The sequence below is a fragment of the Lactuca virosa genome, chromosome 6 (assembly GCF_052849685.1).
Source record: "Lactuca virosa cultivar CGN04683 chromosome 6, Lactuca_virosa_CGN04683_v6, whole genome shotgun sequence".
NCBI lineage: Eukaryota > Viridiplantae > Streptophyta > Magnoliopsida > Asterales > Asteraceae > Lactuca > Lactuca virosa.
This window is the reverse complement of record NC_136431.1, coordinates 47220816-47292904: the sequence shown is the minus strand read 5'-3', so window position 1 is coordinate 47292904 and position 72089 is coordinate 47220816. Positions and strand designations below refer to the sequence as shown.

General features: G+C 40.3%; 1 protein-coding gene across 1 annotated transcript; it reads right to left on the bottom strand.

Moving 5' to 3' along the window:
* Positions 1 to 51638: 51638 nt before the first annotated feature.
* Positions 51639 to 52136, bottom strand: LOC145121503 (uncharacterized). The gene has a single exon (XM_079057240.1). It carries the CDS (start codon positions 52134 to 52136, stop codon positions 51639 to 51641), a length of 498 nt encoding a protein of 165 aa, XP_078913366.1.
* Positions 52137 to 72089: the final 19953 nt, after the last annotated feature.

The window sequence follows — 72089 nt, the reverse complement described above, 5'->3', positions numbered from 1 at the left end:
TCCTAGGGGAAAGAGAGATATAGACCCCTTTGGATGTGGATAATGTAGATTAGGTGATCCGAGAGTTCGGTTTGTGTTTTGGAGCCCAAGGGTATACGCGTAAGGTGATAGTTTGGGCCTTTTATGAATTTTGGATTTAAGTTTGGAAAGTTTTAAGGAAAAGGAGAGTTGATAGGATTATATAGCTTCTCATTACCTTTTCGTAGATATAAAGAACGTCAAAATCGGAATTGGAATGAAGAAGTTATGGTCATTTGAAGTTACAAGGATTTTGGTTTAATCTGAGTACGATGGGCGTATAGGGAGTACGCTGAGCGTACGAGGCTCAGATATTCACGATGGACCACCTATGTACGTTGGGCGTACGCCAAACATACCAAAACCCTAGTTTGGGGTCTTAGACACTATTTAAACACCATAACTTCTTGGGAACCCTTCTTGTCTTCAACCTCCACCTCTCCGAACCCTAAGAATGAAAAGCTAATTGAAATTTGAGTGTTTTAAGCTTGGAAGTGAATTTTGAAGGTGTTTTGGTGATCTTGAAGGAGGAAGAACTCTTGGAAGTCGCATTGGTGTGGCTAGAGCTTGTGGATGCAGAAATATCACCAACTTGGAAAGCTTTTGCAGGTATAAAGCTCTTAACTTGATGGTTCATTTAGATAGATCTAGTTAGGGCTTATTTTTATGTTTTTTAAGGTCCCTTAATTCATGCTTGAGAGTTTGGGCTACTTTAGAAGCTATGGATGGTAGATCTTAGCATTTTTGAGGCTCTTTTTGCATAAAAATGCAATCATGATGTATTATATTGGACCATGCATGAGTTAGGGTTCTTATTATGAGTTTTATTGAGTATTGGGTCCCATTAAGACATGCAAAGGAGTAAAATTTCCAACTTTGCGTGTTAAGACATTATTTAGATTCAGATATGAGAAGTGGACTTAGTGGCTTAACCAATTAAGCACTTAATGGCGAGTTGGGCTTGCTGTGGAGTATGATGGGTGTACCCAGCTCGTACGTAGTGCGTACTAGACCAAGGTGGTGTATTCCAGGCGTAAGTCTGAGTACGTTGGGTGTACTCAACTGTTGTTGACTTTAGTTGTCTTTTGTGTCTTAGGCCATATTTGGACTTTTAGGGTTCTGGGCCTTGTTGGGCAACTAGTCTTTCTAATGTTGGGCCATTGTTAGGCTTTGAGATTTCTTGGATTTAGGACCATAATGGGCTTTGGGTATCATTTAGGAGTTTCGGTCATATTGGGCTTTTTGGTGCCATTGGGTTGGGCCAAGCTAGTTGGGCCCAGTAAGGAAAAGGTAAAATAGTCTTTTACCCTAGAGGTTATGGATGATGAGTTGGGGCCTCAATTATGGTTTATGAACTACTTATTAACTAGGGTGTTATTTGATGATATTTAATGCGGAGATTTCTCGGATCAGTAGACCGAGCATTTATCAGGTTGTTTCAGCAGTTTGAGGTGATTTTTCTGACTGTATCCATGGGTCGAAGGCACCAATGTCGGCCCATTAGTTGTTATGTGGAATGTTAGTTGTCTTCGTGATAATTGCATGAAAGACAAGGATCTAGCACCTAGTAATTGTATGAAAGACCAGGATCTGGACCCTGGAACTTTTATGTAAGACTGGGATTTGGCCCTTGGCATTGCAAGGAAAGACCATGGGGGTATCCCATGGCACTTGTATGTAAGACCGGGATTTGGCCCTCGGCATTGCAAGGAAAGAGCATGGGGTAGCCCATGGCACTTGTATGTTTTGTGTATGTGGTATTTTAGGGAACTCACTAAGCTTTGAGCTTACGGTTTATGGTCATGGTTTCAGGTACTTCCAGTTCGAAAAGGAAGGGCCGGCTTGATCGCAGCTCATCCACCCATGTATCCGCACTCTATGATTTTGGGAATTTTACTCTGATAACTATTTTACTCTGATATACTTTTGAATGATTGAAAAGGATAAATGGTGTTTATGGTTGATTTAAAAATTATATTTTTACGTTATATTTTTTGGAACATTACATTTCTGAAAGTGTTGCATGTTGCTGAAATGTTATCATTCATGAAGCTTGTCAACCTTTTGCAAGCAATTGATGTTTTCTCAAGTGCAAGCTTCTAAAAAACATTATTAGAAGTTTTTTTTGTAACATCTCGAAAATACTAAGTACAAATTTTGTTTTAAATCAACCAAACCATCAACCATGTATTTCAAAAACCGTTAAGAATGTCATAGGAAAAAATATTTATCACAGTACAATCCTAAAATCATAAAATATCAGACACAGGTGGATGACATATGATCATGTTGGGCCCTTCCCTTTTGAACTGGAAGTACCTGAAAAATATTTAAACAAAAATCGTAAGCACAAAGCTTAGTGAGTTTCCCCAAAATACCACATACCATACATCATACATGCAAATTATACTATAACATATAACGAGTCTATTTCACCCCTGAGTCCCTTCCGACTCTATGATTCCCTTTCGAATCCATGCGTCCCTTCCGAATCGTTTTTATTCCGGCTCTATGAGTCCTTTACGACTTCTTCAGTATCTTTCATCTGGTACGGGTCTATTTCACCCTTATAGCTAGGCATAGAATCATACTAGCAAGAGTCACAATGACAACAAGCACATACAAGCATATAAGTAAGTGTCATAAAGACCACTACTATCCTACAACATAATCTAGTGGGCCAGAATTGGTGCCTTCGACCCATAAGTACAGTGAAGAGACTCACCTTAATCTGATGATAAATAAACTACACTCTCGGGTTGCTACTACCACGACTCCTCACACCCAACATAACCAAAATCGACTCAAATTAATAATCAGGGTAATAACCCATAAATAATGGTCCATATTACATTCCATCATTCCAAGGGTAAAAGGCCATTTTACCATTCCCCTACTTGACCTATCTAACCATGGCCCAAACCCATAATGACCTAAGGCCCAAAAACAGCCTAAAAGGCCTTCTGGTGAGTACGTCATGCGTACCACCCCATTATGCCCAGTGTACTAGTCTAACAGAGAAAAGAAATCAGGACTGAACATGTTACGTCGAGCGTACCTAGAGGGTACGCCCAACGTACTCCCCCGATGCCTAAAATACATATTAAGCACTTAATACCTAAAGTCTAAACTTCCAATTCATAGATCTAGCTCTTGGGAATGTCTTAACTAATAAAGTTGACAACTTGATGCCTCTGCATGGCTCAAAGAAGCCCAAAACCAAATGTTAACCTTCTAAATTCATATTAAGAACAACAACTCGTGCATGGATGAACCAAAGTCATCAAGATACGATTTTTATGCACTAGGGACCTCGGAAACATCAAGGAATGCTAACCTAATCTTCTGGAGTAGATTTTACTCACAAGAATCGACCCATGGGACCAAAATATGCCAAAACCCTAAGCTAAACTAGATCTAAGAAATGAATCATCAAGTTTGAGACTTTGTACCTCCAGAAGGATGATTAAGATGAACAAGTTCTGGATCTACAAGCTTCAAACCAACAAATATTTCTCCAATGAGCTCCTTTTTCTTCAGTATGCACAAAAAGCACACCAAATCACTCAAAGGGCTCAAGAGTCTAACAAATAGGGCTAGGGTTTCGAGGGGACTACTTTGAGATAGTGGAGGCTGGTGATGAGAGAGGCCTTAAGGTCATAAGGTGTTTAAACAGGTTCTAAACCCTAAAATTTAAGGTTTTGCATTCTGCATGAGTACGCCCAGCGTATACGAAGGAACCCACGATCACATTAATGACCTACGCTCGGCGTACCTATCACTTACGCCTAGCTTAGGGACTGATTTTGCAAACTTTTTAGAAATTAAGCCAAAAATATAAGGTATCTGTAACACCGGTGTTACAATTCTCCCCCACTTGAATCAGACTTCGTCCTCGAAGTCCGCCTCCGCAAATAGCTCTAGATAATGCTCTCTCATATCCTCCTCAGGCCCCTATGTCTACTCCGAGCCTTTCCAGTGTTACCACTAAACCCACTTCCTTGTTTCTCAACACCTTCATCTTTCTATCGAGGGTTGCAATCGGTCTCTAAATGTGGTTCAGGCGCTTATCCACCTAAATGTCCTCCAATGGCACCACTACGGAATCATTGACCAAACACTTTCACAGCTGAGAGACATGAAAAGTGTTGTGGATCTGACTGAGCTCCTCGGGTAGCTCTAAATGATATGCAACCCTGCCCACCCAGGCTATAACCCTGAAAGGACTGATATATCTAGAGCTCAGCTTGCCCTGCTTCCTAAACTGGATGACACCTTTCAAGGGTGACACCTTCAGGAGTATTATATCCCCAACATGGAGCTCCAAGTTTGACCGACGTCTATCATTATAACTCTTCGGTCGGCTCTGCGTAGTCTGCAATCTCCCACACACCTGTTAGATTAACTCGGTAGTCCGAAGCACCACCTCCGTGCTACCCATAACACGCTGACTAAAATCACCCCAGCTTATTGGGGTATGACATTTTCTCCCATAGAACATCTCAAAAAGAGGTCGATCAATACTGGCGTGTTAGTTGATGTTGAAAGAAAACTCATCCAGTGGGAGATATGTATCCCAGCTACCACCAAAATCCAACACACATGCCCGAAGCATATTCTCCAAGGTCTGGATAGTCCGCTCACTCTGACCATCAGTGTGCAGATGAAAATCCATGCTAAATTATATTCGTGTACCCAACTCCTCACGAAATCTCTTCCGGAACTTGGAAGTGAACCGAACATCCCCATCAGAAACCACTGAAACTGGGACCCCATGTCGTGCCACAACCTCTCGAATGTATACATCCGTCAATTTCTCTGCAGAGATGCTCTCTTGAATAGGAATGGAATGCTCACTCTTGGTCACTCAATCCATGAAGACCCAAATCGAATCTACCCCTCGTGATGAAATGTAACATCTCAAAAATACGGATAATTTTTTTTAATTTCATTCAAATCACACGACACTAATAGCAAAATAGTCAATAGAGTATCATAATAACATGTTATCCGAGTACAAATTCCAAAAGTCTCTAAACGCGGAAATCATAGGATGATGCGGGGCGATCAGGTTGGGCCCTTCCCCTTCGAACTGTAAGTACCTGAAACATAAACTGAAAACTATAAGCACAAAGCTTAGTGAGTTTCCCTAAAATACCACATACTAAACAAACATATTGCCAAGCATATATGGGTGCATGCATACCCCTTCGGTTTATTTCAACCAGAAACTATCAAGCATATCTGGGTGCTTGCCTACCCCTTCAGTCTATTTCGACCGGATACTATCAAGCATATATTGGTGCTTGCAATCCCCTTCGGTCTATTTCAACTGTATACCGGGTCTATTTCACCCCTACTACTACCACATAATATCATAACAGAATTCACAGAGTCATTAAGAAAATACAGGAATAACTGACAATTGTCACAAAGACAATCATCACACTACATCATAAACTAGTTGGCCGGCATTGGTGCCTTCGACCCACGGATACTGCGAAGGATTTCTCACCTCAGATTGTAGGTATCAAACCGCACTCAGCGGATGACTTGCAAAATCCTCTCCCTATCGCACAAGCATGAAACCCTAATTAGAAATTAAGCCATATTCTAACCCGAAAGTCCAAAACCTAATTCTTGACTTAAGGCAAAAAGGGCTTCTTTACCCTTGCCTCATTGTGCCTCCTTCCTTCCAAGGCCCAAATCCATACAAAGTCCAAAAAGGCATCCAAGCCCAACTATGAGGCCTCTAAGGCCCAATATGGCCCATGAACCCTCAACATGGCGTTAAGCCCAAAAATAACATGCTACAATCAGGTGGGCGCGAGGCCCAAATTACACAAGTCCAAGGCCTAACACTAATCGATCCCAAAAATCAACTAAGCCCATAGACCGCATACGCTGATGACCATCCGGATTCAGGATACTGACCCAGTACATGCAGCGTACTCTAGAGTACGCCCAGCGTACTGGCTAGTCAGCCCAAACTCATTCCCATGTCTTAATCCATTCAGCCTTTACATCCAAAACTTAGATCCAAGCTCAAAATAATGTCTTAAGCCATAAAGTTGCAAACTTTATGCTTTTGCATGCATGGATGCAGCTCAAACCAAGAATTAAGTCCATTAACTCACTTGGATGGTTACTAACACTTGCGTGGTTGAGTCTTAACCACCAAGATCCGATTTCATGACTCAAAACACTTCTAAGAGTCCAAAAGGACAGTTCAAATGGCCTGGAGTTGCTTATACTCCAAGAAACCAAGCTGTGGGACCAAAAGATGCAATATTCTACCCTAAACCTAGATCTAAGCTTGTAATGATCAAGGTTCAAACTTTATACCTTCAATAGGCTAGAAATGGTGCACAACCTCTCAATCTACAAACTCCTTCTTCTCCTTTGCTTGTTTCCAAACCTACTTCTTCTTCAAAACCTCCAAAGAACACCAAAATACAAAGGTAGCTCAAAGATGCACTCAAGAAGGCTAGGGTTCGAGATTGACACTAAAACGACAGTGGAGGCTGATAGGGTAAAGGACTTGAGGGACTTAAGGTATTTAAATAGGGTACAAACCCTAAAAATTAGCGTTTGCCCCTAGCTTGATTACGCCCAGCATACGTCAAGGATCTCCCGATGGCGCACATGCAACGAGTACGCCATGCTACCTAATGTACGCCCAACGAACTCATAAACCCTCCATTACCTTAACTTAAATTAAAATAGATTAAGTCAATAACTTCATATCTGGCGACTCGGGTGCTACAAATCTCCCCCACTTGAATCAGATTTCGTCCTCGAAGTCTGCTGCCGGAAATAACTCTGGGTAATCCCTCTTCTCATCCTCTAGCTCCCACCTGATGGGTTTTGAGAACTACAACATTCCTATGGTGTACATGCAACCCTAATGCTTTGGATCTAGGTTTTTCTCAAGTTATACATGCAAATAACCATCCAAAGCATAAACCTTAATACTAGCATACACAATTTCGAAATTCATATGTAAAATAGGGTTTGGAACATTACCTCACTTGTTATGTAGCAATAACAAGAACTCCTTGATCTTTGAAATCTTAGTGCCCCAAATGTTGCACCTCTAATAGAGTCACAAACACCAAGTAGCAATGAAGAATTATGAGAGAGAGGTTAGGGACTCCTAAAATCGGCTAGGGTTTCTTATGGAATCATAGGTGGGATTTTGAGGAGCTAGGGGTTCCTTTTATAGTTGAGGCTCTTAGGGTTTACAACTTGAAAACCCTAACTCCCTTGCTTAGGCCCTAAGCAACATACGGATCCAATTTGGCAATCCTTGGACAAAATCCTTATGGACTCTCATAGAGATCTCGTCCACCCTATACCAATGGGGTCCATGAGCCAAACTACAACTATTACTGATTTACATAATCAGTCCCCGTTTATTTAATTAATCTCTTTTGATGACTAAATTAATTCTAAATTAATTCTTGATCAATACTAATTAAATAATATGATTTCTCAATTAATATATTATTCTTATAATATATTAATAAATCATAATTAACCTCTTTCACATAATTCATCCTATCAAATTGCTATGGTGAAGGCAACCCAAAAGGACCATGCTCATAATCAAATCAAGTACATACCAAAAATAGTTATGGGCTTAGACACCTGATCCAACAGTCTCCCACTTGGATAAGTCTAATAATTATTATGGCAAGTACGACTTCAAAATCCGGTTAGCAATCGTAGCTATCAAAAGCCGCTGTCGAACTCTGATCTTATCAGTAACGCGTCCTTTAGATAAGGGATCAAATATTCCTCCATTCTAGATATCGTCATGTGACATGGATTATAATCATTCTCTCTGTCCATGTGTTGTTTCCCGATTTCCAATTTATGACGACTGACAACAGACTACAATTGAACACATCAACTTAGTCCAGGCTTGGCCAAGCGCTTCTGGTGTCATCACTAAATCATCGAGGGGCCCATAGATATCGATTTTATTCCTCTTAGTGTAAAAGGAATGGATAAACTTCGAATCATATGCTTGTACTATTTACTCATCAAATCACACACAACAATACGTTTTATAACATTAAGTTACTGATGCGTTTACGTATAATAAATGTCCAACCGACTCGCAAACAACAACTCATATCTCTCCGTTTCAAGAATATAAGATATTATCGTCTCACTAATCACTCGTGATAAAATCCATAAATTGATTCAAGTGAGCGTGGGTTTAATCCAATACTCAAATCTTATTTCAGAAGTACTCATGAACTCTGCAACAAACTTGTGCTATGTCTAAACACTTTAGACAATCTACAGACGGATTCATGACAGTCTTGCCTCAATACTTACTTCCAACGTATGAATGACTGTGGATGTTTGAATAATCTTATTATTTGAGATGTCAAAAAATGAGAACTGAAACACAAGAATAATCGAATCCAATATGGTCTCAAACTTGTGAGTATAAATAAAACACCTTTTATTTAATCACCATATCGATTACACATTATTCATTGTATAATGTTTCGGATAATCAACTTAATACTTGAATTGAAACAATAGTCATCTCTTGCTCCAAGCATGCACACTATTTTACCTATGGTCCTTACTTTTTGAAATAGATTAATTGAAAACATTTACAATGATGCTCATTTCACAATTCCTAATCCTTATCACAAGTGTAAGAATACCAAATTCTTGCCACTATTAGAATATGATAGATTCTAACATTTCACCCAATGATCCTTTTGTAATGTCATAGCACCAAAGTCATCAAGACTCTGCCAATGAAATTACAAATTGCTCTATTAAAGATTGTTACAAGACAATTCCACAGATATGAAGTCTCAAATTCAAAGTACATTCCTTTGAACATTCTTCTGGCATAAAAGTTTCTAATCTACATAGATTCTTAATATCCAACTCCCATTACGGAAACATTTTCATATTCGCCATATGACAACTCATTCTCAATAGATTCCTATCTATTCATAATAATGCCAATATGTTCCATTCAATACTTTACTTCCAACTGCTCACAAGCGACCAATCCTTAGCGAACCTCAGATTGTCCTTGACAGTTGTTTAATTATTTTAGTCATTTCTGGTTCTACTCCTTTTTCCCTCTTAATGCCCTAGGCATTTGGAAAATCAAAACAGTCGGATATTACAACATATGCAATTGATCCTATACACGAAGCGTATGGGATACGATTCATAATGTCGTACATAAAGACATGATACTTTACAAGTGTCTTGCTATAATATTGCCATATATAGAATTCCCTTATGTTGAACCTTTTTCAATATATCATTCATATATGTTCTTTGACTAAATTTGATTAAAATTTTTCGATCTAAGCTTTTAGATTGAAATGAAGTATAAATTTCTCTCCCTTAATTATAGCAAAACACCTTTCCAGCCTCTGCAACTTTGCAAATTGAAACTTTTGTTTTCTATAATAAATATTGCTAACTTGCAATACTTACCATAATAATCATGCTCCCACTAACATGATGATTATATCCTTACCAGCATAACACTTATGCTCCCATTAGCTTTGACATGTACTAGAAAATAGCTGGACTTCTAGAAATCAATACTTATTGACTTTCATAACCAAATTTCATATTTCTGATACGAGTTGCTTCAATAAGCCTTTACCTAAATGCATACACCTTTTAGAAAGCTCACGTGTGTGTCTAAACAATTTCATAACTTATAGCAATAAGTCTTAAATGTTCAAACTATTTGCCATTTCTCACAATTCGAACCATGAAGAGGGATGTCGTAATCATAATCGAATTCGAGGATGCAAATATTACAATTGCTATCTCCTTAAAATCTTCTTAGTGAAACCGTTTCCATACAATCATTTTCATGAATTGGAGAGAAACCTTATGAAACTTAGATTTTATGGTGTATGTGTTCCTATCCATGTGAATTTGTCATCACAAGACAACGTTTGTGACAAATCCAAACTCTTATGGACTGAACTTGTTCAATCTTAATTTCTGGCCATCTATTAGCATAAGGGCCTACCAATGTTTTCAGTTTGTTTAGCAGCTCACCCTCACAGATCAATGAACTTTCACTAATCAAGGTGCTTTGCCTTTATGCATTCAAATGAGAACTCATAGAACTCACATGCATAGTCAACTCAACTGGAATGGCCCAGAAACAAGAATATGTCAACACGATAGGTTATAAACCTCAAGTCATGTGCTAGTGATTAACAATAGGTTTACTCTTGATTAGTTCTTGAACCTTTTCAAGATCTTTAAGACTCCCACCGACTTCTTGACATATAAGATTCTTTTTTCAAGAAACATTCCTTGACAAACAAATATTCAAGAGTTAGTGTGGGTCTTTATCAAGGCAAACACTACACACAACTGGTCTTAGTTGGCCTTTGTCTTATCCAAGACATCACAACTTACCAATTTTAAACGCACAAGAGTAATAAACATTTTTTACTCCACATTTGTTTAGTGTTATAAACCTAATTATGTCACTCAAGTCATAATTTTGGATTATGACTCTAAGACTCGATTTTGGAATGAAGTATGACTCATTTTTCTTGATTTAACCATTTCAACAATTTCCGATTCCTCTTATTAGCCATACTAGTGCACTAAGGTGTCCTTAGAGGATCAATTGTGATATGGTTCATAATCACTAAGATGATCATAAAACATGATACTCAAGTACTCTCCCATATTTTTCAGATTGGAGAAACTTCTATCTTTCTGCCTAATTGATTCTTCTTATTCGTTCTGGCTATCCATCGTAACTTTTCCAATGATTCAGAATTACACTTAATCTTGTAAGTATAACCATGTTCACTAAACTTTTAGTAAATCATAACGAATAGCTTTATCGTTCTTTGTGGTGGACTTGACTAGCGCACATCAATGTGTACTAAATCCCAGTCCCTCACTTGACTCTTTGTCAAGGACTTAGTCTTAATTTCCAAAAGATGAAAATTCTCATTCATCACACAATACAAGTTGCATGATTCCAAGTTTCTGTCAAATTGAAACTTGGGTGATAAGACTCTTTCCTTATTTAGTAAATTTCTGACACAACCGCAAATAACTTAACTAAGAATCACATCCACTTTCATTATTGCTAAACATACAAACATCAATTTTCACAAATGCCATTGCAAGGAAAATATAAATAAGACAAAAACAAATTTTATAAAAACGCGGAAAAACTTGTCCTTACAATGCAATTACAAATGAAAACTATGTAAATATTCCTAAGCAATCTATCATAACTCCTAAGTAGTAGCTAAAAATCTGATCATCGAACCATGTGATCGAAATCCATCTATTCGCGATCAGACTCCACTCACTCTTCCTTTAAGCTTCCTTTCTTTTCTTCGATCCTAAAAAATATCAAAATGCAATCTTATTACATCATGTATTAAGAATCTACAAATACGAACTTAATAGAGATAGATAATGGATTTTACCTGAAGTAGAGTCATACAGCTTAACTCTCCCATCTCTTAGATCTCTCAAGTAGTTAGGGCAGCTTCGTAACCAATGCCCCTTCTTTTGGCAGTAGAAACACACAGACTCTTTGGGAATGACACAAGGGACAATCTTAGAATTTTCCTTTCTCTTATGGTTAAACTTTTTAACCATGGCAGATTTCTTTTCCTCAGGAGAAGAAATACTTTCTGGACTATCATTTCCATTGCCTATGTTCATGGAAGTTTGGGAGGTTGATCCACCAGTCAAATTTGCTTTACCAGTGCGCCAAATAATTTTTGATTTAGCAGCAATAAGCAAATAGGTAAGATGAATGAGGGTCACGTAATGGTCTTTCATATAGTAATCATCAATGAACTCACTATACAACTTAGGAAGTGATTGAAGAACCAAGTCAACAGTCAACTTCCTTGAGATTTCGACACCCAACTTTCCCAACTTGTCAATGTGCAACTTCATCCCTAGGACGTGAGCACATATAGACTTTCCATCTTCGTGTTTGTTTGCCAAAAGGGCTTGAGTGATCTTGAACTTTTCAAGTCTTTGAACACGTGGGTCGGGGAGAATTATTGGAGGAGGTGGAGGGAGTGAAGCATGATTTCCATTTCCACGATCTAATCGTGGAACATCATCTTCGTGTGGAAAGCTTTTTCCAAGGGATTCAGGTGGACCATAGTTGTTAGATTTTGACATCTACAAAAAGGAGAAATTCAAGTTAGTTGATAAGAGTCCTTGATATAACACCCAAAGGAAATATCAAGGCTAGGATCCAACACAATATTCTACAACTCGGAAGAGGGATGTTGTAATCCAATTGCAGAACATTTGAAGGTAGGCAAATGACGATTTACCAATTTCCACCATGAAAAACGAAAAATAATATTAGGTTTTAAATGAATTGAAACTCCTGGATCTTTTGAGACTCATTGAACCTTTCAATGGCATGTTTAATCTCGATTATGCCCTTCAAGTTTGTGACTGGGATGCCGATGATCACAAACAAGGTGTGAATAACCATGCAAATTAGCTTGGTACTCTCGAAGACGTTTATCACCTAATCAATGTGTCGGTTAACGACACATGCTCCATTGATCTATGATAATCTACGAGCTACCCATTGCCATCCTTCATTAGTCCCAGATAAGTGTGCCAGTTAACCACACACCTCCATTAACGACCAACAAGGTGTAATGTGCAATTTCATGGATTAGCACCAAATTCACATTTTTCCTAAAGTAACTAAGATTTGGGAATTTTTTATAAAAGTGTTTAGTTACTTCGTATTTCATTATACTTATACTGGAAGGTTGTGTCTTATCCTACCCGTTCGGCTAACGACCCTCCACTAGTCAAGGGTGCGGTGGGTAAGAGTGGATACCCAATGACAATTATTTTACAGGTCGCTTCCTTAAACATCCCTTATAGACCAGCTTCGTGAATAAGGCCTACTAACAATAAGACTGACTATTTACTTATACATATATAATATATTAGACTTTTAATTTTATATATAGTATAAGGGTGTATTTTACAAATTTAAAATACTAGGTGGTTTAATCTATTAATAAATTAGACTTTTAATTTGATTAATCTTAAAACATACTATTATGGATTTATTAATTATCTCTTTTAATTAAACACTTAATTAATTTAATAAAACCATAAGGGTGTAATTTGAACTATTCAAAATGCTAGGGTTTTAGAATTTAATATTTGAAAATTAAAACTTTTAATTAACTTTCAAATTCCAAAACTAGAGGTCAAATTTTGAAACTTTTTCAAAATATCTTTTAGATCAAAATTAAAAAATAATTACATATCATATAATTAATAATTATCACATAATTTGCCCTAATCTATTTTACTTACAAGATAATTCAAATCAAAATAAAAATAATTAATCTTTATCTTATAAAACAAGTAATTATCTTAAATTGACAATTATCCATTAATTTGATTAGGATATCAATTACCATAATTAAAAAATCTGATTTTTATTTGGAAAACAAATTTATGGTAATAATCCAAATCAAATTAGGGCAAAAAATTTCGAAATCTGCTGTCAGACTGTGTTCATGAGGTGAACACACTGTGTTCACGAGGTGAGTCTGGTCAGATTCGAAATTCACAATTTTTTCAGCTTTGAAAACTTATTTTTTTGCATCATATAACAGAAAAACTACCCAAGGCTTTGATACCACTGATGGGTTTTGAGCGCTACAACATTCCTATGGTGTACATGCAACCCTAATGCTTTGGATCTAGGTTTTTCTCAAGTTATACATGCAAATAATCATCCAAAGCATAAACCCTAATACTAGCATACACAATTTCGAAATTCATATGTAAAATAGGGTTTGGAACATTACTTCACTTGTTATGTAGCAAGAATAAGAACTCCTTGATCTTTGAAAGCTTAGTGCCCCAAATGTTGCACCTCTAATGGAGTCACAAACACCAAGTAGCAATGGAGAATTGTAAGAAAGAGATTAGGGACTCCTAAAATCGGCTAGGGTTTCTTATGGAATCATAGGTGCCGATTTTGAGGAGCTAGGGGTTCCTTTTATAGTTGAGGCTCTTAGGGTTTACAACTTGGAAACCCTAATTCCATTGCTTAGGCCCTAAGCAACATATGGATCCAATTTGGCAAGCCTTGGACGAAATCCTTATGGACTCTCATAGAGATTTCGTCCACCCTATACCAATGGGGTCCATGAGCCCAAACTACAACTATTACTGATTTACATAATCAGTCCCTGTTTATTTAATTAATCTCTTTTGATCACTAACTTAATTCTAAATTAATTCTTGATCAATACTAATTAAATAATATGATTTCTCAATTAATATATTATTATTATAATATATTAATAAGTCACAATTAACCTCTTTCACATAATTCATCCATTCAAATTGCTATGGTGAAGGCAACCCAAAAGGACCATGCTCATAATCAAATCAAGTACATACCAAAAATAGTTATGGGCTTAGACACCTGATCCAACACCACCTCCACTCTGAACCCTTGCGGTACTGCCACCGCACCTAACCAACTCAACTACCTTGTTCCTTAAGGTCTTTGTCTTCCTGTCGAGGATCGCTACAGGTCTCTCAATGTAGTTCAGGCGGTCGTCCACCTGAATGTCCTCCAATGGAACCACTGCGAAATCATCAGCCAAACATTTTCATAGCTGTGAGACATTAAAAGTACTGTAAATCTGACCGAGTTCCTCCAGAAGATCCAATTGATACGCTACCCTGTCCACCCGAGCTATAATCCTAAAAGGACCGATATACGTGGGGCCTAGCTTTCCCCGCTTCCTCAATCGGATGACACCTTTCCAAGGTGACACCTTCAGGAGAACCATATTCCCAACTTGAAACTCCAAGTTTGATTGGCGCTTGTCGGCATAGCTCTTATGCCGACTCTGAGCTGTCTGAAGTCTTCTACAAACCTGTTGAATCAACTCGGTGGTCTTGAGTACCACCTCGGTACTCCCCATGACTCGCTGACCGACCTCGCCCCAACATATCGGGGTCCTGCATTTCCTCCCATAGAGCATCTCAAAAGGAGGTCGATCAATGCTGGCGTGATAACTGTTGTTATACGAAAACTATGCTAAAAGGAGATACGTATCCCAAGTTCCACCGAAATCCAAAACACATGCCTGAAGCATATCCTCCAAGTTCTGAATAGTTCGCTCGCACTGACCGTCAGTCTGCGGGTGGAAATCGGTACTGAATTGAAGACGAATACCCAACTCGTCATGGAACCTCTTCCAAAATCTGGAAGTAAACCGATCGAACCTGTCAGAAACCACAAAAACTGGTACCCCATGTCGTGCTAAGACCTCCGTGATGTATACCTCAGCCAACTTCTCCATAGAGATACTCTCCCGAATCAAGATAAAATGCATGCTCTTGGTCAATCGATCCACGATGACCCAAATCGATTCCACTCCGTGCGTAGTCCGAGGCAATTTCATAATAAAGTCCATGGAAATATCCTCCCATTTCCAAACAGGAATATCTAACGGTTGCATCTTACCGTGAGGTCGCTGATGCTCGGCCTTGACTTTCCGGTAATTCAAGCATCTCTCCACGTACCAAGCTACATCCCACTTCATGCAGGGCCACCAATAATCAGGACAAAGACCTCTATACATCTTCGTCGCCCCATGATGAATGGAGAATCTTGATTTATGCATCTCCTCCATCATAATATGACGTACACCACCCCAATACGGAACCCATACTCTCCGATGAAGAGTCAATGACCCTCGGCTATCATAATCGAAGGAAGACACCTGACCCACTACACGCTCACTAATTCGGTGCTCTTCTTTCATAGCCTTAATATGTGCCTCTCGAATCTGCTCCAAAAGTGGAGTAATCACTGTCATCCTTAGACAAATATCCCTAATCGGAGCCACGACCGCCTTCAGGCTAAGATCATCGGTCACCACATTGGCCTTCCCCGGATGGTAAAGGATCTCACAATCATAATCCTTCACCACATCCAACCAACGACGTTGCCTCATATTCAGATTCGGCTGATCCATCAAGTACCTCAAGCTCTTGTCATCCATGTAAATAGTACAGCGGACCCCATAGAGTTAATGTCTCCAAATCTTGAGGGCGAAAACCACAACCCCCAGATCCAAATCATGTGTCGGATAGTTCGCCTCATTAGTCTTTAGTTGCCTCGAAGCGTATGCAATAACACGAACCCTCTGCATCAAGACTGCACTCAATCCCATGATAGACGCGTCACAATAGACCGAAAAAATCCTCAACACCCTCTGGCAGGGTCATAATCGGTGCCTCGCACAATCTCTGTCTCAGGGTCTCGAACGCTTCCTGTTGCTCAGGCCCCCAGCGAAAAGTGGCAGTTTTCTTCGTTAGTCGTGTCAGGGGAACCGCTATCTTGGAGAAATCCTGAATGAATCTCCGGTAATATCCTGTCAACCCAAGGAAACTCTGAATCTCAGATGGAGACCTCGGAACCTCCCACTTCATCACGGCCTCCACCATGGCCGGATCGACCAAAATACCATTCTGGTTCACAAGGTGCCCCAGAAACTGCACCTCACGCAACCAAAACTCGCACTTGGAGATTTTTGCATACAATCTCTCCCTGCTCATGGTCTCGAACACCTCTTGCAAGTGCTCTTCATTTGCTTCAGGGTCTTTGAATAGACCAGGATGTCATTGATGAATACAATCACAGACCGATCCAACATCGGTCGGCACACGCAGCTCATGAGGTCCATGAACGCGACTGGAGCATTAATGAGCCCGAAGGGCATCACCATAAACTCGTAATGACCATAACGAGTCCGGAAGGACATCTTATACACATCGTCCTCTTTGTCAATCATCTGATGATAACCCGAATGTAGATCAATCTTGGAAACCAAGATGCACCTTGAAGCTGGTCAAACAAGTCATCAATCCTCGGGAGTGGATAATGGTTCTTCACCGTTAGCTGATTCAACTCCCGATAGTGAATACACATTCGATGCGACCCATCCTTCTTCTTCACAAATAGGATCGGTGCACCCCAAGGAGAACTACTTGGTCGGATGAATCCCTTGTCTAACAACTCCTGCAACTGTGTAGACAACTCCTGCATCTCTGGTGGAGCTAACCGATATGGTGCTTTGGCTATCCGGGCCGCACCAGGAACCAAGTCAATCCGGAACTCCACCTGCCTCTCCGGAGGCACCCCAGGAAAATCCTTCGGAAACACCTCCGGTTACTCCGGCACAATCGGCACATCATCAACCGACGCCTTACCCTTCTCCCGGGTATCCATAATATAGGTGACAAAACCGTAACAACCCTAATGTCAGATCTCAGCATATCATGGTATCGCATCTTCCTCATCTCCTCATCAGATGCATACTTAGTAACCAACAATGCCCTCTCTCTGAACTTGGCAGTGATCTCTGCCACAGTCTGAGTCGTCTGCCTCATGCCAAGAAACTCCTTGGCTAACTGCTACACCTCAACAGCCGGTGCAAACTCTGCTCGAAACCGGGTCACAAAATTTTTCCAGGTCATGGCCTCAATGGTCGGGGCTCCCAAAGCATAGCCGACCTCCTCCCACCAATCTCAGGCTTACTCCCTCAAACGTCCTATGACGAACCTGAACTTCAACCCCTCGGGGAAGAAGCTTGTCATCTGATCACACTCAATTTCGGCTATCCAATGCCTGGTTGTGATGGGGTCCTTCACCCTAAAAAAATATGGTGCCCCACCTCCCCTGAAAATCTTGAAAGAGAGTGTGCGGGCCCCCAACTGTCTAGCATCCAAATTGGACCTAAAGATCCGAAGGTGATCCTCTATCATCTCCATGATACCCTCCTTGATCGACCCGAAGATCATCAGGGTCGCATCAAGGATGCCTCTAGTAATATCGGACGCAATGAACTCGTGTAATCCCTCATCAATCGGTTCGGTGCCCGTGCCCGAACTAGATCCAGATCCTAAGCCCCCCTGCTCCATGATGCGTCATCACCATACCAAAACACAACCACATAAACAATTAGCAAACACACAAGAAGGTTCACACTCTTAAGTTCCCTAGATTCATTGTGGTCTTCCTGGTCTCGGGTATAACTCATGTTCTTTCAGTAGTATGAGCCCAATAATACCTTCCACACCTATTTATACCCTCTTCAAGGACTACCCCGACTCCTCCAATTCACTCTTCCTAACTGATACATTCCTCAACTATAAGGCGTCCTACACACCAAAGCATCTTATAGGGACTCCTTAAGACTCCCTTCCTCACCCCTTTATGATATCAGCTACAAAAGGACTTCTGAAAATACTACCTAACTACTGCGTGAACATAATTACATACTTCTAGTACTAGACAATTCTTCGAATGACAGGTCCCACCCTACAACGGTTGGACTCAAACAAGAGTTGTGCAATAGAGTTAAACCTATCCTTCTAAAATTATCTTAGCACAATAATATGTAACCTAACGCATTCATTCACTAGGTATCTAGTACCAACAGAATTTCCTAAAGCACAAAGCATGCAGTATTCGAGCATTAGGCAATTCAACTTAAAACATACCCTATACAGACCATTCTAACAAGTAACCGATCTGATACTAGCATGCAAATATAAAAACTCATATAGATAGGGACATAAAGGCATCTCTTTTAGCATTCTATCATGCAATTCTGAGCAGATCCTTAGCTCCTAATCTAACATGTAATTTTCATATCATAGCATAAAACATATAACTTGTATGGGTATTTTGGGAAGACTTACTTGAGCTCGGCTGATTGTACGCATCACATCCCTCGTCTTTTACTAAAAATCCTTAGATTAAAACGTTTCTTTTTTATGAAAAAACTACCAAACCCTCTATTTGAGTCCAACCACACCCGAGAGTATGCCCGAATCCCTCAAACCAAGGCTCTGATACCAACTTGTAACATCCCAAAAGTATGGATATTTTTTTTTAATTTCATTCAAATCACACGACACTAATAGCAAAATAGTCAATAGAGTATCATAGTAACATGTTATCAGAGTACAAATTCCCAAAATCTCTAAACGCGGAAATCATAGGGTGATGCGGTGCGATCAAGCCGGACCCTTCCCCATCGAACTGCCTGAAACATAAACTGAAAACTGTAAGGACGAAGCTTAGTGAGTTCGCCCAAAATACCACAAACTAAACAAACATACTACCAAGCATATATGGGTGCTTGCCTACCCCTTTGGTCTATTTGAATCGGATACTATCAAGCATATCTGGGTGCTTGCAATCCCCTGCAGTCTATTTCAACCGGATATCGGGTCTATTTCACCCCTACTACTACCACATAATATCATAACAGAATTCACAGAGTCATCAAGGAAATACAAGCATAATTGACAATTATCACAAAGACAACCATCACACTACATCATAAACTAGTTGGTCGACATTGGTGCCTTCGACCCACGGATACTGCGAAGGAAGACTCACCTAAGACTGTAGGCATCAAATCGCATTTAGCGGATAACTCGCGAAATACTCTCTCTATTGCACAAGCATAAACCCTAATTAGAAATTAAGCCATATTCTAACCCGAAAGTCCAAACCCTAATTCTTGACTTAAGGAAAAAAGGGCTTCTTTACCCTTGCCTCATTGGGCCTCCTTCCTTCCAAGGCCCAAATCTATACAAAGTCCAAAAAGGCTTCCAAGCCCAACTATAAGGCCTCTAAGGCCCAATAAATACAACCATTATCAATAAATACAACCATTATCAATAAGTAACCCGATAACCCAAAATTTGAGGCTCACTCCATAATCCAACTTCCTAAAGGGTAAAAGACCATTTTACCCTTTTCTTATTTTGCCCAAAACCTAGGCCAACCCATTTCTCAAAAAGCCCATATCCTAAAATGGCATCCCAAGGCCCAATATGGCCCAAATTCCTAATTGGGCCCAAAAACTATCATAGGACCAATACCAAGAAAGCCCATAGTCTATCTATGGCCCAAAGTTAGAAGTCCAATGGCCCAACAAGGCCCAAACCCTAAAAGGCCCAAAATAGCCAACCTGTGGACTACGTCTTGCTTACTAGAGACGTACACCCTGCGTACTCATCCATGAAGCACAATGTACAAGACACTGATGCACAAACCACACATTACGCTAAGCGTACGCCTATGTACACCCATCGTACTCAGTAGAAAGCCAAAAAAAACCCACAAAAGCTCTTAATGGTTAATACAAGGACTTTAGAACTTAGATATGACCCTAAGAAGATGTCTTAACACGTAAAGTTGGCAACTTTACTCCTTTGCAAGGCTTAATGGGATCAAATCCTCACTAAAATCCATAATAATCACCCAAACTCATGCATGGTCCAAAATAACTCATCAAGATGACATTTTTATGAACACGTGACCTCCAAAATATCAAGATCCAACATTCTAAGCTCTTGGAGTAGCTCATACTAACATGGATGACTCTAAGAACCAAAATGAACCCAAAACATTCTGTAAACTAGATCTAACACCTAGAGGCATCAAGTTAGAAACATTATACCTCCAGAAGGTATATCAAGATGCACAAAGCCTGGATCCAAAAGCTTCAACAATCCCACACTTCTCCAAGAAACTCATTCTTCTTCAATGAGCACCAAAATGCATGAAAACAGTCAAAAAGCTCAAGAACCACAGAAATGGAGGCTAGGTTTCATTTCTATGGTTTAAAGGGATGGAGGCTGAAGATAATAGGGTTTGGTGTTGAGTTAAGGAGCTTAAATAGGGTCCAAGACCCTAAATTAGGGTTTGGGTCTGACTGGAGTACGCCATGCGTAACTCTGGTACGCCCAAAATACTCCAAGGAGCACCCACAACTTCCCTTCCTAGTATGCCCAACGTACTTCCATGTACGCCCTGTGTACTAGGCTCAACCCTAAAACTCCCAAACTTCCAGAGGCCATAACTTCTTCATTCTAAGTCCGTTTTTAATGATCTATATCCACGGAAAGGTAACGAGAAGGTCTACACTTTTATCAACTCATCGATTCCTTAAAACTTCCCGAAATAAAATCCAATATTTGTAAAAAGGTCCGATCTACCAATTTACGGTTCTACCCTTGAGCTTCAATTCACAAACCGGACTCCCGAGTCATCTAACTTACGTTACCCAAACCCAAATGGGTCTAAATCTCTTTTTCCCAAAGTCCCTAAGCCGTATGTTAACCGATCTTCGGATCGCATCCCAAAATTAGGAAACAATTCGGAACATGGGGTTACAACTCTCCCCCACTTATATTAGATTTCATCCTTGAAATCACTCCTTACCAACGTCCTGGAAAACAAAGCTCCGAGCAGCACCTCCTAATGTCGAACAAGTCATTGATCCTTTAACTGTCGAACCAATACATTACTGTTATAACTCTGAAGCCCCATAACTTGCCTGACCTCTACACGGGTAGAACCATTCTGAAACACCATCACCAGGGCCTCTTCCTACCATCAGAACTGAAAACATCCTTTTGTGTAGTACCCGATTCCTGGTATGAACTTTCATTCAATTTTATATCACATTTGGGCCTGGAACTCGGCGAGTTTAATGACCTACTCGGCGAGTCGGCGGCCAGACTCGACGAGTAGGCCCTGTCTGGACAAAACCCTAATCTAAGGGTATTGCACCTTATTTAAACCTCCTTATACAGCCTCCATCGTCGCTTTATGCTCCTAGAACACTCCATTCATAAACCCTAATCGTTTTGTGAGGTCTAAGGCATTCTTGGTGGATTTTGGTGGTTTGTGATCATAAGAAGGAATGAAAAGGCTTGAGGAACCAAGAGGATACCAGAGGAGTTCGATTTTGTGCATCATCTTCAGTTCTTTGGAGGTATAAAGTCGATACCTTGCTCATTCATGTTTTAGATCCCTTTTGGGGTGATTTAGGGCTTTTAGGAGCCATTCCTGGTGACCAACCATGAGTGCAAGCATGGTTGGGGGCTAAGACTTCAGATCCAAGGTCCTTACGGGACTACAAGGCAGAAAGAGACTGGATTTGTGGACATAGATATCCCCATGCATCTTAAGAGTCTCTTTTAAGGCCATTTGAGCTTATTCTCCCATGCATGCACGTAAAGTTGGTAACTTTACATGCTAGATCGGTCTAAGGAGCCTAGATCTATCTTTTGAACAAGTGTTGTACACCAGAAATCGAGAAATAAGACTTGAACAATCTCGACTCGGCGAGTTGTTCTTAGGACTCGGCGAGTCCCCAATCTGTTGAGGTTCAAAGGAATCCAGTTGTGCGAGGGGTTTTAGAGGGGTCCGGGGGAGTGACGCATCATATTAGACTTAGCCATAGACCTAGGAATCATAGAACTCGGCGAGTGCACAAGCTGACTCGGCGAGTCCAAGGCAATCTCCCAACTCTTGAAGATGAACTCGATGAGTTGTTCATACAACTCGGCGAGCCACGGACTGGACTTGTTCAGGATGAGGATAAACTCGACGAGTTGTTCATACAGCTCGGCGACTCGGATGAAGGTTCATTCGATGTTGTTTTAGAGGGAGAACGTGTCGATTCGTTGCTAAACTCGACGAGTAGAGCCGGGAAGGAGGACAGATGAAAGGATAGGGACTCGACGAGTTGGCGGCCCAACTCGGCGAGTCAGGTCAACTGGAAGTTGACTTTGACTTTAACTTTGACTTTGACTTGGCCAGGGGTAAAATAGTCATTTTACCCTAAGAGTAGTTATCAGCTTCTGACTGAGTGTTTTATGGGAAATATAGTCGGAGTATCACCGGAGCAGCAGCATACAGAGATCTCTCACCCCGTTTATCAGCAGTCACTTGTGCGAGGTGAGTTACCTTCCAGTAGCGGTGGGTCTACGGCCACAATGCCGGCCCACCAGTAGGAGTCGTATGTTAGATGATTGTCTTTGTGGTATTCATCTAGGTTTGCTACTACCTGATATGTTATGTGCTAGTATGATATGATGTTATATGCTAGTAGCAGAAGGGGAGATAGTCCCCAAAAATTACCGGTCGATAGGGCCGAATGGGGTAGTCATACCCATTCATGCTAGATCGATTATGATTATGCGATATATGTTATGTGGTAGTAGTAGAGGGGTGAAATAGTCCCCAGTATCCGGTCGAAAGGACCGAAGGGGAGGCCAGCACCCAGATATGCTAGGCAGTATCCGGTCGAGAGGACCGAAGGGGAAGCCAGCACCCAGATATGCTAGGCAGTATCCGGTCGAGAGGACCGAAGGGGAGGCCAGCACCCAGATATGCTAGGAAGTATCCAGTCGAGAGGACCGAAGGGGAAGCCAGCACCCAGATATGCTAGGCAGTATCTGGTCGAGAGGACCGAAGGGGAGGCCAGCACCCAGATATGCTAGACAGTATCCGGTCGCAAGGACTGAAGGGTAGGTCGGGCACCCAGATATGCCTGACGGTATATGTATGTTATGTGACTGTATGATATGTGGTACGATGGGGGAACTCACTAAGGTTCGTGCTTACAGTTTTCAGTTTTGTTTCAGGTACCTCTACAGCGAAGAGGAAGGAGCTGGCGCGGTAGCTGCACATCATACACACACATTGGATTTCCGCATTACGAGATTTCTTGAGATTGTACTCTAACAATGTTACTATTTTTATGATATGATTTTTAGACATGAGATTATGGTTTACTAAATGATATGACTTAATGATGTTTTCTGATAAATGTCTTCCAAATCGTTATATTAAAATTGAAATTTTTGGACTCGAAATTTGGGATGTTACATTTTGACCCTGAACCCTCCAACTGATACCCTTGGCATATAGATTAAAAATCTTGCATATATGTTCTAACGACTCCCAACGTGAGTCTCAACCAAAACCCATCTCGGTACATGACTCATAACCTGGGATCCAAGGATTTACACTTGTATTTCACCTTAAATCTTCTGATTCACAACAACCTTTCACTAAAATGGGAGATACAAATTCCCAATCCTCCGTTGAGACTGCAGTCTCACACCTGGTCTAGCCACCAGGTTTTTGAGTGTCCAACTGATAAGGCTACCCTAGCCTATGTATCACTCTTATGCCACTCACTGACCACATAGTCGTCCCATTCTAACCATGATCTAATACCTTGACCCAATCGGTTCCTACCAGGTCTCACCCGTACTGCCATAACCATACTGGCCTCTCCCACGGGTCTCCCCCAGTCTATACCAACGAACGGGCCATGCGCATGGGTCTCACCCAACCGAGAACTACTCAGGCCTAGCCTTGCCTCGGACCCCAATGGTCCTCCTCCCATAACAGGGAGATATTCTTCGACAATATTGTCCACCTTGACCATGGCACTAGATGATCCTCCTTCATACCAACCACCACCCCAACGATGGTCTACCTCAATCTGGCGAATACTACTGGATTAAGAAGTTGAGATAAGCACTTAATGAGCATGCAAAGTCATAAAGTTGGAAACTTTATGACTCTTGAGTTTTTTTCCCATGGTTCTGAAATATGGACGTAAGTACTTAAGCCAATAAGCACTTAATGAGTTTTTAAGCTTCCGGGAGTATGCCTCGCTTACTCGGAGTACGCCCTGCGTACGAGGTCAACCACCCCAATGGTGGTCAACATGCGAGGACGGAGTACGACCAGCATACCTTCGGAGTATGCCTCACGTAATCGCACTGGGTCAATTCGGTTGAGTTGACTCAGTTGGGTTGACTCGACTGGGTTGGCTCGGTTGACTTAGTTGGTTTGGCCATTTGACTTTGACTTTGACCAAGTTGACCTTAAGGGTATTTTGGGTATTTTAGGATTTTGATTATGATTGGTCATTTGGGTGGATAGGTGATAGGTTGAGCTGAGATTCAGAGTCGGGACCTCATCAACTACTATTCAGTCTGTGAGATGAGTTTTCCTCACTGTTCTTATGGGTTGAAGGCACCAAGGTTGGCCCATTGGTTTGATATCTTGATATTCACTAATATGCTGAGTAAGGAATAAATATGCATGTTTATGCTAGTTATTGATATGCTAGTCTGGTAGATATGTTGGACTACCTATGATTCTAATTGCATGATTATCTGTATATGTTATTATCTGTTATATGTCGACATGTTGGGTTGGGTTGAGTTTGTGCTCAGTGTTGTAGCCAACAAACCCTGGAGTATTCTAAATATGAGTTGAGGGACGGGTAGGGCATGCCAGACTCATACTGAGGACTCATAAGCATTCTAGATACGAGCTGAGGACCGGGCGGTATGCCAGACTCATACCGAGGGCTTGATAGTATTTCAGTCTGATGACTGATCTGGTCGGGGAGCAAGCCAGACATAAGTTATGGGCCCGACGGCATGCCATACTTATACTGTAGGCTCAGGGGTAATCTAGTCTTTTAGGTGTGGACCCATTACATGTTGTTATTTTATATGTTATTTGGGTATGTGTTGGAACTTTGGGATAACTCACTAAGCGTTGGCTTCCAGTTTTGGGTTGTGTTTTAGGTACTTCGGATGATTGCGGGAAGGTGAAGGTGTGACCGTACACATCCTCTTGTTATGATTTATGATTTTGGGAAAACTCTGATGACGGAAATGTTTGAAAACTATTTTTGTAAACACTTTATGGATTTAGGTTGTATTTAAAAAGTTTAAAATTGTCATGATTTTTATGGGTATTACAAGTTGGTATCAGAGCCTTGGTTTGAGTAAATTAGAGGAACACTCAGGTGAATCCAGTCTCAAACTAAGGAAAAAGATTTTTTTTAAAATAATTTCCAAATTGTTTTCAAAATAATCCAAGAGGACACGATTTGTACGATTAACCGGAGCCAGTAAGTAGACCCCAAATTACCACACTGTTATTTGATCTTGTGATATGCTAGAACAACATGCTAGTGATAAGCTAGGGATCTTCATGAATTGCATGATAGAGTTGCCTGATTATATGATGCCTAATAGCCTAGGGTTTTTCCTTATATGAAATTGACATCATTACTGTAGTTGCTTAGTGTATGCATCATAGTTGTACATAACGAAGATTCTATTGCCTGAGAATGTTTGGTTTGGCCTTATTTCCTGTTATTTTTTGATGAAGGGCTTAGGGTAGAATTAGGTATTCAAGTGTCTATAGGATCCAATGTTATGTATGATTAACATACACGAGTGTTGCAAGGTTTGTGGAAGTTTCATGGAGGTGTTGTGTGGTCAGTCGGTCAGTTTCGTAATTTTTAGCCTTCCGCTAGGAAGTGAGGAATAAGTATATGCGTATGCTAGTGTGTATTAGGGTTGTTGTGATGATCCTCTGAGACAAATATGGGTAGGTGTGGAGGGTAGTTGTTAGGCGTGTCAAAGCCAACAAATAAAGGGGTATAAATGACTCCTTAAGCACTACTACTTTGTACTAAAAATGTAACACAAGGTAAGTAGGGTCGATCCACAGAGACACGAGATAAATGCTTATACCCTTTTTGCGTAAGGTACAAATGAGATCACAAAAGAGGGGGGGGGGTTTAATTCAAACAAAAGACTGAAGTTATGAGTAAACAATTGATCAAATAAATAAAATCAAGATTTATAAAATACTCCAACTCAATGCAAGACTAATTAACGATGTGATTCAAAGCATGAAATGATATTTGTTTAATTCTATCTAAGTTGGTACTTAGAAATGCTAACAAGCTCTAGCAATTTATATTCATCATTTTAATTAATCAAAATAAGTTGTTTGATTAATTCTAATCTAACCAATCTAATCTAAACAAGTTCTTAGATTTAAGTGGAAAGATTGCATTATGCTTTGTGTGAATTTTACCAAAAACATTCAATACTCCTCATAAGCTTGGGAGTGTAAGAATTTGTGAATTTGATTTACACCAGAATTATTTTAAGAAATTCAATTTAGTGTTTGTTACTTGTTCTATATGACAAAACAATTACGGATTTTGCATAATAGCTAACTTGAATGAATCAACCCTAACTCAATTGGCCAAAAAGAACTAGAATTGAAACCAAACTTTCAATTAAAACAAAATCAAATTCACTAGATAGCATTTAAAACAAACACCAAGTAAAATGATTGAATTCCCACACGCAATAGTCAATACATGAAGTTGGAGTTAGGTTTCTAGCCACTCATGACTAGAACAAAACACAAACCTAGAAATTGAAATTAAAGTCTTACAAATTGAAATCCAAATGAAATCCAAGTGTTTCCAAGTGACAATTTCCTTCAAAATGCTCCCCAAAATCGCCTCCAGAACTCACAAAATCGACTTAACTTCTAATGGAACCGGTTGCACCCTTTTAGAAAGAAGGAAAACTGCTTTAAACTTACGACCACGTTTACACGGCCCGTGTAAACACAAAGGTAAACTTTACGCAGTCGTGTAAACACAAAAAGTACGCTGCACAATTTGGTCAGGCCTTCAAAGTACAATGCTCGAGAGTATGCGTTTACACGGCCCGTGTAAACACAAGGCTTCCATTTACATGGCCGTGTAAATCTCTGAATGGCCAAATCTTAATTTCTTTGATATCTTCCTCCTCGGTGCTCCGCAAGTCCCGAAACTTCATCTACATCTCTTATTCATCTCTTCAAGTAAGATCCTTCATCCAAAAGTCCCTGAAATATCACAAAAGCGTGTGAATGAAATTGCCTAATGAAAAATCTCGAAAACATGCAAAATGCATGAGTTTTAACCTATATAATGCACTTTTATGGAATAAAACTACAAAATGGATGCATGAAATGCACCTAACAAATCTCCCCAAACTTGAACCTTTCTTGTCCTCAAGAAAGAACAAGAAAAATATAAACCGGAGAAAATAAAATAGAAGAGAAGAAAAGAAAATCAAAATCAAAACTTTTGAAACTTAATGCAAAAATCAAAACAAACATGAAAAAGATCCAACCCAATTAACCTCATCTTTGTAGCATAGTTGAGAATGTACCTGTCATGCCTTGAGTCAACTTGGCTTTAGTCTCAAAATATTATATAACAATAGAAATAAGACTTTGGCCACTCCCTAATGCAACTCAACAGAATCAAAGATCACAACACTTGTTCCCTATCAATAGCATCAAGTCAATTCATGGAACAAATTATGGTCTTACTCTCGTGAAATTGTATGTGACAAAACATGCTCAATCATCTTTGTTTTACAAAATATTACAATGATCGACTCAAGCTATTTGTTGATTAACAACAATCTTTTTCTAAAAAAATATCTTCTAAAAATTCCCTAGTATTTACCCAAATTGGTTACAAATTTCAAACCACTTACACCAGTCAAAGTAATTAACATTCAGTCCCAATGTCATAAGTTCAAATCCAAGTCCAAAGGAATCTTTTGGAAGCCATGCATTATTCCTAAGCATATTATTCAATTAGACTATAAACATAAATATATACAAACTATCTAATTACATTTTCCTACAAATAAAGCTCATGGCTTTCTTTGAAATATGTGTAACGGGCTTCCAACCAACACATCCAGATCAAATGACCTTAGTGTGATTGATTTAAAAAGATCCATCAGGTTTACTTGCCCGAACCTCAAAGGCCACAGATTAGCTTTATTTGGTTCCCTATACATATTTATATTTTTTATTATTATTAAGTTCATGACTTTCTATGGAACCCGTGTAGCGAATTTTCAACCCAATCAGTCCCAAACTATTCAGCTTTAGGCGATTAGGTGTAGAACACTTCTCGGAGTTTACTCATTTGAGTCCCAAAAGTCACAAATTAACTTAATAATAATACTATTTTTTTAAACAAATATAACACATAACACTCTTATTAATTTATTTTCTTGGCCTATTTCTTTATATTTTCGTCCTTGACTTTTCTATTGTGGGACACCTCAAGGTCTATTACCGTGAGGGGCTTCTAGACATTTTTTCGGGGGACTGAAGTCAACATGCAAAGACCTGTAAGTATAGTTGGAAACTATGTCCCCAAGCAGGGTATATAAAAGGGAATGAGTAGAAAAGACTTTTTAAAGCGCTGGAAGGCTCGGGACATTGAAATTTTTTATTCTTTTTATGAATTTTTAAATTTAGCACTTTGGGTTCAATTGAGCACTTACTACTCATAAGACCAGTCATGCGTCCCAGAGATTGACTCATACCTACTGTTATGTTCCAATGTTGACAATCTCCTCACTTTCTGTTTTGCACAAGTAGCTTCGGGAGGTGTGTTCGTGTGCGATTAGCTTGCTTTTAGTTTTTCAATAAAAAGAGCAAGTCTAACCTCAATACATACGACTCACTTACCAGTTCAAATGTTTTGAGAAGATTCGGTTGCTTGGAATTGGATCAATTTTTTTTCTTTTTTTTTTTTGAAAATTCCTTTATGCAGAAAAATGAAAAAGAAAAAGAAAAAGAAACATAATGCAATATCTACAAAAATACATGCAACGAGATCTATGCATGGATGGATGCCCCTCCCCATGCTTAAAATAAGCATCGTCCTTGATGCTTGGAGAGAGGCATAGCCGGCCTATTGAGAGCCGGGCGGTGGAGGATGTCGTGGGAACTGTGGAGGGTAAGATGGCTGATAATTGGTAGGATAATATGGTGGCCACTGGGGTTGGGATGATGATGGCTGTTGATGTGGTGGAAGGACAAGTACTCAGTGGAGATCGCTCAGCAAGTGATGTATGTTTCGGTTATGTTGCTCCTTAACGGCCCATCACTGATCCTACTGGGCCCACCGCAGCTCTTGCTGGGCCCAACGCTCCTCCTGAAGATTACGGTAGTTCTGAAATTCGGAAGTGTGTTCAGCAACGCCCGTATAAATCTCTCCTACTTCCTGCTGGAGGCTCATGTAATGGTGGTCTAAATGTGCAAACTCGCCCATGTAGATGTTGTGCTCGGGAAAGGGAATGGGGCAAGATGAGCTGGAGGCACCTGCAGTTGGAGCAGGAGGATGAGGAGTGGTGGTTGGAGGTCTATGAACTGCAGTAACACCCAAATTGGACTGGAGGAGCCAACTTGTAGATGGGATGTCATTGGCCAAATCGAGTATCTTCTTATTTCGACTGTCAATACGTAGATACTCTTTACCATCGACCGTCCAATGAACATCCCCGTTGGAATTGCGGTGAAATAGGTGCATAGTCTCCATAAAATCAACTGATAAACGAGTGCGGCCCGGAATTATATCGGTTGGGTTATTGGGTAAATGGAGGCCAAGATGTTCAACTATAATAGAAACCATTCCTCCAAAATGAAGCTGACCACCATTTCTCATGGAGTCTCTGAGCATTTTTTGGATTACCCAACACCCGAAGTGTGGAACTTCCTCGGGCTTGTGAATCATGCACCATAAAACTTCTAATTCCTTCTTGTTTGCCTTGCTAATCTCTTCTTGAGGAAACAAGAGAGAAGCAATGATCTGGTGGGTGACCTTAAGGACCGGATGTATGATACTAGAAGCCTTTGTTGTGCCTGATTGAAACTCGTTTTCACAAGAGATGCTTGTCCAAAATCTTCCGCAGCTTTGCTCAAATACGACATTTTTTCTACCCTTTGTTGTATATACATCCTTTTTTGCCTTTGGAGCACCAATTACATCAAAAAGGGTGTCAGCATGAATCTTATGGGATTGATTGAGCAAACGGAAGGTAAGGATGTGTCTTTGGTAATCAAAGGTGATGGATGAGAAGAGTTCCAACATGGGTGTTTGATAACTTAATGCATGGAGATTCAATAGACCTTCCCAACCTATGTTCTTCAAGAGCTTGTGGACCCCTTTATAGATGTGAAGATCCTTGAGGGCTTGTATGTCCACAAATTTTTGAGCCCCTTTTACCCTTCGAATAAGGCTTGAATACAAAATCTATTGTGGATTGGACTAAAAAATAAGACCAAATTCATAGGGGTTTTCCATGGAATGTTGGTCTTATTCATCACTAGTTTCTTGACCACCCATATGTGAGGTCCCAATTCTAGCCCTTTTTCCACGGGAAGCCATTGCCCAATGAATTCAACAAAGTTTTTGCACACAATTTAGGACAATTTTGAACTCTATAGTATGCATAAAAACTAGCAATACCACCAAAAATCACCCCAAAAGAATGTGGTTCTAACTATATGCACAAAGAAAAGAGTTTGGAACAATATTACCAAATTGTGCTTGTAAATGGTGTTAGGGTGATGTCCAAAGCTTCCCCAAGCTTTCCCCAAGCTTGTTATACAAGATATTACAAACATTAGCTCGAAATTTGGAGACCCAAAAATTCTATGGTTTGCTCAAAACCCCCAAAATTGGCCATTAGAGGGTGAAATTGAGATGTAAGACAAAGAAGATGAAGAAAAGAGAAGAATTTCATACCTTGGAGCTTGATTTTTGAAGCAAAATTGAGGAAGATGGAATTTTGTTAAGGTTTTTTTTTCGAAGGGGGCGGTAAGGAGAAGAGGGTGCGCAGGTTTTGTGAAAAGAATGAGCAAAAAAAATCGATTTTTAACCTAAAAAACATCCAACTCTGTTTTCACGTTTACACGGGCCGTGTAAACACAAGGGTAAAATTTACACGGCTGTGTAAATGGTGCGTCTGAATTGTGATGTCTGATCGTTTACATCGGCCGTGTAAACCATAGGCATAAGTTTACACGGTCGTGTAAATCTCTGAGAAGGCTAAAATTTTTTGATTTTTTCACTTTTTTAAATTGCAACCTGCTAACCCGCTACTGCCCGAAAAATGATTTTTTAACCTCTTTAAACATGAGAAACAACTTGGAAACTTGAAAACGAAGAAAATATGATGGAAAAATAAGAAAAGACAAAAATACCCTCGGGTTGCCTCCCGGTTAGCCGTCCATTTTTAATGTCGTTGGCTCGACTTGGACCCCAATCTTGGTACTTTGGATCAGTTACTTCTTCCACTTCTTCATTTTTTACTTGAATTCCTTCATAATAAGCCTTCAAACGATGACTATTTACCTTAAAGATCTTTCTGGTTTTCTCACTTGTGATTTCTATTGCACCATGCTCAAAAACATTAGTGAAAACAAATGGTCCCACCCAACGGGACCTTAATTTACCAGGAATCAATTTAAAACGAGAGTGGTAAAGTAGTACCTTTTGACCTTTTTCAAATACCTTGCGTGCAATCATCTTGTCATGGTATGCTTTTGTCCTTTCTTTGTAAAGAACTTCATTCTCATATGCTTCATTACGGATTTCCTCAAGCTCTTGTATGTCAAGCTTCCTCTTCTTTCCTGATTCACTTAGATCCATATTGAACTGCTTGATTGCCCAATAGGCTCTATGCTCCAACTCAACGGGTAATCGACATGGCTTTCCGAAAAAAATATGATATGGAGACATTCCAGTTGGAGTTTTGAATGCAGTGCGGTACGCCCACAAAGCATCATCAAGACGTGTAATCCAATCTTTCCTTGTTGTATTCACAGTTTTCTCCAAAATACCCTTGATTTGTCGATTGCTCACTTCGGCTTGTCCATTTGTTTGTGGTTGGTATGCTGTGGAGACTTTCTGAGTAACACCATACTTCTTCAAGACACTTCCAAGAATACGATTTCAAAAATGTGTACCACGATCAATGATTAAGGCTTTTGGAACACCAAATCTGGAAAAGATGTTAGCCTTCAAAAAATCTATCACAACTTTTGAATCGTTAGTACGGGTAGCTTTAGCTGCCACCCACTTAGAAACATAATCCACAGCCAAAAGAATATAAGTAAAACCCGAAGATTATGGAGAAGGTCCCATGAAATCAATGCCCCAAACATCGAAAATTTCACAAACTAAAATGGGATTAAGGGGCATTTGATTCTTTGAGCTTAAAGAGCCCATCTTTTGACATTTATCACAACTTTCACAAAAGACGTAAGAGTCATGGAAAATACTTGGCCAGTAAAATCCACTCTCTAATACTTTTCTTGCAGTTATTTGAGGACCAAAATTCCCTCCACAATCATAAGAGTGACAAAATGTTAAGATAGAAGATACCTCATGTTGATCTACACATCGTCTAATCATTTGGCCAGCACAATATTTCCACAAATATTCCCCATCCCATACGTACCTTTTGTCTAACGACCCAATTTTTCAAAGAAAATTTTCATTTTTAATTAACCAAACACATTCCCATAAATCAAGAAATTCCAAAACAATTGTTTCAAATCCATATTCATTACAACTTTATTTTCAAATATCAGAGTGTCCTATAAAGTCGCCTGAGAGAGAGTGCACGCCGCGCCATCAAGCTTTGCCCTTGCCCTTGGACTCAGATGAACCAGAAACAAATCCACAAACTGTAAGCGAATGCTTAGTGAGTCCCCCAGATCATATCCCACACACAAACCACATAACACATATCGAATTAGCCATACGCTACATATATCACATAAGTCATGCATTCGACAAATAAGGAAGCCCTAGAAACCCTCCCGGGTCTTATACCAAATGCCACGGGAACCCCCACGTGGTATTTATCTGCCATGGGAACCCCCACATGGTCTTCCTGCCTTGGGAACCCCCACAAGGTCTTCCTGCCTTGGGAACCCTGATAAGGTCTTCCTACCAAACAACACATAATGTAAACTATCCAAGCAAATGTTTTAGGATGCCATGGAAACCCTCCAAGGTCCTATGCCAAATGCCACGGAAACCCTCACGTGGTCTTCCATGGAAATGACAAACTATCACATCGCATATTCAAACAATAAACCATATCTCGTCAAATGGGTTGGCCTTGGTGCCTTAGACATATTGATATGGTGAGAAGACTCACCTCACAAAGCTGAATCGGCAACTGAATTCAGGTATGTCCTGTGCTGCTCTTCCCAAACTGCCTATAACCAATAAGTAAATAATCTTAACTCAGCCCCTAAGGCTCCTCTGGGTCAAACCTGGTCAAAGTCTAGGTCTATAGTCAAGGTCAACAGTCCATATTGACCTTGACTCGTCGAGTACAATCAGTCACTCGCATGGTCCCTGCTTAACCCATCGACTCGCCGAGTCATCCGAGGGACTCGTCGAGTTCCTTGATGTTCACGGACGTAAACCACCAACCGAATACCCTTGACCGTAAACCCTCGGCCGTACATAAGAAAACCCTCTCGGCTCGCCGACTCTCTTACACGACTTGCCGAGTCCCCCTTAGTCCCTTATGTTTACGGCCCTTTCCAGTGGGACTCAGGGTCCCAAACTTCAGATCTATCCTCTATTATCGTAGATAACATGTAAAGTTGCAAACTTTACGTGCATGCAAGGCCTCTCATGGCTATAATACTCAAAACTAACCCTTAACAAGGTTTTCATGCATGGAGAGGGAATGAGCTCATAAAAAGATGTAACTTTATGAATTCTGAGACCTAAGAAGGTACAGATCTGGAACCATATCCTTGTGATAGGTCCTGATCCAACCTTATTTCCCTTTCCTTCTATGATGGCCATAATCCTCCAAAAGAAATTTACGGATCTTAAACTGAAAGTGACAGATTGATACCTCAAACGAATGCCCAACACGAAATAGACGCTTGATCTAGTGCTTTTCCTCTTGGTACGTCCTCTTCAAGCTTGGAATTCTCCCCAAAATCCCAAAGATAGCCCCCAAATGTACTCACTTCACACCTTTGAGAGTTTGCGGCCATAAACGGTCTTTTATCGTGATAAGGGAGGCCACAAGGGTTTAAAATGATGTTTATATATGGGGAAAAACCCCAAAATTGGGGTTTTCTTTAAACAGCTCGGACTCGCCGAATCGACCCTCCGACTCGCCGAGTCAGTCCCGTCCTACGTCTATGATATCACGACCCTACTCGACGAGCTGGACTCCCAACTCGCCGAGTCCATGCACAAACACCCCAAAATAGCAATTTCCAACCACTACTCGAAACAGGTGTTACAAGTCTTCCCCACTTGAACTAGACTTCGTCCTCGAAGTCTGCCGAAACGAACAGTTCCGGATAGTGCTCTTGCATCCCCTCTTCCGGCTCCCAAGTCCATTCGGAGCCTCTCCGATGCTGCCATTGCACTTTCACCAGTCTTACTTCTTTATTCCGAAGAACCTTGGTTTTCCTATCTAGCACCTCAACGGGCTTCTCAATATAGCTCAAACTCTCATCCACCTGGATATCACCCAGCGAGACGACCGCGGCCTCGACGGTGACACACTTCCGAAGCTGCGACACATGGAAGGTGTTGTGAATCTGGCTAAGCTCTTCCGGTAAATCCAGACGGTAGGCTACTTTACCCACTGGAGCCGATATCCTGAATGGACCAGTATATCGGGGTCCTAGCTTACCCCTCTTTCGAAATCTAATGATTCCCTTCCAAGGTGACACCTTCAATAACACTAAATCTCCCACCTGAAATTCTAAGTTTGATCGTCGTCGGTCAGCATAACTTTTCTGGCGACTCTGCGTGAATCGCAACCGGTCGCGCACCTACTGAATCAACCCAGTAGTCTTGAGCACCACTTCAGCGCTTCCCATGACCCGGTGCCTAACCTTATCCCAACAAACCGGGGTCCTACACCTCCGACCACATAACATCTCAAACGGAGCTCGATCGATACTGGCATGATAACTGTTATTGTACGAAAACTCTGCCAGTGGGAGATATGTATCCCAACTCCCTCCAAAATCCAACACGCATGCCCGCAGCATATCCTCCAGTGTCTGTATTGTCCTCTCACTCTGACCGTCGGTCTGGGGGTGATATGTCGTGCTAAAATGTAGCTGAGTGCCCAGCTCCTCGTGGAATTTCTTCCAGAACCGAGACGTAAACCAAACATCACGGTCAGATACTACCGACACAGGCACCCCGTGTCAAGCCACCACCTCACGCTTGTAAATATCTGCCAACTTCTCTGCAGATATACTTTCGGATATCGGAATGAAATGGGAACTCTTCGTCAGTCTATCCACAATCACCCATATGACATCCACACCCCTCACCGTCCATGGCAACTTCGTAATGAAGTCCATCGTGATCTCCTCCCATTTCCACATGGGAATGGGTAGCGGCTGGACCTTACCATGATGCCACTGATGCTCGGCCTTGACCTTCCTGCTGTTCAAGCATCGCTCTACAAACCAAGCAATTTCCCGCTTCATGCAGGGCCACCAATAACTCAGCCTCAAGTCCCTATACATTTTTGTAGCTCCTGGATGTATAGAGAACTTGGACTTATGCACTTCCTCTAATATCTTCTGCCTCACTCTCCCGGTCACCGGTATCAACACCCGGCCACACTGCGTCAAAAGACCACGACTATCCTTAACAGACAAAGGATATTGCCCTCAGATTCTCTCTACCTTCCAATTCTCTTTCTTCACACCCTCAACCTGAGCCTCTCTGATCATCTCCAACAATGGAGAGATCACCGTAATTCTCAAACACACATTCCCAATCGGGGAACCCAACGTATTACGACTCAAAGCGTCAGCCACTACGTTGGCCTTCCCTGCGTGGTAAAGGATCTCACAGTCATAATCCTTCAGCACATCCAACCACCTCCTCTGTCGCATGTTGAGGTTCTGCTGGTCCATCAGATACTTCAGACTCTTGTGGTCGGTGTAAATAGTACACCGCACTTCGTACAAATAATGCCTCCAAATCTTGAGGGCAAATACCACTGCCCCCAGTTCCAGATCGTGAGTGGGGTAATTCACCTCATGCGGCTTTAATTATCGTTAGGCATATGCTATCACGTGCCCTCTCTGCATCAGTACCGCACCTATCCCTGAAATCGATGCGTCATAGAAAACTACCATATCATCTAATCCCTCAGGTAGTACAAGGATCGGAGCCTCGCACAATCTCCGCCTCAAGGTCTTGAAGGCTAACTGCTGATCCGTACCCCACCGAAACGTCACATTCTTCTTAGTCAGACGGGTCAATGGCACAACAATCTTGGAGAAATCCTGGATTAATCTTCGGTAATAACCCGCTAGACCAAAGAAGCTACGAATATCTGATGCATTCTTCGGTACTTCCCACCGCATTACAGCCTCAACCTTGGCTGGATCAACCGAAACACCCTCCTGGTTGATGATATGCCCCAAGAATTGTACCTCTCGCAGCCAGAAATCACACTTGGAGAACTTGGCGTACAACTTCTCCGCCCTTAGGGTCTCCAACACCTCCCTTAAGTGTTGTTCGTGTTGCTCCCTGGTCTTAGAATAGACCAGGATATCATCAATGAAAACGATCACCGACCGATCCAACATCAGTCTACACACCCTGTTCATAAGATCCATGAACGCTGCCGGGGCATTGGTAAGCCCAAACGGCATCACTACAAACTCATAATGCCCATACCGAGTCCTGAAAGCCGTCTTCGGTATATCCTCTGTTGGGTTTTGAGCATTCTAACACTCCTATGGTGTACATGCAACCCTATAAACCTTGGATCTATGTTTTCTCTATTATACATGCAAATATTAACTATTCCAAGGTTTCATCCTAACTAGCATATTATGAAGCACCTATACTATAAAGTTCTAGTTAGATGACATACCTTTTGATGTAGCTTGATGTCTTCAAGCTTTAAGAGCTTAGCCCCAATAGTGTGGAAGCCTCAAATGGAATCACAAATCACCAAAACACCTTGGAAGAACTTGAGAGAATATGTATGCACACTAAAATCGGCTCACTCTTATTTTCACACACTTGTGTCAATTTTGTGAGCCAAGGACCCCTTTATATATTATGGAGGATTAGGGTTACATCCATGTAAACCCTAATACCCATGACCTTTCATTTACATAGGATCCATGGGTTAAAAGCTCCATGGACCATCCATGAAAGCTTAGCCCAACCTAAATGAACTTGGCCCATTCCATATATATAAGAGTCCATATTTAATTAGTTCTTTTTGATCACTTAATTAATTCTAAATTAATTCTTGATCAATACTAATTAAATAATATGATTCCATATTAATATATTAGAACTTATAATATATTAATATAAATCATAAATATACTATTCTCAAAAGACTATCCATATAAATTGTGTCGGTGAAATGCAACCCAAATGGACCATGCCGGGTCGGGTCAAGTACATACCAAATATAGTTATGGACTTAGACATTAATCCAACAGTCTCCCACTTGGATAAGTCTAAAACTATTATTGAGTATGACTTCAAAACCTAACTGGCAATCGTAGCTCTTAAAGCCGCTGTCGAACTCTGACCTTGTCAATGACTTGTCCATTAGATAAGGGATCATATATTCCTCCATTCTAGATATCATATGGACTGAGACATGGATTATAATCATTCTCTCTGTCCATTTGTTGTTTCCCGATTTTCGATTTATGATGACTGACTGATTGAACAAATCAAATCAGTCCTGGCTTGGCCAAGCACTCACATGTGTCATCGCTAAATCATCGAGGGGCCCACAGATATCGCTTTTATCCCGAAGGTAAAAGGAATGGATAAACTTCGACTCATATGGCTTGTTCTACTACTTGTTGAATCATACACAAAGGCACGTTTTATAACATCGAGTTACCAAATGCGTTTTCGTGCAATCAATGTATAACCAACTCATAGTAACAACTCATATCTCTAGGTTTGAAGAATATAAGATATTATCGTCTCATGATCACTCGTGATAAAATCCATGAAGTGATTCAAATGAACGCCGGTTGAATCCAATACTCAGAACTTATGAGCACTCATGAGTGTTGTAGCACCACTTTGTCCACCAACTTGGACCTCTACAAACCAATCCATGACAGTCTTGATTCATATCTACTTCCAACATATGACCGACTGTGGATGGTTTGAATAACTTAATCATTCAGGAAGAGCGACTTAGTTATTCTGGAAGTCAAAACATGCAAAGTGAAACACAAAAATAAATGAATCAAATATGGTATCAAACCCTATGAATATAAATAAACACTTTTATTTATCACCATACTGATTACTCATTATTCATTGTTTCGGTTTTATCAACTTTATACTTGAATTAAAAACACTAGTTGTCCCATGCTCCAAGCATGTACACTATGTTTTTCGTAAACAATAGCTTTGCCATACACCAAGTATGCACTCAATGTTTGTCTATGATCCTTACTCTGTGAAATAAACCAATTGAACATAATTTCAATGATTCTAATTTCACACTCCCAAATCCTTATCGAAAAATGTGAGAATTTCAAATTCCTATCATTTATCGAAATCTGTTTAGATTTTAAACTTATATGCACTGTCCCTCCTGTAATGAATATGTACAAAGTCACAAAGACTTGTCAACAGTCATTATAAGGTATTCCAATGGAGATCAACTCCATGGAAACTAAGTCTCATATTCAAAGTACATTGCTTTGGACATGCTTCTTGCATTAAGTTTTCTAATCTTACACAGATAACTTCCACCTATGGAGACAACTCCATATTCTCATTTTGACTATCACTTCTGAATAAGAGATTCCTCTTTTCAGAATATGTCAATATGGTCCTTCCAAAATTAGCACTATACTTCCAACTGTCCCTGAGCAACCAATCTTTGGTAAACCTCAGATTGTCCACGACAATTGCTTAATCATTTTAGTCATATCCAATTCTAGACCTTTTCCCTTCTTAATGCCTCTGGGCATTTGGAAAAATTTAGAAATGACAAATATTATAGCACATGCAATCGATCCTGTACCCAAAGCAAATGGTACACGATTCATGATGTCTCACATAAAGACATGATTCTAGACCAGTCTTTTGCTACAATATTTTTATTTGCCATGTTTTCAAAATTTGACTATGAAGAGAGATGTTGTAATCATAATCGAATTTTGAGAACGCAATATATAGAATTTCCTTAAGTTGAACCAATCCAACATTAAATTCATATATATATTCTTGACTAAAGATGATTAAGGTCTCAATCTAAGCCTTTAGAACTGAAATGAAGTATATCCTCTCCCTTAATTATAGCAAAACAACTTTTTCAATCCCTGCAGCCTCACGAATTGAAACTTTTGTTTTCTATAATTAACATTGCTAACTTGCAACAATAACAATAATTATCATGCTCCTACTAACATGATGATTATTAGCATAACACTTATGCTCCAACTAGCTTTGACATGTACTCAGAAATCAACTGGACTTCTAGAAATCAATACTTTATTGACTTTCTTACCAAAGTTCAGATTTCTGATACGAGATGCTTTGATTAAACTTTATGAAAATCATACACCTTTCCTTAGATAGCATGCATGTGTGTCTAAACAATTTCAGAACTATGAAAAGGGATGTTGTAATCATAGTCTCAATTGTTTAGACCTTTTGCCATCTGCTTCAAATCTACTTGGTGGAAGTGTTTCCTCACCATCATTTTCATGAATCGGAGAGAAACCTTATGACCCTTAGATTTTATGGTGTATGTGTTCTTATCCATGTGAATCATCAAAACCATAGTCACAAGACAAGGATAATGACAAATCCAAACTCATATGGACTGAACTTATGCAATCTTAACTTCTTGCCACCTGGCAGTACAGGGTCTGCCATTGCTTCCAAGTTGTTATGCAACCAATTAAGAACTTTCAGAACTCCTATGCAAAGCCAACTTTAACTGGAATGGGCACAGAATATGTCAACACGATAGGTTATAAACCTCAAGTCGTGTGCTAGTGAAGAACCTCAGGTTTTATTCTTGATTAGTTCTTGAAATTCTTTTTAGGATCTTTAAGACTCCCACTATCCTCTTGACATATAAGACTATCTTGCCAACTATTCAAGAGATAGTGCGGATTCTTTATCAAGACAAACACTTCACACAATTGGCCTTAGTTGGTCTTTGTTTTATCCAAAACATCACAACTTACCAATTTCAAATGTACAAGAGTAGGACACTTTTACTCTTACATTTGACAAGTGTTTTAAACCTTTCTTTAAGATATGTCACTCAAGTTACGATCTTGGAGTATGACTCTAAGAATTGTTTTGGAACGAAGTATGACTCATCTTCCTGATCTAACCATTTCAACAATTCGTGACTCCTCTTCTTAGTCATAAGAATGCACTAAGATGACCTTTAGAGGACTAATTGTGATATGATTTCTAAATCATTAAGATGATCACAAACATGATACTAAAGTACTGTCCCATCTTTTCAGATTTGAGAAACTTTTATCTTTCTGCCTAATTTGATTCTTCCCATTCGTTCTGCCATACATTGAGACTTTTCCAATGTTTCAGAATTATATTTAAACTTGTAAGTATAACCATATTTACTAAACTTTAGTAAATCAAATAGTCTTAACGAGCTTTGTGGTGGACATGACCAGTGCACAAGAATGTGTACTCGATCCCTTTAGTCCTTCACTTGACTCACACATCCATGTGAACAAGTAATTAGTCTTGATTTTCCAATGCTTGAAAGTTCTCATTCATCATACTATTCAACTTGCATGATTCCAAGTTTCGGTCCAATTGAAACTTGGGTGATGAGGAACTTTCCTGATTTGGTAAATTTAGACACTACCACAAATGAAAGAATCAAATCCATTTTCCAATATTGCTGTCAGTGGAATCATATAAGCAACAATTTTCCACAAATGCCATTGTAAGGATACTTCAAATAAATAAAATTAAACAATTTTCTTTTATTTTAAAACTTTGCGGAAAAACTTATCCTTACAATACACATGGAAAATTGTTGTTATCTATTCCTTAGCAATATATCATAACTTCTTAAGCAACTGCTCAAAATTCTGATGCGATCGAAATCCACCTTCGCGATCAGAATCAACATATACTTCCTTTAAGATTTCTCTCTATTCTTTGATTCTTAAAACATCAACATGTGACCCAGTCACATCATGTAATGAGGATCTCAGAATAGAACTTAACAGAGTTAGATAATGGGCTCTACCTGATGTAGAGTCAAACTTATTGACTTTAACATCCTTAGGTAAATTTGGCAGCTTTGCAATCAACGCCCCTTCCTTTGGCAAAATAATATGGACCCTTTGGTAATGGGACTATCTCAGACTTAGCCTTTCTCTTTACCATTTGGTCAACCGGGTTGACTATGGCCAATCCCTTTCCATTGGGAAGAGAATGCTTTTTCTGGATTTCCAATGTCACCATTGTCACTGTCCATAAAGTTTTTGGGAAGTTGATCTTCTAATCAAATTTGCTTTACTATCGTTCCAAATCATTGCTGATTCAGCAGCACCAAGCAAATAGATATGATCATTAAGGTTCATGTCATAGTCTGTTTCATAGTAGTCCCAAAGGAACTCACTATGTGACTTAGAAAGTGATTGAAGATCCAACTTTCTCAAGACTTTGACACCCAACTCTCCCGGCTTGTCAATATGTGACTTCATCTCTAAGATGTGATCACACATAGACCTTGCTTGCTATTAGGGCTTGAGTGACCTTGAACTTGTGGGTTAGGGAGAATAATTGGAGGAGGTGGAGGAAGAGAAGTATGACTTCCATGAGCCAAACTCGGGAAGTCATATTCATTAGGAAAGCTTGGTTTGGGAAGATCATTGTTGTCTAAACCAGACATCAACAATGGGAGAAATTCATGTAAAGTTGATTTAAGTCCTTAATATAACACCCAATATGATATATTAAGGCTAGGACCCAACAAACTATTTTATAACTTGGAAGAGGATGCCGTAATCCAAGCTATAAAATATTTGAAGGTAGGTGAATGACGATTCACCAATTTCCACCAAGATAAACGAAATGTATTATTAGGTTTTAATTGGTTTTGAAACCCCTAGATTCTTTTGAGATTCATTGAACTTTTCAATGGCATGTTTCAATCTCGAGTGTGCCCTTCAACTTTTGTGACTGGGATGCCGAGGATCACAAAACAAGGTGTGAAGTAACCATGCAAATATACTTGGTACCCTTAATATTTACCCCTCAATCGATGTGCCGGTTAACCACACACGCTCCAACGATACTATGATAAACATTAAGTTACCCTTTGCCTACCTTGTTAAGTCCAGGTTAGTGTGCCGGTTAACCACACACGCTCCACTAACAGCTTAAACAAAGTGCAAAGTGTAATTTCATGGATTAGCACCTTATTCACATTTTCCTAAGTAACTAAGATTGGGAATTTATAAGTGTTTAGTTACTTAGTATTTATAATTATACTTATAATGAAGGGAGAATTATAGTCCTTGTCCTACCTGTTCGGCTAACGACCCTCCACCGGTCAAGGAAGCGGTGAGTGAGAGTGGACACCCATTAAACTGCCATTTTATAGGCAGTAACCTTATACCCCCCTTATAGACCGGCTTCGTGAATGAGGCCTACTAATGGTAAGACGACTTGCTCTTATACATATAATATATTAAACTTTTAATATTATAATAGTATAAGGGTGTATTTTAGACATTTAAAATACTTGGTGGTTTAATCTATTAATTAAACTAGACTTTTAATTTAATTAAACTCAAACCATATATTTATGGATTAATAATACTCTTTTAATTAAACGCTTTAATTAACTATTAATAAAGTCCATAAGAGTTAATTTGAACTATTCAACAAAACATCATAATTCCAATTATTAAACTCAAAATTAAAACCATTTAATTAACTGTTTAAGTTATGAACCCAAGAGTTTTAGAATTCAATTCTTTTTTTCATAAAAAACTTTTCTCAAATTCCAAAACTTGAGGGCAAGTTTTGTAATTCTTGAAAACCTTTGGATTCCATAACTTATGGAATTAATGGTGTTTTATGATGAAACTTTCCATGTTCCATAACTTAAGAACAAGTTATGGAATTCTTTAAAACATTAACACCAAATTTTGTAACTCCATAAAAACTTTGAATCAATTTTTTTTTTTTTAAAAAAAACTTTCATATCCATAACTTATGGAAGTTTCAAAAACCCTTAAGATCACAACTTTAAAAAAACTTTTGAGCTCCAAAATTTTATGACAAAATATGTAACTCCTTAAAACATTTAGATCAAACTTTTAAAACTAATAAAATAATCATATCATTTTATCTTTTACTAAATTTGACCTACTTCAACTCATATAACAAATGATTCAAATTTTACAAATAATTCGTTTTTCACAAAACAAGTAATTATCTTAAAATTTGACAAACGTCATGTTTTTTTTCCTTTTTTTTCAACTTGAAAATAAAACATTTGCATCAATATAACAGAAAACAACCCATGGCTCTGATACCACTGTTGGGTTTTGAGCATTCTAACACTCCTATGGTGTACATGCAACCCTATAAACCTTGGATCTATGTTTTCTCTAATATACATGCAAATATTAACTATTCCAAGGTTTCATCCTAACTAGCATATTATGAAGCACCTATACTACAAAGTTCTAGTTAGATGACATACCTTTTGATGTAGCTTGATGTCTTCAAGCTTTAAGAGCTTAGCCCCAATAGTGTGGAAGCCTCAAATGGAATTACAAATCACCAAAACACCTTGGAAGAACTTGAGAGAATATGTATGCACACTAAAATCGGTCCACTCTTATTTTCACACACTTGTGTCAATTTTGTGAGCCAAGGACCCCTTTATATATTATGGAGGATTAGGGTTACATCCATGTAAACCCTAATACCCATGACCTTTCATTTACATAGGATCCATGGGTTAAAAGCTCCATGGACCATCCATGAAAGCTTAGCCCAACCTAAATGAACTTGGCCCATTCCATATATATAAGAGTCCATATTTAATTAGTTCTTTTTGATCACTTAATTAATTCTAAATTAATTCTTGATCAATACTATTTAAATAATATGATTCCATATTAATATATTAGAACTTATAATATATTAATATAAATCATAAATATATTATTCTCAAAAGACTATCCATATAAATTGTGCCGGTGAAGTGCAACCCAAATGGACCATGCCGGGTCGGGTCAAGTACATACCAAATATAGTTATGGACTTAGACATTAATCCAACAACCTCATCCTGAATCCTCATCTGATGGTATCCCGACCAAAGATCAATGTTGGAAAACCAAGACGCACCCTGCAGCTGATCGAACAAATCATCGATCCTTGGCAACGGATAACGTTTCTTCACCGTTAGCTTGTTTAGTTCCCTATAATCGATACACATCCTGTAGGATCCATCCTTCTTTTTCATGAAAAGAATTGGTGCTCCCCACGGGGAACTGCTCACACGAATGAATCCTCGGTCTAACAGCTCCTGAAGTTGTATAGGTACCTCATGCATCTCGGGTGGTGCCAACCGATATGGTGCCTTTATTGTCGGAGCGGCACCCGACACCAAATCGATGTGAAACTCCATCTGCCTTTCCGGAGGCACTCCTGGTAACTCTTCGGGGAAAACATCCCGAAAGTCCTGGACAACTGGCACGCTGCCTATATCCTTGCTGCAGAAATCTCAACCTTCGTATCTGAGATATAATCCAAAAATCCCATACATCCTTGCTGCAGAAATCTCCTAGCCCTCGCAGCCGAACAGAGGGTCGGCCCTTGCGATGCCCTATCACCATATATCGCCAGTTCTCCCCCACATGGGGTCCGAACCCTCACCAACTAATGCTCGCAGTCGATCATGGCCCCGTTGGCCCCAAACCAATCCATTCCGATAATCACTTTCAGCCCTCGCAACGGTATCAGGACTAGATCGACACGACATCTCTCACCAAGCACATTCAGGACACAGTCCTAATACACCCTCGCAGTACTAACGGTGCGGTCATCTGTAATCTCCACCTCGAGCGGGGAATCCAAAGTTCCTGGCGCGTCCCGGAACTTCTTGCTAAGCGCAAGAGATATGAACGATCGGGTTGCACCTGAATCAAACAAGACATGAGCAGACATACCATTGACCAAAAAGGTCCCTATACAAGCATATAATACACATAAGCGAAACAGATACATAGAGCAGGGAAGAATAATTACGTACTAGCCACAACGTCTGGCGCTGCGCGTGCCTCTTCGGTAGTGAGCTGAAATGCACGACTCTTCACTGCTGGAGCTTCCGCCTTAGCAGGGCGACCATCGGTAATCCTCATTCTGGCGGGCGCCGGCGCCGCCACTGCTCCCCCTCCTCCCTGCAACCTCGGACAGTTGGCCTTTTTATGGCCAGTCTGGTTGCAGTGGAAACATATCAGGCCCTTCTTGGGGCAGTCCCGGCTGACCACACATATAGCACACCGAGTTTGACCCCCAGCAAGCTCCCCCATGGGATCTCCCACACTTGGCTCACCGGCCACGACCCTGCTGGCCCTTACTAGATGTATCCGAGGTCTTAGGCTTCTTAGCTTGACCCCCTGCTGCCTGCACCTGCTCAGTTTTCCACTGCGTGCGAGAATCCAACTCCATCTCCCTCTCACGTACCTTCTCCACCATCTCATTCAGAGTTTTGCACCCCGTAAAGCTCACAAACTCCCGAATATCATCTCTCAGCATGGAATGATATCGGGTCCGTCTCATCTCCTTATTGGTAGCATACTGAGGGATCATCAAAGCTCGTTCCCGAAACTTAGCGGTGATCTCTGCCACAGTCTCGGTGGTCTGCTGCAAATCATAAAACTCTCGCACTAGTCGTTGCACCTCAATGGGTGGTGCAAACTCTAAATCAAATCGCCGAACAAACTCGGCCCATGTCATCTCAGCCACCCCAGCTGGTCCCACCTGTTTAGTAACCTCGCCCCACCAATCCCGGGCTCTGTGTCTCAGCATGCAAGAAGCAAACCCAACCTTTGCCATATCCGGGCAAGAACTCGTGCGCTGGGTGTTTTCGATATCCGCCACCCAGCGTCGGCTGACAATCGGGTCCCTGACCCTGAAAAACTCCGGCGCCCCACACACCTTGAACTCCCGGAACGAGGGAGTTCGGGCTCCCAACTGGCCCGCAACAATCTCAGTCCTGAATGATCTGAGTCTCTCCTCCATGATCTCCATTATACCCTCCTTGACCGTCCCTAAAATCATTGGGGTAGCGTCAAGGATACCCTTCGTAACCTCGGCTGCAATGATCTCGCGCAGCCTCTCATCTTTGCCGTCTATAGTGTCACCCGATCCATTCCCGGATCCAGATCCTGATCCTGATCCTCCCGCTCCGAAACGTGTCACCACCATGCTGAACTGGAATGTCATAAATCATAACTATCATGATTTCCATAAAACGGATCTCTCCACATCGGTCCTCCTTGAAGTCGTCAGATCTAACATTGGTTCGGGTACAGGTCATATGCTTCTAGTAGTACAGGCCCAATACTACCTTCCACTCCTACCTGTACCTTTCCCCATTGTCCTACCTGATAACTCCAATTTGTCCCTATCAACCCTTTTCCCACATCTACCACGTAACTCAAATCCTAGGCTGTCCTAAGATTTTCTCTATCCATATCAATCAAACCAATCGCAACAGGTTGCTCTTATGCATGCAAATTATACACAGAAATGATCAAATAGACTTTCGAATAAAAGATTCTACCCTAAGACCACATCCAGACAAGGAAAAGAAAATAAGGTCAAATCAATCAGTCTGAGGCTATGAGCTCCTAACTGTATACAATTTTAAAAGCATACACATAGCAAGATCCATATAGTCAGCAAAGCTCAAATATCACTATAACATGGATTAACATATTGGGGAATTGCTTACTTGGCTCGGCTGATCACGCGCGCTGCACTCTCCTCTTTTCATTTCTTTTAAAACCTGTTATGATACTTTTGAAAGCAATTTTACTTCTTCCTTGGTTTGAGTCCTGACACACTCGAGATTGTGCCCGAATCCCTCAAACCAAGGCTCTGATACCAACTTGTAACGACCCAATTTTTCAAAGAAAATTTTCATTTTTAATTAACCAAACACATTCCAATAAATCAAGAAATTCCAAAACAATTGTTTCAAATCCATATTCATTACAAATTTATTTTCAAATATCAGAGTGTCCCATAAAGTCGCCTGAGAGAGAGTGCACGCCGCACCATCAAGCTTTGCCCTTGCCCTTGGACTCAGATAAACCTGAAACAAATCCACAAACTGTAAGTGAATGCTTAGTGAGTCCCCCAGAGCATATCCCACACACAAACCACATAACACATATCGAATTAGCCATACGCTACATATATCACATAAGTCATGCATTCGACAAATAAGGAAGCCCTGGAAACCCTCCCGGGTCTTATACTAAATGCCACAGGAACGCCCACGTGGTCTTTATCTGCCATGGGAACCCTCACATGGTCTTCCTGCCTTGGGAAACCCCATAAGGTCTTCCTACCAAACAAGACATAATGCAAACTATACAATCAAATGTTTTAGGATGCCATGGAAACCCTCCAAGGTCCTATGCCAAATGCCATGGAAACCCCCACGTGGTCTTCCATGGAAATGACATACTATCACATCGCATATTCAAACAATAAACCGTATCTCGTAAAATGGGTTGGCCTTGGTGCCTTAGACCCATTGATATGGTGAGAAGACTTACCTCACAAAGCTGAATCGGCAACTGAATTCAGGTATGTCATGTGCTGCTCTTCCTAAACTGCCTATAACCAATAAGTAAATAATCTTAACTCATCCCCTAAGGCTCCTCTGGGTCAAACCTGGTCAAATTCTAGGTCTATGGTCAAGGTCAACAGTCCATATTAACCTTGACTCGTCGAGTACAATCAGTCACTCGCCTGGTCCCGGCTTAACCCATCGACTCGCCGAGTCATCCGAGGGATTCGTCGAGTTCCTTGATGTTCACGGCCGTAAACCACCAACCGAACACCCTTGATCGTAAACCCTTGGTCGTAACCCTTGGCCGTAAACCCTTGGCCGTACATAAGAAAACCCTCTCAACTCGCCGACTCTCTTGCACGACTCGCCGAGTCCCCCTTAGTCCCTTATGTTTACGGCCCTTTCCAGTGGGACTCAGGGTCCCAAACTTCAGATCTATCCTCTACTAGTGTAGATAACACATAAATTTGCAAACTTTACATGCATGCAAGGCCTCTCATGGCCATAATACTCAAAACTAACCCTTAACAAGGTTTTCATGCATGGAGAGGGAATGAGCTCATAAAAAGATGTAACTTTCTGACTTCTGAGACCTAAGAAGGTCCATATCTGGAACCATATCCTAGTGATAGGTCCAGATCCAACCTTGTTTCCCTTTCCTTCTATGATGGTCATAATCCTACAAAAGAAATTTAAGGATCTTAAAATGAAAGTGACAAATTGATACCTCAAACGAATGCCCAACACAAAATAGACGCTTGATCTAGTGCTTTTCTCTTGGTACTTCCTCTTCAAGCTTGGAATTCTCCCCAAAATCCTAAAGATAGCCCCCAAATGCACTCAGTTCACACCTTTGAGAGTTTGCGGACGTAAACGGTCTTTTATCGTGATAAGGGAGGCCACAAGGGTTTATAATGATGTTTATATATGGGGAAAAACCCTAAAATTAGGGTTTTCTTTAAACAGCTCGGACTCGCCGAGTCAGTCTCGTCCCGCGTCCATGATATCACGACCCTACTCGACGAGCTGGACTCCCAACTCACCGAGTCCATGCACAAACACCCCCAAAATAGCAATTTCCAACCACTACTCGAAACAGGTGTTACATTTTGGCTTCTTCTTGATTTTGTCTTTTTGCCATCGAGTCAAATCTGGTGGAAATTGATTTGTGACAATGTAGTTCACAGTATCGGCATATCATGGGGCAACTTTTGCTGAAAATAGATTCTCATCGGAAATGCATCATGAATGGGAGTCGAGTCATCGGGAGAAACAATCCTACTAAGATGATCAGCTACAAGGTTTGACTTTCCACTCTTGTCCTTGATTTTAATATCAAAATCTTGTAATAGTAATACCCATCGAATGAGTCTAGGCTACGAATCCTTCTTTACAAGTAGATATCTAATAGTTGCATGAGCAGAATAAACAACCACTTTAGAACCTAGCAAATATTGACGAAATTTATCTAAAGAAAAGACAATAGATAGCAATTCTTTCTCAGTTGTTGAGTAGTTGGCTTGTGCACTATCAAGTGTTTTTGAGGCATAATAAATGTCATGAGGAACTCAATCTTTTCTTTGCCCCAAAACTGCACTAACTGGATGATTGTTGGCATCACACATGATTTCGAAGGGCAAACTCCAATCCGGTGATTGAAGTATTGGTGCTGAGATTAACAACTCCTTCAACTGATCAAAAGCTTGCTTGCATTCGTTGGAAACTCAAATTCTGCATCTTTTTATAGGAGCTCACACATGGGACGAGATATCTTGGAAAAATCTTTGATGAATCTTCTATAAAAACATGCATGACCAAGAAACGAATGTACCTCACGAACACAAGTGGGATAAGCTAAAGACTTAATGACATCAATTTTTGATTTGTCTACCTCTAGACCCTTAGAAGACACAACAAGACCAAGTATGAGACCTTTATCAACCATAAAATGACATTTCTCATAATTCAAAACAAGGTTGGTCTCAATACATCTTTGCAAAATATTTTTCAAATTACCCAAACATTCATGAAAAGAATTACCATAAGTTGTGAAGTGATCCATAAAAACTTCAATGATTTCCTCAACATACTCCGAAAAAATACTTACCATGCACCGTTGAAAAGTGGTGGGAGCATAGCAAAGTCCAAAAGGCATTCGCCTATATGCAAATGTTCCGAAGGGACATGTGAAAGTAGTTTTTTCTTGATCCTCAGGTGCAACGGGTATTTGAAGGAAACCGGAATACCCATCCAAGCAACAATAGTGACTTTTTCCCGCTAACCTTTTTGATCAATGAAGGGAAGTGGGAAATGGTCTTTTCGAGTTGAGAAATTAAGTCTTCTATAATCAATGCAAACTCTCCACCAGTTTTGCACACGGGTGGGGACTAATTCACCTTGGTCATTCTTTGTAACGGTAATACCTGTCTTCTTTGGTACAACTTGGACCGGGCTTACCCACTTGCTATCCGATATAGGATAGATCATCCCCGTATTCAACAACTTCAAAATCTCTTTCTTCACAACCTCCATCATTGGAGGGTTCAAACGCCTTTGAGCTTCTCGGGAAGGCTTGTAATCTTCTTCCATAAGGATCTTGTGCATGCAAAGTGAAGGACTTAACCCTTTGATGTCGGCTATAGTCCACCCAATAGCTTCCTTATATTCCTTCAAGGTGGTGACAAGCTCATCTTCTTCTTTTGTTGATAACTTTGTGGAGATTATCACTGGTAAAGTCTCTTTCTCTCCAAGATACGCATATTTGAGATGCTCGGGTAAAGTCTTGAGTTCCAATTCCTGTGCCTGCACAATAGAAGGACCAAGTTTCTCATTAGGCATCGGTAATTTCAGCTTTGGAACATCAAACCTCATTTTCTTCTTTTGATCCTTGCAAGATATAATTTCCAAAATCTCTTCATCAATTTTGAATTGGTTGGAAAGTTTTTCCACTTCATCTTTTGAAGATTCATGTCTAAAATAAGAGCTAACACATCGAGATTAGACAAATCAAAACACTCTTCGTTTAATGGTTCAATAACATCCACAAAATTCAAAGATGAAATATCACTTGGATATCTCATAGCATCATAGATATTGAAATTTATCACTTCCCCATCAAATTCCATGGACAATGTACCATCATAAACATCAAATTTTGTCATGGCTGTTTTTAAAAAGGGTCTTCCTAGAAGAATTGAACTCATCATCATCCATGTCAAGGACATAAAAATCTGCTGGAAATACTAATTCATTCACTTGGACCAACACATCTTCTAGCACAGCTTTTGGATGTACTAAAGATCGACCAACCAATTGAATGATTACCTCGATCTTCTTCAATATGCCAATATTTAAGGTTTTGAAAATAGAATATGGCAAAACATTGATAGAAGCTCCAAGGTCTAGCATAGCTCGTGGAACATGAAGATTACCTAACTTGCAAGGAACCGTGAAAACACCCGAATCCTTACATTTTTGAGGTAATCTTTTCTGTAACACTGTAGATACATTTTCACCTACTTTGACAGTTTCATTCCCTTTTAATCTTTTCTTAGATGTGCATAATTCCTTAATGAATTTTTCATATCTAAGGACTTGTTTGATGGCATCAATAAGAGGAATATTTCCCTCAACCTTTCTGAACATCTCTATGATCTCATTGTCTTCCCTTTCACGCTTTGACTTGCTTAAACTTGTGGGAAATGGAGGAGGAGTGACTTTTACTTCACTGGGAACTTTCTTTGAAGGTGCTTTTGACTTCTCTTCTTCTTTCTCTAATTCCATTTCTTCTTCTTCTTCAATCTTCTTTGGACCTTCATATTCTTTGCCATTTCTCAAAGTAATGGCACATGCACTATGCTTTGGATTCTTCTCGGTTTGTGCGGGTGGTTTGCCTTGTGACCCAAATTTACTCACAAAAGTGGCGAGTTGAGTCATTTGTTGCTCCAAAGTCTTGATACTCGCCTTGGTCTCATTTTGAAATATTTGAGTACTTGTGGCTAAACTCTTGACAATGTCTTCCAAAGACATTCCTGATCCGCTTGAACTACTTCCTTGTTGCATGTTTTGAGATTGGAATTGAGATTGATGAGGAGATTGATTTTGGCTGGAAATATAGTTGATAATTTTGTTGATGATGCATTTGATTTTGAAATAGAGGTCTTGCTTGAAAAGATGGTGGCCTTGGCTGAAAATTGGCATTAGGTTGGTGCCAATTTGGATTACTTCTTGGCTGAAAGTTTTCTTGCTGTTGACTAGAGAATCTCGTAGCTTGAACCGGCTCTATATCTTCTTGTAACATTGGGCACATATCAGTGGGATGTCCAACTTGTGTACAAATACCACAAGGTCTAACTGCTGGTGGTTGCACACCCTTATCCTTAGCAAGCATAATCACTACTTTAGTCAACTCAGAAAGTTGACTCTCAATTTTTGGGGTAGAAATTTCTTTTACTCCTCTTGGTGCATCACTGTACCATTCTCTTATTGAATTGTATTCTTGGACTCTTCTGCCATGTTCTTGATAAGAGCTCTGATTTCTGTTGGAGTTTTATCAGCTATTGATCCACCACTTGATGCATTAAGTAATCTCCTATCTCAAGATGACATTCCCTCACAAAAATATTGCAACAATTGATACTCTAAAATCCCATGTTTTGGACATCTTGAACACAACTTCTTGAACCGTTCCCAGTATGTATGCACGGCTTCTCTCTTTTATTGCTTGATACCAATTATTTCCCTGTGTAAAGCTGAAGCTCTCATTTCTGGAAAATATTTATCCAAAAACATCCTTGCAAGTTCATTCCATGTTGTGACTGACCCCAGTCGTAAGTCATATAACCACTCCTTGGCTGAATCTTGTAAAGTAAAGGGGAATGCCATTAACTTGATTTGATCTTCTGTAACTTTATGTGGCTTCATACCCACACAAACGACATGGAATTCCTTAAGAAATTTATGTGGGTCTTCATTCTCAAGACTATGGAATGAAGGCAACAAATGGATGAGTCCATATTTGAGTTCAAAGTTTATTGCTGCAGGATAACTGATGCATAGTGGTTGTTGGGTAACATCTTGAGTGGCCCACTGTCTAAAGGTTTGTTCGGGTGGTGGATGTAGACGTGGATTCCCTCCATGGTTGTCTCCCATTGTGTGAGTAGTAGTTGAATTTTATGTGGATATAGTATTTGGAATGTTATAAGTGGATGAAGATGGTGGAGTGGTATTTTTAGGTGAGGATGGTTGTGGTGAGAGTGAGAGGCTTTCTGTTTCGGATGTGGACACACTTGAGAGAGGTATGTCCTCCCAAATGTTGATGACTGGAGGGTTAGATGATGAAGAAGTCCTGGAGCCCGGTTGCTTCTTAGGAAGCTTGGCTTGTTTCCTTAACTTCTTTGCAGTTTTCTCTATCTCCGAATCAATTGGCAGTGATGTACATGTACAAAAACATCTAGGCATAAACAATTAGTAACATCGTGTCCCCGGCAACGGTGCCAATTTGTTAGACGTGTCAAAGCCAAAAAATAAAGGGGTATAAATGACTCCTTAAGCACTACTACTTTGTACTAAAAATGTAATACAAGGTAAGTAGGGTCGATCCACAGAGACACGAGATAAATACGTATACCCTTTTTGCGTAAGGTACAAATGAGATCACAAAAGAGGGGGGGTTTAATTCAAACAAAATACTGAAGTTATGAGTAAACAATTGATCAAATAAAATAAACTCAATATTTATAAAATACTCCAACTCAATGCAATACTAATTAACGATGTGACTCAAAGCATGAAATGATATTTGTTTAATTCTATCTAAGTTGGTACTTAGAAATGCTAACAAGCTCTAGCAATTCATATTCATCATTTAATTAATCAAAATAAGCTCTTTGATTAATTCTAATCTAAAAAAGTTCTTAGATTTAAGTGGAAAGATTGCATTATGCTTTGTGTGAATTTTACCAACAACATTCAATAATCCTCATAAGCTTGGGAGTGTAAGAATGTGTGAATTTGATTTACACCAGAATTATTCTAAGAAATTCAATTTAGTGTTTGTTGCTTGTTCTATATGACAAAACAATTACGGATTTTGCATAATAGCTAACTTGAATGAATCAACCCTAACTCAATTGGCCAAAAAGAACTAGAATTGAAACCAAACTTTCAATTAAAACAAAATCAAATTCACTAGATAACATTTAAAACAAACACCAAGTCAAATAATTGAATTCACACACACAATAGTCAATACATGAAGTTGGAGAGTTAGGTTTCTAGCCACTCATGACTAGAACAAAATACAAACCTAGAAATTGAAATTAAAGTCTTACAAATTGAAATCCAAATGAAATCCCAATGAAATCCAAGTGTTTCCAAGTGACAATTGCCTTCAAAATGCTCCCCAAAATCGCCTCTAGAACTCATAAATTCGACTTAACTTCTAATGGAACCAGTTGCACCCTTTTAGAAAGAAGGAAAATGGCTTTAAACTTACGACCATGTTTACACGGCCCGTGTAAACACAAAGGTAAACTTTACACGGCCGTGTAAACACAAAAAGTACGTTGCACAATTTGGTCAGGCCTTCAAAGTACAATGCTCGAGAGTATGCGTTTACACTGCCCGTGTAAACACAAGGCTTCCATTTATACGGCCGTGTAAATCTCTGAATGGCCAAATCTTCATTTCTTTGATATCTTCCTCCTCGGTGCTCCGAAAGTCCCAAAACTTCATCTACATCTCTTATTCATCTCTTCAAGTAAGATCCTACCTCCAAAAGTCCCTGAAATATCACAAAAGCGTGGGAATGAAATTGCCTCATGAAAAATCCCGAAAAACATGCAAAATACATAAGTTTAAACCTATATGCAATGCACTTTTATGGAGTAAAACTACAAAATGGATGCGTGAAATGCACCTAACAGTAGTATAGGCCCGTACTACTGGAATCACAGGACCCGTACATGTAACATGGAGATCACAACACGACGTTTCGAGGAAGGATCCGGATCAAGATCAGGGACAGGTAGCAAGAATGGGTCGGCTGTGTCCGAAGACAATATTAGGGAGATCCTTCAGGAGGAGGCTGTTGCTCACTTCCAGGAACATTTTCCAGAGATATTTGGGTCTATTAAGACCGCCATGGTGGAGTACTTAGACGGCCGATATGCTGCCCTCTCTGAGGCTGTTGCTGCTGCAGCCACCACAGCCATTGCCGCTGCTGGGGTTGGTGCTGGGAGGGTTTTCCAGTATCAGGAATTTGACAATACGAAGCCACACGACTTTCTACGGAGTTCAAGATCCGATCATAGCCATGAGGTGGTTGTCTGAAGTTAAGGGGTGCTTCTTTACTTGCTCTTTCCCAGCTGACCAGAAGGTCAGGTGTGCTCTGAACCTTTTGAAGTCCGGAGCGAAGGATTGGTGGAGACTTGTTACAAGCTCGTATTCTCCTAAGCAGAGGACTGTAGTGACTTGGGAGCAGTTCTCAGAGATGTTTCGTTCTAGATATGTTCCGCGAGTGGAACGTGAGAGGTTGGCTTAAGAGTACTTGGATTTGAGACAGGGGACAGAGTCGGTGACGGATATCACCAAGATGTTCACGGAGAGGGCCATGTTTTGTCCTGATTTTGCTGCTTCTGAGCAATCTCATATGACCCGTTACTTGAGCATGCTCAAGACGGACATCGGGTAGTTTGTATCCACTCCATCATTGGTGCTCCGCCATTTAAGCTCTTGTATGGTCGGAGGTGTCGCACCCTAGTTTGTTAGGGAGAGGTTGGTCACAAGGTTATGGGAAGGATCGAAGTAGTCCTTCAGACCATGGAGCTTATCCACCCGATCAGGCAGAGACTGCAATATGGTGCTTCTAAAGGTCTCACCCCGGAAGGGTGTAATGCGCTTCAGGAAGATGGAGAAATTTGGTCCCCGGTATATTGGACCTTTTCGGGTGATTTCCAAGGTTGGCAAGGTGGCTTACAGGTTGGATCTACCTGAGGAGCTCAATCAGATTCACAACACTTTCCATGTTTCGCAGTTGCGAAAGTGTGTATTAAATGATGAGGCAGTGGTTCGTTAGACGACATTCAGGTAGATGAGCATCTGAACTATGTTGAGAGACTGGTGGCTATTCTAGAAAGGAAGAGGAAGGTCCTCCACAACAAGGAGATACTTTTGGTAAAGATACAGTGGCAGCATTGGAGAGGCTCTGAGTGGACCTGGGAGCCGGATACCGAGATGCGGGAGCATTATCCTGAGTTATTCGTCGTAGCCGACTTCGAGAACGAAGTCTAGATCAATTGGGGGAGAATTGTAACATCTTGATGCAAGGTACTTCTAATTGTAGCCCTTTAATTCATTCATAATGCATTTTGGTCCCAAAGTTCAACAAATGTATGCAAAAAAGGCCTTAGTGGCATTTTCATAATATTGGCCTTAGAGGAGTACATCGTGCGTACGTGTGTACGTAGAGCGTACTAGGGTGCGCCCTAGTACGCTGGTGTTGAGAATAATCTGAGATGATGAATGTGGAATATCAAGAACAATCAAGAATCAATCACCATAATATGTAAGTAATCTGATAAAGGTTTTGTGTATATTGATATGGATCTGAACGTACAAAGAAAACCCTAATCAGGAAAAAGCTTACATCAAAAGCGAACTAATGATTATGTATAGGGAACATAAAATATTTACCAAAAATATAAAACCCTAAAAAGGCTTCCCTAAATAACCAAATATGCCAAATCAGTTTCAATATCTCAAATACTCAACAATCTCCCCTAGATGTTGAAACTGATGAAGATCACGATTTTCGATCTTCTTGGCATTTTTCCCCCAAAATTGTGAGACTCGTCAGTACATGCGGTATTCAAAGCGAGTGAAACAAATATCATCTTCCAAATATGAACTCTCCCATGAATAATCATCACTCCCCCCTTGAATCTTCAACAAATAATATGGAGAGAATCCGGAAAGTTAAGAAGAATCACCAACAATTTCGCTATCTCATAGAGTAAGTCGTATAACCTGCTCTGTCATAAGGAGCGAGTTTGCTAAAATAGATCTTCAAAACCCGTCAGATTTGATGAAATAAATCCTTTTAGAATATTCGCAATTAAAACCGGAAAAATAACAGAAATTTTTTTTTTTTGTATTTTTCGATTTTGAAAATTTAGACAAAAAGAATAGAATAAGAAGCAATTATTTAGAAGGGTTTGAAAAGAATAAGACCAAAGAAAAGGATAAGAAATGAAAATATTTTGGAAAGAAGGGGTAAAAATGGTAAAAACCCAAAAATTATAAAGAAATTTGGAGCTGGTGTAGAAATAGTTAAATTCTGAAAGTATAGGGACTGGAGTTGAAATTTTAATCCATCTCTTTCGTTTGATCTGAAGAACACGCTTTGTTTGACTTAAAAAGTCAAAATCAATTTTCCATCGCAGGCCTCTAATATCGAAACAAATTCCTCCGTTCAAATCATCAATTCCGAATAATCATTTAATTCCGAGTTCGGTTTTGATTGCCAAAATTCCGATTGAGATTCAATTTCAAGTTCCGAATGCAGTTTTAAGTGTCGACTTTTGTTTCTAAATTCCAAAACTTCATCTACGGTGAATTCCGATTTTAACAGCCGAGTACCAAACGTCATTGCGATCTTGATGAATTCCGAATGCGACAGTTTCAGATTTGGGTTTCAGTTCCGATACGTCTTTATCAAATTCCGACTCTGAGAGATTTGAGTTTCCGATTACGAGACATTGATTCCGAGGGCTCGGATTATGAAAAGTGTGGACGACCAATTCCAGAAATTGATTGCGAGTCATTCCGAAGGCTCGGAGAATGAACAGTAATTCCGAATTTGTTTCTTCCGATTCCGAATGATATTGTTCCGATTTGTACTTTGACGATTAACTTGGAAGTTCCGATTCACACGAATGAATCACGATTAATTGGTTAAACTTCCGAAAACATCCCTCGTATTTTAAAAAATGACAGATTTCGCCCGAAGTTTTGAAAGGAACACCTTGTGGCAATAATTCCGAAATCAACCCTTATTTCTTCAAATTTCCGAAACTAGCCCTGTTAAAAGTACATTTGACAGCTTGCATCCACTGTTCACTGCAACATGTCAGAATTTCACCCTTTTTTTTGCACAAAATGTCATTTTTCAGCCCATCTTTTCAACTTTTCACCTTTTTGTCATTTCCAACCTATAAAAAATCAATAAAAATTGATTTCTTCAACAAAATTTCACCATTTTCACTGAATTTTCGTTAGTTTTTTTTTCTTTTTTTTAAGACAAAATGTTTATGAAACCTTTGGTACCCATATAAGTTTCAAGATTGATGAAGACTTTTTGCACACCCACTTCTTTGACGAAAAGCGATCATCTTCTGAAAACGATATTGTAAGTCCCTGAATTCGGATCTATCAAAGTATCAATGCAATCGTTTGATTTAATGCGGAATCTTAATCAAACAATGATATGAAACAATCAATTAGATATATCAAGAACACGTTTCAATAACATGAATGTACACAATTCTATTGAATAACTGTCAAGTACACTCAATCACACTTCAGCCGTGAATTACTAGTATTCACCAAAAACGCCTTCTCCTTGAACGGCTATACACAGACCATATATATACTAAACTGACAACCCAAAAGCCCATACATAATAAACCCACCGAGAACATACTAAGCCCACCGAAATCAGTAGGTGATTTAGGTCCAAAACCGAGAACAACATAATACATTTAAAACAAAGCATAAACCACTAAATATAGCCCAACAATCTCCCCCTTGGTTTATTGCTTTCTGTTCTCTTCAAGGTTTCTCTACAAGATGTAAATATGCTTCGTCAAATGCCCCTGCCCACAGCTTCTTGTCAACAATTATAGCTACCATTCCAGTGAAAGCTTTCACCGCAGCTTCAAATAGTTCGTTCTCTACGATAATCTGAAATTTTGATAAAGTGTGGATATCACGTTCTCCAAACTTCAACAAATCTTTGGGATCAACAATACGAAACTGGTTTTTCTTCAGCTTGATCACCACAGTTGTAGTAGCCTCATCATAAACCCAGAATTGTATTGTATTGTAACATCCCAAGTTTAGGTATACCTTGTAAACCTTGACCTTTGAGTACTTGTCCATTTTAGCCCTTTATTGAGAAAATGTTGTGAATGAGTACGTGGGGCGTACGTGAATGTACGCTTAGCTTACTCATATGCGTGCATTTGACGCGGAAGCCACCTAGTACGCCCAACGTATCAGAGGGTACGCCCAGCGTACTAGGCCCAGAGTGAAAACCCTAATTTAGGGTGAGTCCCCTATATAAAGGATATGATGGCCTCATTCCTGGCCACCATTCTCAGACAACAAACCCTCTTGTGCCCTAAACCCTTGTTCTTAGAGCTTGTGAGCTTGTGAGTTCATTTGAGAGCCTTTGAGAGTCTTTGTGTGTTCTTGAAGTGAAGAAGAAGCTTTGGAGAAGAAGGAGTGAGAGTCCAGGCCCTTGGATCTGAGCATATTTGTGTTGGAAGCTTCACATAGAGGTATAAAGCTTCAAGCTTTCTCAATATTTTCTTTTGTGCATCATAGTAGAGTATTTTAGGGTTTTATCCCAAAATTTGGAGACTTTATGAGATATTGAGCTCCAGAGACTATGATCAACCCCTTTTAAGTGTAATTAGTGGTGTAATTTCATAAAAATCCAATCTTGGTCGTTAGAATCAATCCATACATGAGATATGAGCTTTTTGAGTTAAGAGAGTGAGTGTTTTGTGTGTATGTTGCCATATCAGCCATGCAAAGGCTTAAAGTCACTAACTTTATGGAGTAAGAGCCATGAGGGAGTCCAGATCTGTGACATGAGCCAAGGTCTTAACTAATTAAGACCAAATGAGTGAGAAGAGTGAAACTGGGACGTACGATGGGCGTAATCCCAGTACGCACAGCGTAGGGGTCGAGCATCCCCGGTGCATGCATGGCAGCCGAGTAAGCCCAGCGTAAAGAGCTGGTACGCGCAGCGTACTCCCTGTTGTTGACTTTTTGGTTGACTTTTAGGGGTTTGTCAATTTGTGGACTATTAAGCCCATGGAGGGGTAAAATGGTCTTTTACCCTTCTGTGAGTTTGTAGAAGGGTTAGTTTAGCTTCAGTGATAGCCATTATTAATTAGGGGTAATTATCGTTATGTTAGGTGGAGGCTAGACCAGTGATTCGAGTTTGAGATTATCCGAGTTCTTACGAGGTGAGTCTTCTCACTATTCTTACAATGAGTGGTAATCTATGTGTGACCGGAGGGTCTTATGTACATATATTGTGTATTGAGATATCCTGCATATTGTCTTTGTGAAATGTATGTTGTTTATTATATTGAGTTACCGAGTTGAGGGACCGGAGGGTCCAGCTGAGTTGTGGGACCAGAGGGTCCCACTAAGACACATCGACCGGAGGGTCTTATCTGAGTATAGCCATGAGAGGCTAATGGGATATGTGTGGTATTTTGGGGAACTCACTAAGCTTCGTGCTTACCGTGTTATGTGTTATGTGCATCAGATACTTCTCAAGCTCACGGGAAAGCACCGTGTCACGGGATGACTCTTTTAGACTAGTCAATACCGTGTGCCACTTAGTGCTTCTCCGACTAAGTCAGGCTAACTTCGACGATCTAGATGTACTAACGAACTTAGGAAGCAAGATTTATGACAAGGGACACTTCAAGAAAGCTTCTATTATATAACTCAACTTCTTTACAAGGAAACTTCTCGATGGTTTCGCCAAATGAGCCATTCTCCCTATTTATAGGAACCTTACACCTCCTCAAATGGAAGTTTCTAGGTCCCGATCATTCTTGACTAATCTAGACTCTTCCTATTATATACATGGATTTTACAAGACTCTAGAATATGGTATACTTGTCTACGATGTTCTAGAAATCTGTAGGTCGTCCCGACATTATCCAAATCATTCTTGTATGATCTAGCGTGTTCTAGATCGTTCCAAAGTCTTCCGGGTCGTTCTAGCTTCTTCTAGTGCCTTCTTGATTATTCCGGATCATTCTCCTTTGTTCCACGGACATCTATAATATTCTAGTATCTTCCAGGGTCCCGTAGAGCATTCTTGATCTCTCCGCAGACTTCTCAAGTATACTTGATCGTTCCAGAGTTCTCTAGACGATCGTGGAATTTTCCAGAAACTTGGTCCGTGACAGCCGGCTTGATTGTACACATGTCAGAGATTGAATTATGTTTTGAGATGATCCTGGAGTTGTTATATATACAGTTTTTGGATATGTGTTTGATGATTTGATATTATCACACTTTTGAGATGTTTGGATTGAGAAAAATGTGTTTTTAAATTGAAAATTTTGGTTTGAAAATTTACGTTGTTACAAGTTGGTATCAGAGCCTTGGTTTGAGGGATTCGGATGCACCTTCGGTATGTCTGAACTCAAACTGAGGATTTGAGAAAGATTTTCAAAATAAATGAATTTTTCTAAAATGAGAAAGTTTTAAGAGAAATCAAGTGGAAGCAGTGTGTCTTGCTTCTCTCTCGAGGCCTTTATGAAACTTCATAGTTGAAAGGGTTCGAGCTTTTGTCTTGCTTTTTTCCAAGGGAATTATATGAATAGTTGATCCCTTGGTTATACGCATGGTGTTGTCTCTTTCGAACGACCAAGGACATACCGTATCTAGGAAATCCATTCCTAGTACCATGCGATAGTCGTCCATCGGAACCACTATCAAGTCGATGGTCCCTTCCCATTCTGCAATCTTCATGGGTATTCGACGAGAAACTCCTAGGATCGGATTAGATGGAGAGTTGACAACTTTCAACCGACCTAACTCCTTTGTATAATGAATACCCAACTTCCTGGCTTCTTCCTCTACGATGAAACTATGTATTTCTCCGGAATCTACTAGCGCCTTAGTGTTCATTGCATTCACTCTGGCTTCGACGAACATGAGACTCCCTCCTTTATTTTCTTCCCTCTTAGATGATTTTATCTCATCTTTCGATATTGAGTTTAGAAAACACATTGAGCTTATTTGTGCTTCGTCTTCTTCTTCTTGCAACACCATCGCATAGAAGGTCTTTTTCTTCGGACAGTCTCGGATCAAGTGAGGACCATCACACAAGAAGCACTTGATCTCCTTCCGTTCTTCTCTTCGATATCTTCCTTCGATTACTTTTCCTTTCGTATTCAACGGTTGGGGTGTGTCTTGTTTTGGCTCCGGTTCTGACATAGTTTGTTCTCCCCCACCATTCTTCTTAATCGTGCTTTCTCTTCGAAATTCCATTAGATCTTCTGCCACAGCGATAGCTTCGTCTATGTCTCTAACATTTCTCCTCTTGAGCTCATTATAAGCCCAAGATTGTAGTCCATCCATGAAATAAAATAGTTTGTCTTTCTCTTGCATGTCGGGTAACTCTAGCATCAAGCTCGTGAACTCGACTATGTAGTCTCAGATGGATCCACTATGCTTTAGCCAACGAAGTTTCTTCATCGCTATGTCTTCAGCATTGTGTGGGCAGAATTGTCTCTTAAGTTGCCTCTTGAACTCTTCCCAGGTGTCTATGGTGTATAAGCCCTTTTCAATGTCTCCGTTCTTCCTTCTCCACCATAGAGCTGCAGTTTCACATAGGTAAAGGACTGCCGTATTGACCTTCGTCTTTTCTTCCTTTACTTGGCTAGCATTGAAGTAACATTCCATTGACCAAAAGAATTCGTCAAGTTCTTTAAGGTCGCGTTTTCCTCCATATTTCAATGGTTTGGGTGCGTCCGTCTGTGCCAACTTACTCGCAACGGCTCCTCCGGCGATTGCTGCCTTGCACAAGTTTACTTCAACTTCCATCATAGCTACCTTCTCACAGAACTCATTCCGCAAGGTGTTGATAAGTCCAAGAACTTATTCCTTGATGACACCGATGGTCTCCTTCAATCCATCGCTCGTTTCGCTTATCTCTGCAACGAACTGATCGACGGTATCCTTCCACTCAAGGATCTCACCGACGCTAATCTCCACCTTTGTAAGCTTGTTTTCTAAGCTTGCCAAAGGGTCAACGGATTGGTCCCTCCTCCTGGACTTCCTTCCTTTCTCTTCGACGACAGGAGGAATGTTAGTTACATCACTTCCTCCTTCCATTGCTACAATCTCTTGCTCGTACGAACTCTGGCTCTGATACCACTTGTCACGGGATGACTCTTTTAGACTAGTCAATACCGTGTGCCACTTAGTGCTTCTCCGACTAAGTCAGGCTAACTTCGACGATCTAGATGTACTAACGAACTTAGGAAGCAAGAGTTACGACAAGGGACACTTCAAGAAAGCTTCTATTATATAACTCAACTTCTTTACAAGGAAACTTCTTGATGGTTTCGCCAAATGAGCCATTCTCCCTATTTATAGGAACCTTACACCTCCTCAAATGGAAGTTTCTAGGTCCCGATCATTCTTGACTAATCTAGACTCTTCCTATTATATACATGGATTTTACAAGACTCTAGAATATGGTATACTTGTCTACGATGTTCTAGAAATTTGTAGGTCGTCCCGACATTATCCAAATCATTCTTGTATGATCTAGCGTGTTCTAGATCGTTCCAAAGTCTTCCGGGTCGTTCTAGCTTCTTCTAGTGCCTTCTTGATTATTCCGGATCGTTCTCCTTTGTTCCACGGACATCTATAATATTCTAGTATCTTCCAGGGTCCCGTAGAGCATTCTTGATCTCTCCGGAGACTTCTCGAGTATACTTGATCGTTCCAGAGTTCTCTAGACGATCGTGGAATTTTCCAGAAACTTGGTCCGTGACAGCCGGCTTGATTGTACACATGTCAGAGATTGAGTTATGTTTTGAGATGATCCTGGAGTTGTTATATATACAGTTTTTGGATATGTGTTTGATGATTTGATATTATCACACTTTTGAGATGTTTGGATTGAGAAAAATGTGTTTTTAAATTGAAAATTTTGGTTTGAAAATTTACGGTGTTACAAGTTGGTATCAGAGCCTTGGTTTGAGGGATTCGGATGCACCTTCGGTATGTCTGAACTCAAACTGAGGATTTGTGAAAGATTTTCAAAATAAATGAATTTTTCTAAAATGAGAAAGTTTTAAGAGAAATCAAGTGGAAGCAGTGTGTACAATCGGCTAGAGCCCGAACAGTGATTTCCCAAAATACCCTTACTTATTTGTGTTATGAGTTATTATTGAGATATTAGTGATGCATGCCAGAGGATAGGCTAGGTATTTCATATGTTAGGGTTAGAGTTTTCTGATTTGTGATGCCTTAGCCTAGGAGTTGTTGCTATCTATTATGTGGCTTGAGTATGTGATGAGTAAGAGTATCTACCAGGAATCTTTTAGAGAGGGCTTTGAGTAGTCGAGTAATCTAGGAGAGATACCTAGATGTGCTTTAGAGGAATCTACTAAGAGAGTAGTCTGATATTCGTGAGAGATAGAGTACTTGTAAATTAGAATCCTAAGAGGAGGACTTGGGGTGACTACAGGCCAAGTGTGGAAGGTAGTATTGGACGCGTATTACTGAAAGCACCAGACCTGTATGCAACCCAAGTAAGAATCCTTAGGAAACTAAGGAACAAGTAAGAATGAGTGATCGAGTCTGAGTATGCTCGAGCGAGTCTCTGATGATTTTTGTGTTGTGTTTCAGAGACATCATGGTGGGTACACACCACAACCCCGAGCGTAGTGGGACAAGTGATGATGAGATTCGCAGGATGATTCACGAGGAGGTGGTCGCAGCTATTCGAGCGGAGATTCCTGAGATTTTTGGGTCTATTAAGACCACCTTGATTGAGACTTTTGATGAGCGGTATGCTGCTTTTACTGAGGCTGCTGCTGCTGCAGCCACTGCGGCTGTCGCCGCTGCTAGGCCACAGGGAGGTGACTCGTTGTTGTTCCGGGAGTTCAACAACACGAAGCCACCAGAGTTTGATGGGACACGGGATCCAATTGCTGCAATGAGATGGATCTCCGATATTGAGGGATGTTTCTACACTTGTTCATGCCCAGATCACTTGAGAGTTCGGTTTGCGCTGAACCAGCTTCGCTTGGGAGCGAAGGACTGGTGGAAGTTTGTGACAGCTAGCTTTACCTCTGCAGATCTTGTTGCAGTGACATGGGAGAGGTTTGTTCTTATGTTCCAAGACAAGCATGTTCCCCCGGTGGAGAGGGAACATATGGTACTAGAGTTTCTATCTCTCAAGCAGAAAACAGAGTCAGTGACTGAGATTTCGAGGATGTTTCACGAGAGGGCGATGTTTTGCCCTGAGCACGTGTCCACTGAGCAGGCACGTGTGAGCCGATATTTGAGCATACTGAGGAGGGATATACGAGAGTTCGTGGCGAACTCGTCATACAGGACATTGGTCGAGCTTTAGGCCAATGCCAGGAGGAGGGAGATTGAGCTTGAGCTGCAGACCAGGGAGGAGGAGGAGTCCCGGGGTAAGGACCGGAGACCAGTGCAGTCACAGCCAGCGACGAAGCGGGCCAAGCCCGCTGATACCAGAGCTAGGGGCCAGAAGGGCCGCACTTGTGGCAAGTGCGGCAACAGTCACGAGGGGTCGTTCCGTGCGGGGATTTGCTACAAATGTGGCAAAGAGGGGCACATGGCGAAGGATTGCCCCAAGGGGTTTTCAGTTTGTTTCCACTGCAACCAGACCGGCCATCGGAAGGCCGAGTGCCCTCAGCTCGTGCAGGGATCAACACAGGGATCTACACCTGCTGCTTTGCGTGCTACTGAGAGTCGGCCAGCGAAGGCCGAGACACTGAGGGTTCCTGGGAGAGCCTTTCAGCTGACAGCACCTAACGTTGGGGCCGGTATGTATTCTTATTATTATTCTTTTGAGATATATTGTGCTTATATTGTGTTGTGCATAGGTACTTTTCTTGTGAACTCTGTACCTGCTTTGGTGTTATTTGACTCAGGTGCGAGTCGATCCTTCGTGTCCGTAGCTTTTACTCATCACATCAGTATCCGACGTGAGGCGTTGAGTCGACCTCTGAGGGTTTCTATAGCTGACGAGCATGCGGTTTTTGCTACTGACGTGATCCGTGAGTGTATACTCGAGATTTTTGGAGTTAAGTTTCCGATAGACATGGTACCGATCGCTATGGGTGATATCTGTGTCATAGTGGGCATGGACTAGTTGAGTCGATTTGGAGCTGTGATAGACTGCGAGCAACAGTTATTGACTATACGAGATCCTAGTGGGGGAGTACTTACGGTGTACGGCGAGGGTACTAGATCTGGATCAGCTTTCTGCTCTGCTGCCAGAGCGAGACAGAGTTTACAGCAGGGTTGCATGGGCTTTTTGGCGTATGTGATGGATACGCGGGTTGCTACAGAGAGACCGAGTGTTATTTCCGAGGTTCCGGTAGTGTGCGAGTTTCCAGATGTTTTTCCCGAGGAGTTGTCAGGAGTGCCTCCCGAGAGGCAGGTGGAGTTCTAGATTGATTTGATTCCGGGTGCGGCACCTATCGCCAAGGCACCTTATCGCCTTGCGCCACCTGAGATGCAGGAGTTATCCTCACAGCTCCAGGAGCTGCTGGGGAAGGGTTTTATCAGACCGAGTAGCTCACCATGGGGAGCTCCGATCCTTTTTGTCAAGAAAAAGGATGGTTCACACCGGATGTGCATTGATTACCAGGAGTTGAACAAACTGACGGTCAAAAACCATTATCCACTTCCGAGGATCGACGATTTGTTCGATCAGTTCCAGGGGGCATCTTGGTTCTCCAAGATTTATTTGAGATCTGGATATCATCAGATGAGATTCTGCGAGGAGGATATTCCGAAGACGGCCTTTAGGACTCGTTATGGGAACTACCAGTTTGTGGTGATGCCTTTCGGGCTCACCAACGCACCGGCTGCGTTCATGGACCTCATGAACCGGGTGTGCAGGTCCATGTTGGATCGATCGGTGATCGTGTTCATCGACGATATTCTTGTGTACTCGAGGTCTAGGGAGCAGCACGAGGAGCATCTTAGGGAGGTTCTGGGAGTTTTGAGGTCGGAGAGGCTATATGCCAAGTTCTCCAAGTGTGATTTCTGGTTGCGAGAGGTCCAGTTCTTGGGGCACCTTGTAAACCAGAATGGGATATTGTGACAACCGTCAATTTTTGGCCAAGTCGAAGGTAACTAAAGTCAACAAGTCAAACCGGTCAACTCATCTAACCCTTGTATATTAGGGTTTCCATTATGATTCTTATTGTACTACTCGCAATCTTAATATAAAGTATCACTTAGAGTTTTCACGTGTTCGGAAATTCTAAACCCTAATCAGGGTAAGTGATGAATCTACTCGATAAGGCATTATTCCATACCCCTCGAGAGCGTATAACATTCATAACAAGGCTTAACAGAGTGTAAGAACCTTGCGTTGCGAAGCCAAACACTCAAAAAGGTCACAAAAGAAGTCTCTCCCAATCTCTTTCACTCTAACTCTCCCAAATCTCTCTCTGTATGAGAAATCTCTCCAAGAATGTCAAATCTCTCCCAAATCTCTCCAAGTATGTCAAATCTCTCCCAAATCTCTCTCTGTATGAGAAATCTCTCCAAGAATGTGAAATCTCTCCCGGATCGCTCTCTGTATGAGAAATCTCGCCAAGAATGTGAAATCTCTTCCAAATCTCTCTCGGTATGAGAAATCTCTCCAAGTATTTCAAATTTCCCCCAAATCTCTCTCAAAACCTCTTTTGAGTTTTGTAATCATTTGGGGCATCCCGACACTTGACTTGGTGAAAACCCATTCGAAACGGGGTGATACCTTGGAAAATAGCCTTTTAGGGCCGAAGTCTCTCTATAGGGACCAAACCCTCCTTGAGCCGAAGCCCAAGAACCAAGACCGAAGTACCTTTGAGTAGCCGCAGCCATCGAACCGCAGCCATCGGACCGGAACGGATCTGCTGAGGACCGAGGCTGATGAAGACCCGCAGCGCCGAACCGAACCCGGAACTGGAGCACCACATCCGACCTTCGCCTGCGGTCCCTCCTGACGAGTCCGCCTGCGGTACCTGCTCGGACCGAAGTCACTTCCCCCTCGGATCCAATTCACCAACCAAACCACCACTGCGGATCTAAGGCTGCTAAGACCGGAACCACACCCTGAGTTCGGATTTTCCACTTTCCACCCGGTTTTCGACCACGACTCCGTTTTAAGCCCGTTTTTAATTATTTTAACGAGGGATGTTCACTCAAACTTATATTTTGACATATAAGTCCCCTTATATTCATAAATTAAGCATATTTTTTTAGGAAAATCCTTATTTAAGAATAAAAATCTATTGAGTAAGATCTTGAGGTGGAGTGTTGACTTTACTTTAGTTTATGACACAAGCAACCACCCACACCCACTCCATGACCAGCCCACCCCCCCCCCCACCATACCTGGTCATTTATCATCCTTTTCCCATCATTTCCCAACCCCATTCCTTGTCTGAGGCTGAGATCTATCCTCTCTCCTAACACTCTCTCTCATTTTCTCATTCTTCCACCAAAGATTAAACACATTTTCTCTCTCAATTCTCTCACTAAAATTCGAGATTCAAGGGCCTTCTTCCAAGCTTTTCTTCCACTTTTGGTAAGTATATTCATCCTCCATATAATTATTTCACTTCCTTCTACTCCAATCATAGTTTTTCTTACACAAACTCCATCATATTTGTTGTTAGATCCTCAAATCTTCAATCATCTTCTAAGTGTTCTTGAGTTGAACACTCCTTTTCTTCATCATCCATCTACTGAAATCAATCAAGGTGAGTTCATACCCCTATCTTTTCATGTTTTTCTTAAGTTTTAAGGGGGGGGGGGGGGAATACAAGTTAAAACACCAAGAACACAACTAAACTCAAACAACAGCTTTCATCAGAAAAGTTGAGTCTTATTCACGGACTGTTTTGACTATCTTAAACTTAATATCTTTCAAAACTGTATAATATGCAAATAGTTGAGGTTCAGACATTTAAAATGACTACTTGCACGTCTCCATACGATTTTTCTACGATTTATGATGATTTTTAGAAAACTGCCTATCATTTCATAAACGAATTCAGACCAGTCTGTGAATATGAATATTTTAACACAAGTTAAAGTCTTCAAAAATCATAAAAAAAATTATGAATAAACTAGACACATTTTATGAACTCTCAGAATTTACGGAATCAGTTTTCGACTTCATATGATTTTTCTAAAACAGTGTTGAAAGGTTAAAAACTAGTCAACAGCTTATAACTTTCATAACACTTTGTAATATGTTGAGCAAAGTGTATAACATTATGTTCTACATATTGAATGTATTTTTCTTGTTAGTTTATCATCATAAACTGAAATTTAGTCATTCATAAAAAGGATTCTTCATTCATTTCGAACACATATAATAAACTACATTAAGCATGGTTTATGGATTTTTACTACATGAAAAAGGTTTTACTCTCAAAACAAAGGGGTTTTTCACATAGTACTTGATAAACTATAATAGTAATAGTTTATGGATTCATACCACTAATGTATTTTCATAAAAGGTGATTTCACTTCCTCCACGGAAGAGGTTTTAACATCAAACTATGTGTAAACTAATTAACTTAGGTTGTGAGGCAATTCTCTCCCCGTGCGTTCGAGTACGGGATCCCAATTCCTGTAAGTTATAACCAGAGTCTCTTGTAGGGAGAGCGTGATAATTGTGTATAGATCTATATTGGGATTGACACCCCACACCTCGCTGCTAGCTACAGCCGGACCGGCAGGTCTACGGGTGACAAGAGTCATGGTATCTTAACGTCTGAAAAACGTTGTGCAGGTTATTTCTCGTCATAGTATGGTTATAGCGACTCACATAGGTAGTTAACAATCTTTCAAGTTTACATGGAAAATTCTACTTTGAAAAGGGGTTTTACTTCTAAACTAAACAAGTTTATGTCGATTTAAACTTGCAGGAATTACTTTAAGTATGGTAAAATACTTGTTTATTCTCGGTCCTGCGATTTAGGACTACATAACTTTTATAAGGAAAATATTGGATTTTCTTTGGAAACATATTTCTATTAAAACTCCATTTCATCTAGAATTGTTAGACTTCAGCTATAATTTCTAAGTGTATATGCTAGAGTTATATAAGAATCTAGTCACAATCGACTTAGAATTGGTGGGCCCGCCTTATCTCCTGTTCCTTGTTTGGTTGTGGACCTAGGGCAGACCCATTATATTCGACGGTTTATTTAACTTAAATTTTATATAACTTATATACATTGGATGATTATAGAAGGAATCTACGAGTCTTTCTAGGGTTCATTATCTCATAACATAGGAGCATTCATTTCACACTTAACTAAGAAAATATTGGATTTTCTGGAAATCATACTCTATCGCTTTTACAAGGAAAACAGTTTCTTCCTCAAATAAAACTCTTATGAACTCACCAACTTAATTGTTGACACTTTTCAAAACTATTTGTATTCTCAGGAAATCAGTGAAACAGGAAAACTTCAGCATTTTGAGGATGGGACGTTAAATCGTCAACAGTTCATTTTGTCATCATAATGTAATTGATTTTGAAACACGTAAACATATACTATGGTGTAACCTTTTCAATTATATTTATGATGGTTGTATTTACTTTGATCACTATTATACTCGTTGTTGTGATACTATACATGAAGTCCTCCACCCCCGGACGTTTCCGCCACCCTTGGTTTGGGGGTGTGACAGATTGGTATCAGAGCATTGTTTATAGTGAACTAAGTATATCGAACCACATAAGATATACAAACTATAAATGCATTGGGACTAAGGTCTATGATTTAACGTTTTCAAATAACTATACTTTTAGAAATAAATAGTTTCTTGTTAAAAGTATACATGCATGCATACATACTAAGGTCAGCATCATACTAGAACAAAACAAAAGTTGTGATTGTTGAATGGCACAAGTAGGCTTGGGGATGTACGGTCAGGTCTGGGAATGACATAGCCTGATCAACTATGTCTGACCCAGAAGTGATTAGCATATGCCCGGGAATGGTTGTGGCGTTGCAACAAGTCTAAAAACTTACCAACTCTATCTACAAACAAACATCGAAAACATAAGACAAACATTAAAATACTATAGGAGTATTTGGTGATACTATAACCAACTTATGTGAAAACTAAAGACCCCTATTAGTAGGGCTATAATGACTGAGTGCATACGCTAAGGTTATACATAATTAAAGATATTATAGACTCAGAATATATGACTATTGATGTACTTCCTGTTCCTTGTTTGGTTTTAGACTTAGAGTAGAGTCATTTATTCGAAGGTCTATTCTATCTCAGATTATGTATAACTGGTATGCACTAGGTGATTATAGACATGACTGATAAGGATCACCCCCTATAAGTAGTTATAGGATTAGACGTCTATTAATTATCCCTTCTACCCCTATTCTCGCACGAGCAACGTGATGGGTAAATCTTAACGCCCGTATAAAACCCACTTCTACCCACTACCATAACTCTGTCTCAGGGACGTTAGCAGAAACACCGAGAATAGTTCAGTAAAGTGCGAAATTTATACGTGTGTATATAAAT

Excerpts from the sequence above, each read along its gene's own strand:
- LOC145121503 (XM_079057240.1), bottom strand. The coding sequence starts at position 52,136 with ATGTTCAGAAAGGTTGAGGGAAATATTCCTCTTATTGATGCCATCAAA.